Source organism: Salvia hispanica, chromosome 2, assembly GCF_023119035.1.
Source record: "Salvia hispanica cultivar TCC Black 2014 chromosome 2, UniMelb_Shisp_WGS_1.0, whole genome shotgun sequence".
In the NCBI taxonomy this organism is placed as follows: Eukaryota; Viridiplantae; Streptophyta; class Magnoliopsida; order Lamiales; family Lamiaceae; genus Salvia; species Salvia hispanica.
In genome coordinates, this window is record NC_062966.1 from 18,468,982 (window position 1) to 18,541,070 (window position 72,089).

General features: G+C 32.4%; 6 protein-coding genes, 2 long non-coding RNA genes and 2 pseudogenes across 10 annotated transcripts; 2 read left to right on the top strand and 8 right to left on the bottom strand.

Annotated features, from left to right (window-relative positions):
* Positions 1–255: 255 nt before the first annotated feature.
* Positions 256–2,288, top strand: LOC125205452. The gene is made up of 4 exons (XM_048104391.1): positions 256–414; positions 551–671; positions 1,486–1,776; positions 1,999–2,288. The coding sequence occupies exons 1-4, from the start codon at positions 323–325 to the stop codon at positions 2,110–2,112; spliced, it is 618 nt and encodes a 205-aa protein (XP_047960348.1). The 5' UTR covers positions 256–322; the 3' UTR covers positions 2,113–2,288.
* A 1,297-nt stretch (positions 2,289–3,585) lies between these two features.
* On the bottom strand, positions 3,586–8,015 carry LOC125205451 (serine/threonine-protein phosphatase PP2A-2 catalytic subunit). Its single transcript, XM_048104390.1, has 7 exons — positions 7,715–8,015; positions 7,337–7,599; positions 6,130–6,244; positions 4,515–4,623; positions 4,355–4,432; positions 4,053–4,244; positions 3,586–3,968 (listed from the first exon to the last, which is right to left on the bottom strand). Exons 2-7 carry the CDS (start codon positions 7,587–7,589, stop codon positions 3,795–3,797), a joined length of 921 nt encoding a protein of 306 aa, XP_047960347.1. The 5' UTR covers positions 7,590–7,599; positions 7,715–8,015; the 3' UTR covers positions 3,586–3,794.
* A 446-nt stretch (positions 8,016–8,461) lies between these two features.
* Positions 8,462–12,123, bottom strand: LOC125203622. Its single transcript, XR_007173405.1, has 2 exons — positions 9,636–12,123; positions 8,462–9,532 (listed from the first exon to the last, which is right to left on the bottom strand). It is a non-coding gene; the product is annotated as an uncharacterized LOC125203622 (long non-coding RNA).
* An 11,377-nt stretch (positions 12,124–23,500) lies between these two features.
* Positions 23,501–29,443, bottom strand: LOC125206404 (annotated as a pseudogene).
* Positions 29,444–34,320: 4,877 nt separating this feature from the next.
* On the bottom strand, positions 34,321–35,161 carry LOC125203882. Its single transcript, XR_007173451.1, has 2 exons — positions 35,104–35,161; positions 34,321–34,597 (listed from the first exon to the last, which is right to left on the bottom strand). It is a non-coding gene; the product is annotated as an uncharacterized LOC125203882 (long non-coding RNA).
* A 7,881-nt stretch (positions 35,162–43,042) lies between these two features.
* Positions 43,043–44,737, bottom strand: LOC125208232. 2 transcript variants are annotated; one of them, XM_048107814.1, is made up of 2 exons: positions 44,264–44,737; positions 43,043–43,368 (listed from the first exon to the last, which is right to left on the bottom strand). In XM_048107814.1, the coding sequence occupies exons 1-2, from the start codon at positions 44,539–44,541 to the stop codon at positions 43,353–43,355; spliced, it is 294 nt and encodes a 97-aa protein (XP_047963771.1). In that variant the 5' UTR covers positions 44,542–44,737; the 3' UTR covers positions 43,043–43,352. The 2 variants fall into 2 exon arrangements, with proteins under 2 accessions (XP_047963771.1, XP_047963770.1); XM_048107813.1 differs by having other exon boundaries at positions 43,043–43,349; positions 44,264–44,727.
* A 2,754-nt stretch (positions 44,738–47,491) lies between these two features.
* On the bottom strand, positions 47,492–50,435 carry LOC125203673 (transcription factor BHLH094-like). Its single transcript, XM_048102075.1, has 6 exons — positions 49,893–50,435; positions 49,353–49,544; positions 49,143–49,208; positions 48,438–48,506; positions 48,211–48,276; positions 47,492–47,982 (listed from the first exon to the last, which is right to left on the bottom strand). The coding sequence occupies exons 1-6, from the start codon at positions 50,160–50,162 to the stop codon at positions 47,854–47,856; spliced, it is 792 nt and encodes a 263-aa protein (XP_047958032.1). The 5' UTR covers positions 50,163–50,435; the 3' UTR covers positions 47,492–47,853.
* Positions 50,436–60,117: 9,682 nt separating this feature from the next.
* Positions 60,118–64,178, top strand: LOC125203440. Of its 2 annotated transcripts, none has more exons than XM_048101779.1 (10): positions 60,118–60,716; positions 60,985–61,068; positions 61,151–61,576; positions 61,699–61,834; positions 61,924–62,086; positions 62,415–62,543; positions 62,769–62,963; positions 63,169–63,291; positions 63,414–63,524; positions 63,593–64,178. In XM_048101779.1, exons 1-9 carry the CDS (start codon positions 60,554–60,556, stop codon positions 63,522–63,524), a joined length of 1,530 nt encoding a protein of 509 aa, XP_047957736.1. In that variant the 5' UTR covers positions 60,118–60,553; the 3' UTR covers positions 63,593–64,178. The 2 variants fall into 2 exon arrangements, with proteins under 2 accessions (XP_047957736.1, XP_047957735.1); XM_048101778.1 differs by having other exon boundaries at positions 63,706–64,178.
* Positions 63,682–66,562, bottom strand: LOC125203439 (annotated as a pseudogene).
* A 3,051-nt stretch (positions 66,563–69,613) lies between these two features.
* LOC125203096 (glycerol-3-phosphate acyltransferase RAM2-like) lies at positions 69,614–71,432 on the bottom strand. The gene is made up of 2 exons (XM_048101379.1): positions 70,818–71,432; positions 69,614–70,588 (listed from the first exon to the last, which is right to left on the bottom strand). The coding sequence occupies exons 1-2, from the start codon at positions 71,430–71,432 to the stop codon at positions 69,701–69,703; spliced, it is 1,503 nt and encodes a 500-aa protein (XP_047957336.1). The 3' UTR covers positions 69,614–69,700.
* Between the last annotated feature and the right edge of the window lie 657 nt (positions 71,433–72,089).

Here is a 72,089-nt window from a genome sequence, read left to right on the forward strand (position 1 = left end):
CAAAGAAAAGAAGATAAGGTCGTTTAAATATTACCAAAATACAATATGTTATACAAAGATGATTTAAAAAAAAACTCCGTATAAATTAATATTCTGATTTCAAACGAAATTGATCAAATTTTGTACTATCATTAAATTTTTGTATGAGAAAAATAAGAACTCATAGTCCATATTGCAATTGCTATAGCGTACAGGGGTCGAAGTAGAATAAGTTGAAATAGTTGGGGTGATTATAGTATTTTGATAAGTTCGAAAGAGATCTACGAAGGGCAAGATTTCTAGTTTCAACACAGGAGGAAGAGGAGAAAACACAGAGGCGAAAATGCTCTACTCCGCCAAACCGCCATTGCTACTTCCTCTATTCTTCTTCCTAACTTCGTTTCTCTCAGGGAATATTACCCTTGCTTACAATTTGTAAGTCTCCATCACTTTTTTCCGTATTTTCTCTTTGTTCTCTGTATGTAAAATGTGGACCTTTTGAGGAGCTGCAATTCGAATTTTGTTTGCAAGATGTGATTTCTTCTTAATTGATAATTTACTGAAATCGCAGTGAATCAATAGCAATGAAAGGGAGAACCCTGATGGGCATTAAGGAGACGCCAAATGGTGGAAATGTCACCTTTGATTGCTCTCCTTCTGGCCCTTGCATACCATGCCTTCGCTCTGAAAAGGTCCCTATCACTCTGAGAATCATAATAGGATTGGTTTCGCTCGTCTTGATTTGATGATTGTTTTTCTAGAAATTCAATTTATAAATTAGGGTATAAGTTCAAAATTGATCACATCATTTAGATTACCTTACTATTCTGGAGTCGGAAGCTTAATATATGATGTCTATTAAGTTTGTTAAGATTGTAGATGGAACTTCATTGGATGGATGCTATTTGGAATTATATTAATTAAGATTAGTCCTAGCAGTTAGCCTTGCAGCATAGGAGACTGTGTGCTGTATGCCATATTACACCCTTGATCATGTCATATTTAACAGGATGACTCTTGTTTTCCTCTTGTAAGAGCAGTGTTAGTTCTATTGCTGGTTTATTTCTTGACCGTCACAGGATTCAGTTTGTCATTCCGTATGAGCCAAATATATAGTATCATCATTTTCTCTTAATGTCTTTGACGGAATGCATTTGTGTTGTTCGCCTCTAAATTAAAACCATAAGTTATCTGTGGAGTTTGATAAAATTTAGTGCAAGGTATATAACCCACAGCAGGAAATCAAAATCCACGACCTTTTCCTCTTAGTAAATTTAGCAACGACACCATTTCCACCTTATGGTTATGTATTTGTTATGCTTGAGAATGCTAGCTAATTGAGGTGTTAATTGTTATGGAACACAACTTATTTGGGACGATATGCTAAAATGCCACAATATAGTACTACTATATTTAATCTGCTGGATTTTTCTCTTCTTCTTATACTAATATGTTTTTTGAATTCTCAAGAGTCGACACCCTGATATATTTCTTATTGTTTCTTAGAGTGATGAAAAATATCGTTGTGGTGAAACTGGATATCGCATTCGTCTGAAATGTGTACCCTCTGGAATTGGGTCCAAAGACTCAAAAGGTACAAAACAACATAAGAAAAGATCTACTCTTGAGTTTATGGAGTTGGGTGTTAATCAGCATGATGGAGACATGAGTATTTCTTCAACGAGGCAAAGAAGATTACACAGCGATTCCTCCAATGCTGGACCACGCTCTTATGTCACTTACAGGAGCTGTATACCTGCTGTAAACGAAGAAAAATTGTCAGTACTAGGTTTTGAGGTAAACTACTCCCCTTTTTAAATGCTTTTTGTACATCTATTCTTGTCCAAGGATAGCTTTTGATATAGAAAGAACTTGAGATTGACACGTTTGGTGTCATGCATTGGCCTTCTTTTTTCCTAGAAGTTATTCTCCTCACATAAATATAACATGTATTGTCTATTTTGATTAATCAACTTCTTGCTTATGTATATGCTTTGTACTGTAAATTCCACTCCGCAGGCCCTTATGTTGGCTTTGCTCGTAAGCAGTGGCTCATTCATTTACTTCAGGCGGAAGCGTGCTGCTGCGCCTGGTGGTGTGCCAATGAGGCTTCCTACTAGTTCTAGGTTTTAAGTCCAATCTACGATTACATCATATAGGAACTTTTTTTTGCTTTCCAATGAAGACTGTTGTAAGTTATGGCCAATATTCCGAGTTGTTTATTTTGCTGTATTGCCTGTTTTGCCTTGTATCAAGAATTTCTGTAATTATTATTCTTTCTTCTATTAATTGATTACCTCTTTTTTCTACCCTGACATTTTGTTGGAGTTGAAACTTCCAATATGGTCGAACTCTCACTCTTAAAGGCCTTTTTGTGCCTCAAAGTTGACTCATTGTATAAAATGTTAAGATGGAATATTTTTTTTTTTTCCGCTGTCAAGGTATCAATTTTGATTAGTAATATTTGAGAATATTTTTTGAGGTACTTTTTCACTATTTTAAATTTTTTTGGATGAAAATATCCTCATGAATGACATTTTGGTCTATTTATTTTCTCTGTTTTATTAAAATATTTAATTTATCTCTTTAAATTTTTATTTGCCCCTTTATTAAAAGAGAGAATGAAAAAATGGGGAAGAACAGAGAAAAATAGAAGAATGGGGCAAAAAAAATCAAAATAGAGAAATTAAATATTTTAATAAAGAAGAGAGAATAAATAGAGTAAAATGCCATTTATGGGCTTGAGTATATTCTCGTCCAAAAAAATTTGAAACAGTGTAAAAGTAGGTCAAACGATATTATATCGAAGTTAATGGACCTCAAATGATATTTTCAAATATTACGGACCAAAAAATTGATTTCTTGGTAAAGTTCGCTGCAAAAAAGATGTTTTTTCAAATTTTACAATGAGATACTTACTAGTACTTATTTGAGGAAACATTTACCAAAAATAGACATGTATTCAAGGTCAGATCAAGTAGGTTATATTTCACTGGAAACGTATTTAAACCTGCTGTGACAGTTAGTCTGAACGTTTAATAATACTCCCTCCGTCCCTGAAATTGTCATATTTCACTTTTTACTATTTTTGGTAATGCCTCCACATTCCACTAACTTATTCATACTCAAATTTTATTATAAAACTAATATTTATAAGTATGACCCACATCTTATCAACTTTTCAACCCACTTTCCATCATAATTCTTAAAACTAGTGTCCAGTCAAACTATGACAAAATTTGAGAGAGGGAGTATCAAAATCTTCATTTTGTCTGATCCAACATGATTTACTATTCATTCCAAAATTATGTCCTAAGAAATGAGATCCGTACCATATAATAATAAATAGCATAGATGAACTATAATCAAATATTTATATAAAAATAAGTAAGAGAAAAGCTCATTTATGAGATAACTAAGGAGCATTAAGTGAAATGGCATCCCTCATCCAAGATAAGATAAAAAAAAACTTTGATAACACCAGTAAATGTTAGCATTGGTTATGAAAATCTGCTTCCTATGTGTAAATTACAGATGATGATATTAGAGGCCACAAATTCTTTTTTTTTTATTTTTCTTTTTTTCACTGGGGATAACATATACAAAGGCAAAAAAAAAAGGCAACTCCATCTCCATCCTTGCAGGTACTAACTCTGCATCAAATATCTTGAGCACATAACCAAAGTAGGGAGTAGAGCAAACTCCAAACAAAAGAATGGTGTAGAAGTAAATAATTCTCAAATAACAATACTCTTTTCTTACGACACATCTACAGTAACATAGTTGCAAGCATGCACTACGGGTAGTTGCTGAGTTCACAAAAAATAATCTGGAGTCTTGCGCGTGGTGTCGGGTTCGATCTGCCGGGGAGCCGGATCGAACTGAAGGAAGTTCTGCTCCATGTTCTCCCCAATTTCAAGAATTGCAGCCATATTCCCACAACGGTAACAATAGTTTGGGGCACTAAAAACGGTCACCACATTCTTGTCCTACAAATGCAGCAGTGTATAATAACTATGGCTTGTTCCGATTGCACCAACGGTGAGTTAAAATATTTGAGATTCTAGACAAACCTGACACCAATTAAAACCCTCCATCACAAGCTGATGTGCTCTTGAGATTAGAGTGAGGCCGTTGGTGTGGTTGAACTGAGAAGCTATATCCTGTCCAAAGGTGTAGCCAGCCCCACGGGGTGATATGCCCCAACCGCAGCGGTCGTCGGGATCAGACCACAAGAGATCACACATTGGTCCTTCGTGTGGGACCTACAGGAAACAGATCATGAAATGGAGTTGGGACAATATTTAAAGCAGCATCACTAGAAATAGTTGCTAGGAAATCAAATTGAATTCATGGACAGGATTATTGTTTGTACCTCTTGTATGCGATCTAAAGCTCGGATATTGTCTAAGGTGTCGAGTGAAGGAGAGAGACCCCCATGCAAACAGAAGATCTACAATAACATAGTGCTGGATATTAGATGTTGAAAATGTAATATATTCAAATTGAAAAATAATTGTGTTTATCATGCAAACCTGACTCTCAATAAGAGCTGTCAAGGGCAAATAATCAAAAAGGTCAGTGAAAAACTTCCACACATTGGCATTGCCATACTTCCTCAAGCATTCATCATAGAACCCATACCTGGCATGAAAAAGCGTCTTATCAACAATTTTACATGCAAGGCATCTAGCACTGATGCATGAGTATTGCAAGCAACCTTCTCAATTTAGTGCTAACAAAATGAAGTGTCCACAAGCCCTCAAAAATTAAAAGTGTTGTGTCCTTACCTACAAACAGGGATGGATCTATAGTATTTTGAGAAGGGGCAAATGCCCCAGCTCATTTTTCTAGTAGCATGTAAATATATATATTATAATACTTAAATATATACATATTCAACTAATTTGCCCCCCTTGTTTAGAAAAAATATTTTTTTACTTGCCCCACTCCTAACCTACACACGAAGGCTCACCCTCCTCTAAGATAAAATACTATATTATTTTAATGTATATATATTATTTTTATATTTATTTATTTGTATGTTAATATTTTTGTCCCTCCTATTATAATTTCCTGGCTCCGTCCCTGCCTACAAACTTTTATTGAACAAATACATACAAAACAATCGACGGACAATATATTTCAACATACTGTATTTTCATGAAACTGAATTTCAATGAAATATCAGACATGCACTCGTACAAACTTATTCCTCAACAAGTTCCCAAAGTCAAAGTAGATTCCTCTACTAAATAGTCATAATACAATCTTGCCTGTGATACAGAGTAAAAACAATTGGAATTGGTGATCAAATTTCAATGTGTCATAAGTCATTAAGTTGAAGATAGTAATAGATCAAATTAACCATACCATAGCTACAAATGGTGTGACATGATGCAGGTGGCAAGGGGCGATACGATTTCCTATACATGGCATAAGCCCTTACAGATGTCAGCATCTAGGCATGCCTTTTGAACCTTTTCTTGTTCTTTTCTTTAATAGAGTTCATACCACAGACAATATAAGTGATACTGCATGTAGTGGATTTAAGGGGAAATCTGGAGTATCAATCATATGCATCTGATGGTGCACCCTACTCATCCCATGATCCCACTAGTTTTGGTCATTTCAAGACCTAATTTCTTGTAAAGAAAGCTTTCATCATTTCCCCATCAACGTTTTCCTCAAATTGGTGTTGATTTTCCCTTTCATTTGTTTATTTACTTCCCCATTCCTTCTTTTTTTTTTCTACTAATTGCTGTTGCGTTAGGAGTTTCTTCTTTTACTTCCATTTTCATCTTTAGGGCGGGTGGGGTGGGTACTGCGTTTCATAATCGTTGCTTATAACTACAATGATCCTGAAATATTCTTATAATTTATGAGTAATGGCTGATTTTTTTAAATATTGTGCACTACTCCATTTTTTAAAACCAACACGACCAAGACCCTTAACTTGTTTTTTTTTTTTTTGGGGGGGTGGGGGGCATTGTCCTATCTTCTGTAACATCTGTGGACAGCAAACATCATGAGATGAATTTAACAATGAAAGGACACAATTTTGCATCTCAGATATGTCAAGCTCCAGGTCATCTTTAGAGCTTGAGCCTTTAACACAATGAAACCAAACCAGAGAAGGCAGAGACTTACACTTGAGTGATCTGTCGACTTTCATGGTTGCCCCTCAGAATTGTGATTCTATCTCTGTAACGGACTTTCAGAGCCACTAGAAGTGTGACAGTTTCAACTGAGTAGTATCCGCGATCTGCATTCAATGAATACTTTCTTAATGGAATTTGATGGTAGATCAAGTAACACAATCTCAGTATGGAATAAAAGTTACAATTAATAGAAGAAATTAATCTAATACGACAATCAACAGCAGATAATCCAAATGCAAATAGCAATTTACTAAATGAGAAGATTGTGAAAGATAGAGACATGACGTAAAATATTTTGCAACGGGTTAACGTCACAGTGACACGCAACGAGTCCCAATTTTTTATTTGGCATCACAAAAGAATAGTGGAACATATATCTCAATGATATAACATTCCCACTGATATTTGGCATCACAAAAGAATAGTTGAACAAATAAATATAAAGCTAATAACTTCTTTTTCATTTGTTTTGCAATAATAATGACATAAAAGTTGGATGAAAAGAAAAGTCGAGTGCGAATGCAACAGATTTTAAACCGAAATTTCCTCAATGATATAACATTCCCACTGACCACTAGTCTCATTCCTTCAGCATTTCAACATTAGCGGTTAGCAGCCGCTGAAACAGTCAACCAATGCAATTGGCTCCAATCAAAATCACCCCATACTATTCTGTTGCACATCTAGAGTAGCTTGGGACCAATTAAAAAACAGATATTAACCACTAATTTTCTTTTGTCAAAGATTAACAAGCTCACCAACAATGCAGGAAGCTTGACAATTAATCTTCAAACTCAGAGGAACACGAAACAATTAGTAATTAATAAGAATACAAATTAAGCTCATTCGCCTTATCCGATGGACCAATTAGACATTCTGCAAACAAGGAACTTCCTTGGGCATTCTTCTTCTCTCATTTTATAAACCAAGCAATGTACCCTTCAAAACTTAGGTGCCACCATATTATTTCTAGAAACAGATAAAACAACTCCACATCAAATTTCTTCAGTTCACAAAATCATCCATTTATACTCCGTGACCACTAAAAACAACCTTTGTCAGAAGCAAATCGACGATTTATCCAAGTCACCAAACATTCAAATCATATATACATACATTATACATACCAACACAGATCAGAAAACATCTTTCTAATAAATCTAGCGGAGAATCAAGGAGAAAGGTAAAATACTGACCAACATAGTCTCCCATGAAGAGGTAATTTGTATCTGGAGCATTGCCTCCAATCCGGAAAAGCTCGATCAGATCGTAGAACTGGCCGTGGATATCACCGCACACAGTAACGGGACATTTCACCGGCTGCACATTCCATTCCTCAACCAAAATCGCCCGCGCCTGATCGCACAAAATCTTCACCTCCGCCTCCGACAGCGGCTTGCACTCCATCAATTGCTCTATCTGCCTATCCAAATCCCCATGCCCCGGCATCTTTCTTTCTCTATAGAAAAACAGAAATTCAGCTACTTGAATGCTCCGCACCTCTGATCTGGAATTTGAATCCGAGATTCAAATCCGAATTACAGAAAGTAAAACTCGGTGAGCCGCGGGATCACCTGAGATCTCGATTTTGAACAACTTTTCAGCAAGATACCAGAAATCGGAATTTTTTCATGATTTTTTTATTTCTGAGATTTATTTCCATTTTCCCGAGAATCTAAATTCCAAAAATGATTGGGAAAGTATGTATTTTAAACATTTATCTAAAACAAATTATTATAGATATAAATAATATGTGTGTGTGTTGTTGTTGTGTGTGTGTGGAGTTGGAACTAGAATGCAAAGACGGAATGTAAAATGCAACTCAAATGAACTCCAAATGTTTTTGACCAATTTATTCAGTAATTTTTAAAACACCTAAAAAAGAAAGGGGTCTTTATTCAATTTAAATGGTATTCCTAGAAGGAAAACAAAATAAGTATTATGCAGTGGCGTGAGAAATGCCAAACAGAATATTAGGCCTTTTTAGGTAGTGAATAATTCTATGTAACATGATTTATAGTGACAAAATTGTATTCGAACGGGGGGTCAAATCAAAGGTGGTGTGCTTAATTAATTAATGTACATAGTTCCGATATTATATTGGGTAGTACTACTAGTTTTACTTTTAGGCATATGTATTTCATGGTGTGTTATTTTTTAAATGAATTTTTGCAACAAGCTTTGAAAGTTGAGAAAAAATACAAACTGACTTTATAGTTAATTTCTCATAAAATACAATTTCACCTAGACTTTTTTAATTCAAATTTTTTTTCCTTGTCAAATAAAGTAAAACCAAGTTATTTTTTTTGGTTCATAGGGCATTCAACATTGTAATGTCCTATAATTCTAATATAAACTGAGCATATAGTCACTAAATCAATTGTCATATTATCATCTTTACAAGGAGAGGGCATTGCCCTGTTCTAGTATAGCTCATACACTAAGCACATATGCTCATAAATTATACATATCACTAATTCAACTGTCATATTATCGCTTTTCACAATAATATTTCCAAACACACGTTCTTACGCCAACGTAAGTCCATCATATATTGCTCATAATTCAGTCTACACCGCAATGTGTAACCCAACATCTACTCCCCAGCTGTATCAAACAATATCCCTCCCGATGCCGCACAATTGGAATCATATATCACAGCCCTGTCACTGTTGTATGAGCAACATGCCTGAGTTTAACTAGCTTTAACTTGGGCTCGTTTGGTTTGTCGGTTATCGTTTCATTAGAAAATGTTTGGAGTCTCATAGAAAGTTCCTTTTCTGCGGTTAACGATTTTAACTTAAACGTTTGGTTTGCCAGTAAAGGAACATCAGTTGCTGCCCACAAATTCCTCAATATCCTCATTCATTTTCTTATTTCCAACTTTGTCCCTCAAGAATTCTAATTGGGTAAGCACATCTCCAAAAAATTTCATGCATAGCCGCCGCGCACTTTCTTTTGTGCACCCATCTCACACCACAACAACACAACATCTGTTTTGTTTAGAATGAGAAATTTATCCAAATCCTAAGGGCTTTGACTTCCAGAAATCCTATGGCAAAATTGATAAGAAAATGGGCCCCATCCTCCCCCATCTTCCTCCACTATCTCTCCGCCTCATCCGACGCCGCAAAACCATGAACAACACACCCGAATTACCCGCGAGCGCCGCTGTCATGCCCTTCGTCTTCAACACACCTACTTGCAGGCACGCTGGGTCTCCGAATATGCCGACTTGAGCGGCGATCGGTGGTTCTGGTGGCGGATGGGCCAGGGCCGCTGTGTTCGCCGATGGATCGGCGACGAATATGTGGTCGAATTGGGATTGAAGGAGAAGGGGGTCGATGCAGGTTGTAAATCTCAAATTGTAAAAAGTTTGGTTGAATCTCTTTCTGCATAAGAAAGAAACAAAAATTTAGGAAGACAATTCAGGGACAAAAGTGTAATTACATGTTATTTATGGGGAATACAGATATGTATCGGACCAAATTTTACCGATAAGTTAACTAGCCATTGCAGCCTCCAAAGCTTGGGCCGGGGCCCATTGCACGGGCCATACAAAAAATAAAACTGCCAAACCAAACGCCATTTAAGCCATGATACCAACCGCTAATTGTGACTATCAGACCAATCTCATCCAGGCTCTATTGTGCAACCGTAGCATAATGCGACACAAGTGATCCATGAAAAACTAAATTCTTAGTCTATATAACATCTAACTCATATTAAAAGTAGTGCTCCAACATATTTCATCAATAATATCGTAGCATATCAAATTATCCACCAATCAATAATTCAGGATCATCACGAAAAGAATGATTTAATTTACATCGAGGGGCAATAGATTCTCATACTTGAATTGCAGTCGGAGTTCAGCAATTCTTATTAATCCTTCAAATGGAGATAGATTTAAAATATATGGAATTGGGGCAAAATAATCGTCGTATTTAATTTTGGATCTTATCACTCGCTCATTTCATTTGGGCCCGCTTGGCTGGCCCATTAGTATTATAAATAGGTGGACTAATTGAATTTCATGTTTACATTGATGCAAATAGGGTTGAGTCTTAGCCCAAGCTATTCAATACACTGGTAAATCCCCAGCGCGTTGCGCTGCTGAGGACATTCCGTGCCAAATCTTTTGTATACAACGTCCAAATATGTATTCATAATTTGGTACTAAATTATTCGAAACAAAGGGAGTACAATATTTGAGAATACAATATTTATGAATAGATATTTTCTTATAAATCAGTAAGAAAAACAAAATCCCTCTACAAATACAACATTCACTCTTTATAATAATGACAAATATTTATTTCTAAGAAAATTAATATAAACCTTAAATTATTCACAATCTTCAGTACTCTAAAACAAAATATATATAGAAATATTAAAAATATATCATACCAACAATGTCAATAGAAAAACACGCGATATTCATATGATTTTGTACAATAATTTATATTTATACATGCTGTACTTCATATTAATACTACCAGTTATAATATTAAAAATATAAAATCATATTATTATATAATTTGCAAACACAAACTACAATTTTTTCTATGTTAATTGATAAACGAATCTTTCCAACAAACCCTCAAAAATTATTGCGAAAAATTATAAAACAACATGCAAATTAGGAGATAAATTCGGCAAAACATAGAAAACAAAAATCACAACAACATCAAATGCAACACTATACTTGAACGATGCACAAGTAATAGTTAATAACTTTTCATCTATTTATAATAGTATTAATTAGTTACGTATTCATCTAATTATCGTATTAGCAAATTACATATTCATCTAATTATAATATTATTTAATTACTAAATTGTCAATAGAAAGAGAATACGTATGTGGAGTACAATATATTAAAATACTTCTCACCTAACATTCAATAAAGACAACAACCATTTCCATCTTTCACAATTACTCCTGTAAATATTCTCTCACATCTAAAACCATTTCCATCTTCCATATTCTCTTTGTAAATCTCAAACGTTCAAGTGGTTAAAAAATGTCTATGCAACCAGAGGAGAGATACTCAGAAGATAACATTGCAAGATTTACTACGATAATTTCATCCGATGAACAATCACAAATGGTATGTATTGAAATTTATTTATTACTTTTAGCTTTTTTTTTTGAAATAACATTTCTTGTATCATCAAGATTCAAAAAGACAATTACATTTATGTTAAATAATACTCCCTACAACAGATCTTTCCAGAAAAATTTCAAGAGAAATATCAAGTTGAGATAGGTGTAACACCCCTTACCGGATTAATTTAATAATCATGCAAGTGATGTCACATTTTGGTACAAGTATTGAATTAACAGAAAATCCTTGATTCTTAATTTATATATAGATGAATTGTTTTTCATTACTTGGTAATCGAAAAGAAAACTGCTCTAAAAGTCTATATATATATATTTATGGAACTGGGATAACAATTTACAAATATACATATTTATGGAACTAGGATAACAATTTACAAATATACATATTCAACAAAGGTGCACGCGGTAACTAAATGTTCCAACTATATTACACTTCTTGTGCATGCCACAACTAGCATAACAAAAGAATTACCCAAACACAAAAGGTTGGCAAGCGACCCAACTTGGGAAAATGTACAACAAAAGAGCTACTTTGATCACTTAATCTCAAATTCCAAAACACCTTGAAACCAGAATCACCTTAATCCTACTTCTGCTCGTTGCCCGTATTATATCTCGGTAAAGATTACCTTTTTAGCACATATTTATTACATATACTAACATCAATCCAAACTAATTTAAATATAAAATATGTTATCCTTTTATATCATTCTCAACTTCTATAAAATTCTATCATTGCTCTAAAATCTTGAGTTCCAGAATCAGTTAAACAACCTAGCCTCAAGTATCAACTCTTCTTCATTGATCTTTAGTTAATCATGTAGCAAATATTCCCATGAATGCATAACAGAACTCATCGTCCAACTCAACTCCCCAATCATAAGTAAGAACAGAAATGTCCATTAATATACTAAAATTTCACCCAATTTGCTAAACCAATAATTTGGGGATAAATTTCAAAAAGAAGCCCTAACTTTCAGTCACATATAAAATTCAAAGAATACACAAAATAGGAACATTACTTACACAAATGGGAGACAAAGCTAATCTATTGTCGCTGAAATCAAGTAATGACGGCTAGAAATAGTCGATCAGCCACAAAAAGTACCATATGTTTGTGAGTAGCAAGAGAAAGATCGAGACAGAGAGGGAGACGAGGAGAGGGTGCCACTTTCAACAAAGAACAAAGGTTGCCGGAGGCGCAATGCTGCCGGCGGAGGGACTGCGTATCTCCCCCATAGGGTGTGTGTGTGTATCAATATATGTATCACGGTGAGTGTGTGTATGAGGTGTAAAAGTGTGTGCCAAGAGAAGAATCTCGTAGGTTCTAGTTTTTGAGGGATAAATACAAACCTTTCCATTTTCCATTTTTCTTAATTCCTTTCTTTTTTTTCTCAATTTTAATACTTTTCTTCTAAAATCCTACACCACAACACTTAGTCTAGATTTTACATTTTACAATCAATACAAACACGTATCTAATCCATTTATTTTCCTACTAATTCAACACGCAAATCTTTACTCACCGAGACTTCTAATTTAATTTTAATTGTCGACTTCCATTGCATTTTAACAATTTTTTTTTTCTAAATTTACGGAATTTCGGGATGTTACAATAGGCCCAACGTGCGAGCTTGAAAACAGGTTTAATAACTACTGGATAGCAGCAATCAAACAACTTCCAAACAGAAAAATGTGCTTGGACAATGGATGGCAGAAATTCCACAAAGATAACCACTTGAGAGCTGGAGATATCTTGACTTTTGATCTGATTTCACCCAATTGCTTCTATGTGGAAATATATGATGGCACTACGCAATGTGCTAAAGAATACCAACCAGAATGGGGTAAGAAATTACAATAAATTCAACTTTGTTAATATAAATTTTAATATTCCATGTTTTAATCATTACTTTATAGAAGGAGCTATCGTCATGATCGACAGACCATCATCTTCAGAACTCATCGTTTCACCTTCTTTCAAATCAACCATGGCAACATCAAATCACAAAAAATTGGTAAGAATTTATATTTTTATTTCATAAATATATTTAATAATCATTGAGTTTATTGATTTATAAATTGAACAATTGAAATTGATAAATTAATGTAATCAACATTATAGCACATACCAATTCAATTCTGGAGGACACATGTGATGAACAAAGACGTTGAAGTCGCAATCTTTGAATTCCAAGAGAGAAAGTGGCAAACATACTTGAAGAGCACTAAAGATAGAGTGACAGTCTCAACAGGATGGTCAAATTTCTTCCATGAAAACTCATTCCACACTGGAATGAAATTGAATTTTCAGTTGATAAGGAATACCTCTACCATCAAGTTCAAAGTTACTATGACTGAGGTAAAAATAAATAGTCTATAATTCATGTTTTAACTCAATACATGATATTTCTTTGATTGATAAATAAAAAAAATAATCTTGCGCTATATGTTACGCAACAATCCCCATTAATCATGACAAAATACAATGTTTAAGATTGTAATTTTTTATAGTAGTATTAAATAAATATTTAATAACAACATTAGTAGGAGGAAAACATACCTTACTAACTCCATTTAATAATTAAGGTCATTATCGATATCATAAATAGAATGTTTTGAAGACTATCACTATATCTTTTGCAGTGATGACGGTGACAAAATACAATGTTTTGGAGAATTGCTGATCAAGTAAGTGGATTTCAAAAACTGTAATTTGTGGAACAAACAATATGTATTTTTAATTGATAATGTTTTAAGTACTCTATCAGTAGTAGACAATATGTAGTATGCACTCATCAATTAGCATCTATTTTGTATTATATTTATGGTGCAATTATCAATGACACAAAATTTACTACGAATATAAACATCTAAATTACATAAATATATCATGAATTATGTTAAACTAAATAAATAATAGTGCAGAAACTGGGGTAAATACATATCTTGCAAATTACATATAAATGCAAAAAATATTTGTTTAATTTCAATAATATAGTGATATAGAAATATTTATCAAATGGTAATGGTATAGAGATAACCTACACCCTAAATTCTCGGTTTTAAGGAGGAAATTAGGAGGAAGTCGCTTATTTAACCAATATTTATGCACCATCCCTTGTTATTAAGTTTTAACCAATAAAGTAGATTTATGCTTTTATATTTATTACTATCAATACACTATTATACAACATACCTTATTTGACTATTATATATGATATTACTTTCTTGTATTAGTTACTATTTTCATATGGGTAAACATAAATATCTTGTTAAAATTAAAATATGATAGCTAGTAAAATATTAAATCCGTCGAAATTGCTTCAACATTGTTGTAAGTAAAGTATACACTTAATACTACTACTACTATTCATCCAATTATTCAAAATATATAAATTAAATGTAAATATAAATATAAATAACATGCAATGCATACAAAAATATACAACATACACAAAACAAAACAACTGGACTACATTGAAAATATAACAAAATCTAAAACGAATCGACAAATCTTAATGACAAAAACTTTTTAAATTCATAATTACACTACCACCAATTGACAATTCTTCTTTTACATTGAAACTCTAAAATCCAAAATATATCTCATACATACACACATAAAAGAATACAATATATCATGGATTCAATCACTACGATAAATATTAGAGTATAAATGACTAACATCAATGTAGTATCATCGAATCTGTTATAACTTTTTATACATATAAACATACTATATGAGCTACAACGCCAATACTTTCATCTTAGACCACAATGATAATCCAACATCTACAACATCTCAAAACCATAGAGCTAAACATATAATCATACAAAATAATTAATAATTAGTTAAACACTCATACTATTAAACACAAACATCTTAGAATTATGACAAACAAAAATTACCCAAAAAATGAAAATAATGTACATCATCAAAGTTTGAAATATCATGGTTCAATAGTAACCTTGAAAGTGATGTATGGATCTGGTGAGAGCATAAAAGTAACTATGCTCCCAATTTCCAAACCATTTTCATCATAGAAAATTCTCCAACCACTATGCAAAATTATCAAATCATCATCACATTGTGTTACTTTCATAGAAAAATATCGCCAATCACACGTAAGAACAACTTGATGAAATTCCCTTTCAGGTAGATGTTGTCTCAAAAATGAAAATGGTAGTTCCTACATTTGAAAAACAAAATATCGATATCATATTCAAATTAAAATTTTTAATCATACATAAAATAATTGAAACAATCAAAATATGTTAATCTAAAAGGTTTAGTTTGATAAAAAACATATTTTAGATAAACAAATATATAAAATGAAATATATTATTAATAAACTATTAGAAACATACCTTACTCATGAATAATATTATTACTAATAAAGAGTAATATATTATAGTAATAGAGAGTATCATACAACATCAAAAATTACCAATTCATAACGTTTTTCTTCTTGTATGACTACACTAAAAGAAGGTCCATGCAAACGGCTCTGAAGGAATGCTGGAATGCTGAACTTTGTAAAATACCTAAAATTACAATAATAAGATTCAATTATTAAATATAATTAAACATTATACATATTTAAATTGAAATCAACTTATATATGTAGTTAAAATAATTACTTGGTAATCTTGGTGCAGGTTTGATCAAGCCATAACTCGCGTAGATATCAGCCATGAACAACCCACCACCTTTGTACTCCAAAGTTATTGTGTCATCCACTACAACGTTATTCTCAGTAATAATATTCTTCCATCCATATAACAAATAATAACATCTGTGACGAAAATAAACTTCAACTTCCCATTGAAATTGAGTGGAAAACATAATTATTTTACACTCTCTAGGTATTAAACACGAATCACTTCTTACAAAATTAGGAGGCAGTACCTATTAAAATAAAAAAATAAAAAAAATAATATCAAATAATTATTTCAATAAACAATATTTTGATAAATGACATTATAATCAAATAATGGAATCCTAATTTTAAGATCTTACTAATGTATTTAAATTGAAATTCCTGTTCACACGAACGCAGATCTTCGGCTGCACATCAAAGGTAGGGCTTGAAGAAGATTCCCCATCAGAAGTTGACATTTTATACTACAAAAAAATCAGACTTTATTATACAAACAATTACAAACTTAAAATAGTACTTCTACAATATCCATTAAAAGTTTGAGTACTTCAAATATTTAAGGGTTTTTTCGTATAAAATTTATTATAAGAAATCACTTCGAAATACTACCAATTTTTGTAAAGAATACAAAATTTTCTTCCTCAAGCAAAACAATACAAATTTTTACCTCTGTTTGCTTTTCTTTGCGTCGAAACTGAAAATCTTCTAAGAAATGTTTTTCACTATTAACAGAAAAAGGAAAAGGAGAAAATAAATCGGCAAGAGCACAACTATACTTTTTAAAGTAGACACAGTTACCAATAATTTTAAATAACACACCTGAAATCAATAGAGAGAATAAATCAATAAATTAAAACAAACAAAGACAAAATACAATAAAGGAGAATATTTTACAACAAATATTTAGTTAAAGTATTTTACACGGATGGATTATAAGTAATTTACATTTAATATAAATTTGAAAATCAATGTTAAATGTCCACTATAATCGTACTATATAACACACATTAAATATTATATAGGGTAGCATAAAACGTATATTTCTTCATACAATTCAGTATACACGCATCTCTATATATCTCTATAATTAATAGTACTCCTAGTAACAAAACATACAATTTTATCTTGAAAACAACGAATAATTACTGAACCTACAAAATGCAATAACAGTTAATTATTACATCTATAAATATAGAACCCTATGCATACCACTAATAATATCACCCTGACCCTCTATTTACTCAATGATGACACGTTCAATCCAATAAATATTGTATGCACCTCTGGTAGTACAAATTAAATTACTTGAAACGACAGAAGTACTACTAATAACATTAAATTAAAATTATAAATGCAAATCTTATTGTATGCGTATTGTAATCAAAAATAAAATTACATAAGTATTAAATTAAGGGTAAACAACCATTAAATAATTAACTTTGATCAAAATATGACTTATCCCACAAAGATTAAAATCAGCTAATTAAATCACAAATTTCAGTTTTTCTACTTTATAGTACATAAATAAAATTATAGGTGCAAAACTTGAATTATACATACATTTTTTTTATAATTTGAACCTCAACTAAATAATACGTAATCTCAGTCCAACTTTAAGTTCAAATAAAGTTTAACTCAAAATTTAAATTTTACACAAATCTAATTCATGACTAAGTTCTAAATATATATATTGAAAACTGTCAAACTCAAATAAAAAGACTGCCAGCTCTTGTAAAAGATATTGAAAAGACAAAATGTTTACAATGATGGCAAAAACTGACCGCATGTCATTTCACAACTAATCATATCGTATAAAAAGAACTCCTACTATTTAATAGTAATATACTACTTATACTTCATATTGCTACCAAAATAATATTTGTTCAACATACAATGTCAAATTATACACCCAGACACTTCGAGAGCTAATCGCCCGTGCTATGGCTGGATTGAAGATGGAGCAACATACAATCCTGAAGACTTCATTACTCTAACACCACAATCAAACAAATGGGAACAAAAGTCAAACCAAAAATCACAAGAAAAAAATAAAATGAAGGCAGTATATGAAGATGAAGATGAGGACTCTGAAGAGATAACACGGTAAGAGTTTAAATATTTAAGAAAAAATTTATTACTATATTACTTCATTCATCTTTAACATCATCTGTTTAAATAAATTCGAAATTTCCTATCAACATATAAAACCTGACATTTGTTATTTTGAATATTATAGCACAACCAAAGTTTCGTCTGAAACAATAACAATACTATGCAAATGGAGACCAACTTTCCACAAAGTGTACAACCCTTCCAAACATGCAAAAATGATGGTAAGAATTGTTTGATTTACAATTTATATATTTCATCTGCAACAAATATTTTAATTATTGTCATGATTATCGCGAGTAGAACTTCAATATTTATTCATGTTACATAAATATATAACAATCTCTAGTTGACACTAAACCTGTTTTACATGTAGCACATAATTTATATAGTAGATGAACATATATTTAATTATTTAATATGACACTGAATATTATGCATATCATCACAAGAATTCAATCCTTTTTTACTTTACAATAATAAAATAGAATCTGTAATTTTATTAGCAATATTATTTGTGACATCATACAAAATATAAGATTTTACTAAAAAATATCTATAATTATATTGCAGAATAGTTTTCTAAAATTTATTTTTCAACCTTTAATGTAGCCAAACTATTATTTAACCGTTACATAAACTTTAATCATACATTTGACCTAAATAATCATCGTTTAATTTAGAATGATGTCTGCATTGTCAATAATCATTATATTATTATTATAGGTGATTCAAATAGCGGTTTAATTATTTATATAACTTTTATATGTCACTTGTATATCACAGGCATTTCCACAACAGTTTGAAGATATGTACGAAAATATAATACCAGAAAAATGCATCCTAAAAATATCTCCAAATTCAGAATGGAAAATTCACTTAGAAAAAGTGAAAAAACGCCACCATATCAGAACTTATCTATCAATGGGTTGGAAGAAATTTTTTCTTGATAACAACATTGGAATTCCTACTTTATTGACTTTCATATATGTTGGTGAGGATACATTCATAATACATTTCTCTGAAAACAATGGTATTCGGATGAAGGTTAATTTCCCTAAAGGTGCGATTATTCTTAATCATTGTTCTATTCTATATCCTTATCAAATTAATTAATGATAATATTACTTATAATTGTATATATACTAACATGAACTATCTTGTTGTAGATTTTACACCACCATCGAATGAAGCAACTAAAAAAATTGGAAAATCCAACAATGCCACCACAACAACAAAAAAGAAAAACATTGTTCCATCATCACAGTCTAGAGTACCTCGGAAAACTTCTCGTCCCAAATATCTTGCAGATTACGTATGAATGATTGAACAACTTCAATCTATTAAACTTGCTTTGGATTATTGTAACTATATTATGGATTTATATTTAACTTGTTGCATTGCCTATTTTGCTAATTATTTTTGCCTAAAACAAATACACATATAATAATGACAATTACTCTACTATTGAAATCAATTATGACTCTGTCGCCAATTGATCATTTCTGATAAAATCCAAAAAAAAAATTCATATCTCATCGGATATGGTAAAATATGTTCAATCTTAATGAAACAAATCTTCCCTGAATTCACGCATAGTCAAAAGTGACATATATCTATATAAAATATTATCAATACATACTACGATATCAAATATTTATTAGTATAAATTTATTCATTCATCCAATCAAAATAAAAATTAACAAAATACAAACAATCATTCTTGCTTCAAATTATTGTAACTATATTATGTATATATATTTAACTTGTTGCATTGGATATTTTGCTAATTATTTTAGTAGTACTATATGATTTGCTAAAAAAAATATGAATTACATTTATATATATTGTTTAAAATATTATTATTTTTCATAATAATATTATTACCACCATTACAAATCATATATGGAGTACTATATATTCAAATTTTCCAAATACATATAAATTTAAATCTAAATATATGTTCCGTGACTAATAGTAAATAAACAATACAAGTCCATTCAATGTTGAAAATTAACCAAATCTAAAACAAATCTACATATAATGATGACAACTACTACACAAATCCATTATAACCCTACGACATATTGACTACACTTTCACATCAATATTGACAAAATCCAAAATATATTTTCATTCATAATCGGTGATATACGCAATCTCCAACCTCAAGAAAACACATCTTCCCAAAATACATGCATTGTCAAAACTGATTTGTACCTATGTAAAATAATATCAATACATACTACGAAAACCTGAGTTAAAAAATATACAAGCATTTATTCTTGATTCATGCATTGTCAATATATACTATAAATTTAATCATTCATAAAATCAAAATATACAAGCATTTATTCTTGATTCAAAAACCTGAGTTAAAATATCTCTGAATAAAACAAAAAAACAAAACTAAATAATATCGGAACTGAAAAACAAATAAAAAAAACAAAACCTGAGTTAAAATATCTCTGAATAAAACAAAACTCTGATTTTAAGTTAAACAAATATCGGAACTGAAAAGTTAATAACATAGAGAAAAAAGTACTCCTAGGAATCACTCCACGTCTCTATCCATCCCAGAATAATTGTCACTCTTTTCCATTTCAGTTCATCCCAAAATTATTGTCACAGTTTTTACCACAAATAATAAATAGGTCACACAGTCCACTAACTTTTCCAACTAACTTTTCGTTACATTTGAGGACAAGAATGAGAGTGACAATTATCGTGGGATACAAAGAGCATTACGTAAAAATAACTGGATGTTTTATTCTTTTATTTTAAAAAGGGAAATAACTTTTAATGGAATGTGAATTGCAACCCTATATTAAGGTAATCTACTAAGGTAATTCTTTTATTTTGGAATGTGAATAACTTTTACAATCCTATATTAATGGAATGTGAATAACTTTTAAAAAGCATTACGTAAATTAAGGTAATTCTTTTATTTTGTCAAAAAAAAAAATAAATCATTAAACAATTTTGAGATATTTACTAATAATAACATCAAATGAATTTACAAAATATAATTATATGTATTTGCAATCCTATATTAAATACAATTTGAAAACAAAAACCCTATTTTCAAAATTCAGAATATTCCCATACTCATTACATCATCCCTCTTAATTTATTAATATTCCCAACCAATTAGACTATTCACATTACCAACCAATCGTTTCAAATCACACAACTCTCATTCCCCTTTTAAGACTTCTCTCAAAGAAAACAACTACAGATTGAAAATGTCGACTTCAAGCTAAACATCATCCACAAACACAAGCTTGGGAGTAACACCAAAATTCTGCATACATAGATACACGACAATCAAACGAAATGCCATGGTAATATTCAAAATCAGTTTCTATGGTTTTATTAAACTGTAAAAACCAATTCATTACTTTCTTAATTAACTAAAACAAATTTGTTAAATTTTTACAGAAACTACCTACAGAATTTGCAAACTGCAACATTCCAAACCATACAAAAATAGCAATGGATTCAACTCCACTTCAATGGGAAAGCGAAGCTCATTATAAGCACAATCATTATGTCTTAACAAATGGTTGGAAAGAATTTCTTGATGATAACAAAGTTGAAGCAGAAGATAGTTTAGTTCTCCTATATAACCACAATGCAATGTTCAAAGTTGATATCTTTGACAAAAATGGAAGTATCAAGAGTCCACCCACCATCCCAGGTAATATATTCTTAAACTAAAACTAAACAAAAATTTTATTAAAGAAATATTATATCTAATAAGTTAACAAATATTTGATTTATATTGACATTTCTCAGGTATATTGTTGTATGAAGATTACTATTTGAATTACCAAGGAAGACCTTCTTTTAGTGTGATAATACAGGAAAACAACAGATATAAATTGGTAACTTCCTAACCTTATATTTCTAGTAGTATTATTTATTAACCGAGCTAAATCTACTGAAATATTATTTTTTAAATATACTCACTCAATTTTATATAATATTATTAAATTTATTTATTGAAGGAACTTCGGTACTCATTCTGGACAAAACAACTCAGCCAAGAAGAAAACCAAAAGGTATTTCTCACAATCAATGGACATCATTATGCAGTGCGGCTAAGAAAAGTTGGATGCCGCATGTTTTTCACTAATGGATGGAGAATCTTTTCCGACGAAAATAAGTTGACAATGGGCAAAGTTGTCACTTTTTGGTTATTGGAAGATCCATACATTGTTCTCAGAGTTGCTATTCAATCATAAGGACAGGTAGCAAAATATTTTTATACATTTTATATACATATATATGAAATTCCATCATGATACTAAACTTATCATTATTCTTTAACAAATTATTAACATTGTATTTTCTTTTGCATTTAGGTACCTACTCGTGAAATCAACAACTTTGCTTCTCTTTTTGGTAAAGTTCATTAAATATTTTGTAACAGTAAACATTAAATTGAAACAAATTATTTCGCGCAGCTCTACTTTATCATATGTATCTACGATGATAAACACGTCCATGCAACATCTAAGCTTTCAATCATTTTGGACTACTGAAATTTATCTTTAAGTTGAATATATAATCAAATATTATACTATAAATCAATATTAGTATATTATTTCAATACATCCAACATTTTTTACATATACCTTTGATATTCAAAATTAATTATTGATATTAATTTATAAAATCAAAATATTTTAATAGTAACATATCTTTCAATTCATAATAAGAAATCTTTAGCAGTACCGTATCTTTCAACAAATCTAGATTTCAATTATGAATCAGACAAATTATCGACACACGCAATAATCAACTTATACTAAAATCAAACAAAATACTTTAATGATATTTTGTAACTGTAAACATTAAATTGAAACAATTTATTTTGCGCAGCTCTACTTTATCATATGTATCTATGATGGTAAACACGTCCATGCAACATCTAAGCTTTCAATCATTTTGGACTACTGAAATTTAACTTTAAGTTGAATATATAATCAAATATTATACTATAAATCAATATTAGTATATTATTTAAAATATCCAACATTTTTTACATATACCTTTGATATTCAAAATTAATTATTGATATTAATTTATAAAATCAAAATATTTTAATAGTAACATATCTTTCAATTCATAGTAAGAAATCTTTAGCAGTACCATATCTTTCAACAAATCTAGATTTCAATTATGAATCAGACAAATAATCGACACACGCAATAATCAACTTATACTAAAATCAAACAAAATACTTTAATGATATGATATATTTCAATTTGTATTACCCTATTAATTTTTCCTCAGAATTATATCCATGACACATGGCTTTCAACACTATACAAAATAAATAAATAAACGTGGCAATCGATACATATGTAAATGTTAAGGATAACCACCAAATTAATGATATTTAACAAAAACATTAATTATCAACAAAGACAAAATAGATACAGATATATATTATACATTACGAAAAACTTTTTTGTATACAACATTGTCGGTAACATCAGAATGTTCCTCTTCACTTCCAACTATTAATATTTTTAACCCACTGCGACTTGTAACTCTTGAGATAGCAACATAAAATTTCCCATGAGTAAACACGAGATTTTTCAAAAGCAGACCAACATGAGATAAAGACTGTCCTTGACTTTTATTAATTGTCATTGCATAAGACACAATCAATGGAAATTGTCGACGTTGAAACTTAAAAGACAACTTTAAATCAGAAGAACTGAGAGACAACCGTGGTAACAACACTAAATGGCCTGCAGAACGACCAGAAAGCACTTTTGCTTCCAAAGCATGACTTCCAAGTCTAGTAATCACCAATCTAGTACCGTTGCACAATCCAGAATCATGATCAATATTTCTCAATAACATCACAGGAGTACCAATCTTAAGATGTAATTCATGATTTGGTAAACCAGAACAACGTATACCATTCAATAATTCTGGAGTGTGAACCTCCTCGAAAACACCCGGACGTGAATCAGATCCAACTACACTATCAGCACTTAAATAAGTATGATCTTGCAAAAAATTATGAGACATCATATACTGATTAACCATTTCAACAACTTCTAAAGTTGGAGCTAAAATAGCACGATCCTGTAAACAACTCAAATCTTCAACATTTTGCCCAAATCTTGGATAGGTCGAAGAAACAATACTTTGCAAATGATCAGTAGTATACTCCAGCAACAAATCTCTTGGAATAACTACTTTACCATACCCATCTGTACAATCTCCAACAACACCATCACCAACATCTATCAACCACTTAGAAAATTCAATTAATTCCAAGCTCTCAATACCACTATCAACATTCAATAATCTCATATTTTTTGTCAACCTCAAAACTTTGCAATAATCCCAAATATAAGAAGAATTGATAGTGTCATTTACAACATCTTGCTTACTACCTTTGGGAATAACAGGTAAAATCTGCCGAAAATCACCACCAAAAACAGTTGTTATACCACCAAACGGTAAATCTGCACTGCTTTGATTTGAACAATGTATTATATCATAAAGAGTTCTATCCAAAGCTTCAAAGCAATGTTTATGCATCATTGGAGCTTCATCCCAAATAATCAATTTTGTTCTAACAATAAGCTCAGCAAGTGCACTTCCTTGTTTAATACAACAAAATGAATTCTCAGTTACATTAATTGGAATCTTAAACCGAGAATGAGATGTTCTCCCACCAGGTAACAATAACGATGCAATTCCACTTGAGGCAACATTTAAACAATTTCACCTCTACACCGAATAGCAGCAGACAAAGATGACCACATAAAAGTTTTCCCGGTACCACCAGATCCATATACAAAAAATACTTCCCCACCTCCAGAATCAACTGACTGAATTATAGAATCGTACACATGCCGTTGTTCATCGTTAAATTTAGAGACATACACAGCATGATCTCTAGCTAAGCCTTCTCGGTCATAAGACAACTCCTCCATTATCAACCTATTCTGACAAGGTTGAAAATAATCTTCTGATGGAAATGACATTGATTGAAATTCATTTAAACTCCTTCCCACCTTCTTCAAGGCCTTTTCAATATCTGCTAATGCATAATTTCGTTTATCCTCTTCAGTGAGTAACAAATCTGAAAAACAAATATAATATGACATAAACAAAATCAAATAAACAATACTAAAAAATTTAATATAATAATAATTTACATTACCTGGATGCCTTAGCACTCTTCGCTGTCTATAAATAATATCATCTGACAATACACTCCAACAACTCTCCCAAACAACTTCAGGACGACAAATAGAATCAAAGGATAATAACGTTACAAACAAATCTCTTAATGCAGAAGCAGAAGCCCATTCACTTGCCTCCATAATACCATTAATATATTCTTTATCATCATCCAACAATCCTAAGGCATAACATGCATCCCTAAATGTACCATATTGAACACCCTTGACACTTCTTAAATCTTCATAGCAAGTAGCACCAGGAATAATATTCAAAAGCAATCTCAAATAATATAACTCATCAGAACATAATGGAATAAATCTCAACCTTCCAATCACAAAACCCTGTTTTCGAGGTGTCCACTCTCTGCTAGCAGATCTCCAAACAAACTTATTTGGAAAATCTGAGTATATCAGCGCTCTAGCATAAGGATATTTCTTATTCGCCTCAAACCAACCTAAAACATGCTTTCATTAACACTATTCCGAGTCATCACATCATCTAAACCAGTTGACTCGTCATATATGATAGTTTGCTCATTTGGTAAATGAAAACTTAATCTTTCCACTGCAGGATCTCTATACTATATTTCAAATCCAAACAACCTCCATGCAGCTTCACAAGGCGAAATATATCTACAATCATAATACATACTGACTTCATCAACTTCTTTCATTGAATCAGCATCTCTTGCAGTATTATAAAATGAAGCAGTTACACGATAATTACCTTTGTTAACATACTTAAACAAATACTTAATAGACCGAGATTGATTACACCATTCAACATTGACATGAGCTCCATACTTCATCAACAAATAACGGTTATGAGGAACAATATAACGATTATCTAAGGGTATCCCACTCTTCCAAATAGTTCGACCATTATTCCTCCTTCTATAAATTGGATAACCCTCATCATCAACTTTTGTAGCATCTAAATATTTTTTTGGAAAATACTTACTGCATTTACCTTCAAACATGCAAGGAGAATCACGCCTAGCTACACCACATGGGCCATGCACCATAAATTCAGAGACAAGTTTATAATAATCTTCGTCAAGATCAGAATCTGGAATTTCGGCAGAAATAATTTCATCAATATTTGCAGGCTCAGGATGTTTTTTCTTCTTGGCTAAAAACAGAAGAATATGAGCGTGAGGCAAACCACGTTTTTAAAATTCCACAGTATAAACAACTGCAACATAAAAAAAACATATTATAAACAATAAAAAGTAAAAAATTAAAAACACATTAAAAACAAATAAAATAAATATACAATAAATCTGACCTGCTACTACGTCACCAAGCACTTTATTACAACGAAAATCTTTGATCATACTGTTTAACTTCAACTTAAATATTCTCAAAACAACATCAGGACGATCTTCGTATTTTAGCCCCCTACTCTCAACAAACCTTAAAATTTCAGGCCATTTAGGATTGCAAGTGAATGTAATAAACAAATTTGGATATCCAGCCCACTTGCAAATAGCCATTGCATCATGATAACTTTGAATCATATAACGGGCACCGCCTGTATAACTTGAAGGCAAAATAACTCGCATACCACATTTTAGTACCATCTGTTTCACCACTTAACAACGCATCCGACAGACCTTTATACAAATCACAACGCAAACTCTTTTGATGAGAACGGATATACTTCAATCTGCCAGCTGCAACCATCGTGTATGCATCCACAATAAATTGTTGAAACAATCGTCGAGATGACAAAATTAACGACAAACAATTCATTCTGTCATGCAAGTAGTATGCAAAATATTCTTTTGCACTTATTTTTCTGCGAGAATAACCCAAACCCACAACAGATTCTGAAAAACAAATATCATCCCTATAACCATCTTCACCATATACATACAACAATGGGTTTGTAAAGGAAGATATGTTGGATGTAACTCATGAATCCTTTTCAGATGTCCTGTCCGAAGTTCAACTATGATATCCCTATCGCATATATTTTCATCGATATCACCAACAATCAATGCAGCTACTTCAGATACAACTGGCAAATTATATCTCCTGCCATCTTTCCCCCCTTTTCCAATCAACCTCAATTTCACAACCTCATCAATTTCATGTAACTTTTCTCTGACCATCCGAAATGACTTCACTAATTGATTATGCTCATCAAGCATTTGTTGAATTTCCAAAACTAATTCCTCATGCAAAGAATTCAAATCTTTCTCAGACCTAATAAAAATAATGTTAATTAAATCAAATTAATGTAATAAAATTAAGATATAAAATAAAATCAACCAAAAACAAAAAACTCATACCTCACCGCCAACATTCTATTAAGAACTTCATTCTCCGTATCGTAAATATACAACTGAGCAAGTTTAGGCCGACAACCTACTACGGGCATCATACTACCAATAAGATGATAGTTTTGACCATGCAAACGAAAAATTGGAGGACCATGCCCATCATTAATGCTATTATCAACTTTTCCATCCATAGAAGTAAATCCAAACATACTATTGTAAGTACGAATGTTCTTCTGAAAATGCTTACACTTTCTATCACTTCCAAAAAACAACTCCTTGAGAAGTATAGGTGGATCCTCAAAACTCGGTAGTTGTATTTTTCCATTGACACAACACCTAGAAAACTTTGGATTTTTATCTTTAGCAGACTTTTTCAACCTTTCATCATACCAAAACATAGCACTACAATGTGAACAAACATAAGTTGGATCACCAACGTCGAGATACCCTGCATTATATACAATAAGTTTATTAATTTACAAAGAACAATAAAAACTAAGAAGAACATAAAATAAAGAATCTTGAACTTACAAAGATAAAAACTTACACACCAAATACATATAAACGATTACCTTCAACAGGAAAAATGTTGTGTTCCAACATATCACAACTCCTATTAATAGCTTTTGAAGTAGATGGAAGCACACTACTTCTTACATCACAATAAACACCATCTTTTAAAATCCCACTCGTAGATGCTATATTATATTTTTATCACCCACAAAAAATAATATAAAAAAGTTAACTTTACATATATATAATAACACGAATATACCAAAACAAACAAAACATAATTTAAAAAGTTACCACTCTTAACAACAGTACCAATATGTGCTTCACCCAATAAACCTTGATCCATCTCTTTCAACGAAGGTATCGAAGAACCTATAATTAATTAATAAAAATAAATTGAGTAATTTCAAAGGACAAATTTAAAAACTAAACTATATAACTAATGTGATATATATAGAACATACCATTTATAGAAGGCATTGTAAAGTTAAGATCACCATCAAACAATTTAAACCTTTTATTAGGTCTTCCTTCACAAACATCCAAACCTTTAAATACTAACGAAGATACACCTGCCAAAATTAATTGCTATGTAAAACACAAAAAAATGAAAAAAAAAAACCAAAAATGTAAATATTACCTTCAAAGGTCAATTCATTGTCCTTACAACTTTTAAAAAATGATCGTTGATCAACTTCAATCAAACCAAAAATGTTAACACCTACAAAACAATAATGAAATAATGCCAACAACTCAATGAATAACAACTACAATGAAAATATCTAAATTAACTTAACAAATCATAAGATCAGAAAATACCATATATAACAGCACCATTCCAAGAATCCGCTGTGAACTTCAAATCATGTTCAAATAATTTAAATTTTCGAATGGGAGTACCTTCCCAAATATCAACACCTTTAGACAATAACGAAGATTTACCTACAAATATATTATCAAAAATTTAATTAGTAAATAGTCAAGATATAAATAATACATAAATATCAAAACGTAACATAAAATAGTTTAAATAAATTAAACAAATGATCTCCGTAAATACAAAATATAATTTCTATTAAAACAAAACAAAATATCAAAATAAAATGCCCAGCAAAAGAAAAAAATATTCAAAAATTCAATTCACAAATTATATTCAGACACACATAGAATATTTACAATTTATATTTCACCATATCCCGAAAATCTCAATAATCTACATAGCTAAACAAAATAAAAAAACAACAAAAAAAATATTTTCTCACATACCATGTTAATTTTACATACATACCTGAAATATTGATGGTTTCGCACAATTTGTTAGTTACCAACTTGATAGATTTCTCGATTTTCTTCATTTCCGAGCTGAGTTTTCTACGCATTGATAAGTTCGACTAATATACAATATATTTATTCATTGGGAAATACAAACCTCTACTTAAGTGGTGTTCCTACACCGCAATATACTATTAACTTCTAATTGATTTTATACCACAGTAGAACCCATGATATTTAAAATAAAATAATTCATTGGGAACTACAAACCACTCACTTAAGAGGTGTTCCTACAACAAAATATATATAATCTATAACAAATAGTAAAATCAATATTACATATTGAGAATACTGTCATTTGTAAATGACAACTAATATTTGGCCAAAACATCTAATTATTTAACAAAAAACAACAATCCATAACATTTGATTTCAATATAATAATACTAAAAAGTTACACTTGTGAAAATATTAAAATAACTAAATATATCATAATAAACATCGATACAAAAAGAAATTCTTCATAACAAACAAAAATTAACACATCATGTAAAATACATAAAGATATACTCCATTTCCTACCAAAATTAATCATCAGCTTTCTTTAAACCTAAAATAACATAGAACAACAACATTATTAGTGATAAAATTAATCAAAACAAATGATAAATAATAAAAAAATATAATAATTAAATTAAAACTATAACCTGAAAAAATCTTATAACATTTATTATTAGACAATCTTTCAAGAATATCCAATCCATGAGAATCTATTGAATCTCCACCTGTAAAATAAAAAAACCCCTGATAAACAAATATTAATACTAATTTCAACATCAATAAATACAACATACAATACATTATACAAATACAACAAATATATACTATCATTGTACATTAAATTATCAAAACCGACACGTCAATTACACTTAAACTGCAATATATAATGAAGCATCTTGGAATTTCTCAACATTTAGACAACTAACCCAGGGAACATTAGTTAGAGAGGCAAAAATAATATAATATATAAACATATAAATAAAATAAATAAATAATAAAAATACAATATATAAGTAGTATATTATAAGTAATAAATTTGAATCTTTTTTATTTTCTAGGGCTATATATTTGTTTGCATATATAAATTTGGCCCTTGGGCCTTCCCTATTTTATTAACTACAATAATGCTGTAAGGCGGTGTGAATGTCAAAGGAGAGACAAGCAAACCTTTTTTTTATTAAACAAACGAAGAGAAGCAATCAATATAAATATATCTATCTAGGAGTACAATTATACTCCATATGTCTATATATCAATGGAAAATTCAGGTAAATCATTTGCCACGTCTAACTATACATTGAGTCCATCCCTGTAAATGCTTTAAGTCAATTTTTGAATTCAAAGAAGATTAATAACAAAATGCCGTAAAAAGAAAATTCAATGCAACAAAATTTGTTTTGACACTCTCAAAGATAGACACACCAAGGAAAAGTAAAATATATAAATACCAATCCCTTTTTAAATTCAAAGTAACTCATGTTAAAACTACAAAATTTCTTACAAACTTTGTGTTTTAAAAAAATATAATTCTCCTAAAATCTGCAAAATCCACAAGAACAACAACAAAGAAACAATAAGTTCCAAAAACTAAACAGACAATCAATATACATTCAATATATCACTCTGCAACTAATTCTTAAGGTTAGATACCAAAAATTTCTTCTCAATATACATATAGCTGAAAATACCAAAAATTCACAAAATATTAATATACCAACAAAAAGACAACAAAAATGAGAGTGGGTGTACATTTTCGAAACTAATGGTAATATTTAAAATTAAAATGAGTAATAATAAAACACAAGCACCTGATAAGATCACAACTTCTGGAGGACCTTTTCTTCAAAACTTGAGAGACTTTTTAATTGTTTTCATAATTTCCTTATGTTAATAACAACAGATTTATTCTGATGACAACAATTTAAAGTATCAAAACATTAATAAATCATTTTCTTGAAGTTCGAATCAATAGATGATTTAGAAATGCAAAACTATTTCTTTAATTACATAAAACAATACCCAAAAGTTAAAACCCACTGTGGACTTACAATTTATAATTTTGAAGTTATTCTATTGAAGATTAAAAATAGAAAGCTAATAAGTCAAATATCAAAATAAATAACATCTGCAAATATTTACATAAAATAATTAAACACATTACAACAATTAAAGGAAACACTGATAATTAAACCTCAACTGCCAATATTATATAATTAAAGCAGGAGAAATTCGTAGAAATACATATTTGCTCATCTTTCTTGAGTCTGAAAGAATCAGACTCAAGAACAAAATGAAAATTAAAGATGAGCAATCATACAAACCAACATAATACTAATATTCTAATACTTAGACAAACGACAAAATAACAACCCCCATAAGTCTATCACATTATCAACAAAAACACCTTCAATCCTTGGGTTCAATCTTAACCGGTACCAGCTTATGCTTCTTCTTGGAATACTTAATAGATCCATCGAACTCTTCAACCAGCTTTCTCTTGAGACTCGGAGTAACATCACCTTCACTCTTCAAAACAACACTCTTCTTGCGATCTAAGGATGGACAATCTTCATTCATCACTCCAGGAACTCTGCACAAACCATCAAGACTCACACGGCCATCATCGAGAAGAATCTCCACATCAGTTTTTATACCACTCGTGCCAGGAGAAAACAACTTCTCACCATACACCTAATACGCAAAATTAATTAATTAATTAATAATAATAAAACCTAATAGTAATCATAATTGCCAAAAAAACTTGCGGGGGCTGGCGAATGAGAAACAAAATTACAAAATCTAGCACCACCAACACCACTCATCTTTACTTCCGAATTCTACATAGCATCTATATACATAATCAATATTCATCTAAGCAATGTTTACTGTGAGATATATGTTCTCACAACCTTCATTTATGGAGATGAATATTCAATTCATTATTCAAAACCTTATCATGTCCACTTTCTCCATTTCTAGTAAAGAAGAAAAAAATATTTCACTTGCTTAACTTACTATGATATAATCAAGGCTGTTAAGCAATGTTATCTCCTTAATTTAGGCAGTAGGAATCCGCGCATGAGCCTGAAAATAGTTAAGATATTGATATCAGTAGCAAGAATTAGAAAAATACAATCAAGATACAGTAGCAAAATTTATGAAGTTTGTTGGATAAAGTTGCACTACCTCTTTTGTGAAGTTCGTTGGAGTTGCTTCAAGAATTCACATGTTTATCCGCTTGCCTATGACATAATATATTTAAAGCCATAAATTTGAGTGAGAAAGCTCATTGAGCATGGCGTAGTATGCACATAACCCTTGTATAACCTCCCACCACTCCATGTAGTCTTCCACTCACTTCACACGTAGGCTTGCAAAATAACTACCCTTTATTTGGTAATTAATGCCAAGCCGATTTTATAATATAATTCTTACTCTATTTGGCATTTCCTTAAATACCCCTATAACTTCCCTTTCCTTTCCCAAAATACCCTCAAAACTCTTCTTTTATATATTATTACTAGTATCACCGATGTGCGATGCACAAAATATGATATTTTAAAATATTAATTTTAAATTTTAAATTAATTAATTAAAATTAGAATCGCTATTAATAATGAACAAAATAACCAACAAAATTTTAGTTATATGATAATTGAACATATATAGAAATCAACATTGCAACATAATAAATTTGAAATAAATAACGGAATATAATGTTCAAATGTTGAATCATGGAATAGAAGATAAAAGCTATCACAATAAATAATTAAACAAAAGGGTAAATACTCATAATTTAAAAAAAAACTTCTTTGTACACTACATAAACTTTATAATTAAAAGAACCATCAATCTCGTCATTATAAACTAAAACCTTTCATTCTTCACAACTCATCACTTTCTAGTAGAACTCCAAGGTAAAATAATTTGTTCCTTATTTAAAGTCATTCATCTCACCTAAAACTACAATTAAATACTACCATAACTTTAAAAAGGAACAAAATTATAATCAATAACCAATATGCATAGCAAGTTTTGACAATTTATATAGTTTTCAAAAAAATTAAATAAAAGCTAAAAACAAACTACATTTAATTTTACCAATAATAGTAATACTTTCGAATAAATCAACCTAGAAATTGGGCGGTTATATTTTCAACAAAAATTTTATAACATAGATCAATTATAAAGTACTAATATAAATGGACTAAAAATCTAATCATTACTATTAAAAATATTGTAATGATTAAAATATAAAATAAAAAAATTATGGTAACATCATCTAAAAAACATAAACATAGCAATTAATAAATAAAAGCAGATGGAAGAAATGAAAATATAATTAAAAAGAAAAATTATCAATAAGTTCATACTAATTATATTAAAAATAGACATGATGTTTTATCAAAATTGATAAATGAATATGGTGAATGAAATGAAAAATATAGTTAAGAAAATGGAAAGGAATGAAAAACATAATTAAAAAAATGAAAAGGAGCGAAAAATGTAATTATAAAGAAAAAATAACAATAAGGTCATACTATAATATCAAATATATACAAATACAATGTTGTGTCAAGATTGATTTCTACGTAGAAAATAAAAAATATATATTTATACAATATTAAAGATATATTATTATGCATATATTTTGTTATCAAAATGCATAGCTGGTTTCGTCTAGCAAGTTGTACAGTATTCAATAGCCTTAGTAGGAAATCCATAACTAAATCTCACCATGTTAATGCCATTATTAAGCATTCCACGCAGAAAACCAGCAATATTGCTATTGAGTTGAATATGTGCAACGTATTATGGGCTTTGTCAATGGGTTACTGTCACGACCGCACCTTGCTAAGGATAGCATTGCTCGGTGAATCATGACTAGGGGAGAGAAATAAGAAGAGGGTATAGAAAGAGGATAAAAGAAATAACGATAAGACAATCACATACTTCTTAATAAGACAAAGGAGGTTCACAAGACAACGAAAGATGATGAAATTTAAAAGAGTGTTTGACACAGTCACTTGTTACTAATCATTATTCTTACGATCCATCTAGTAAATAATACTACAATAGTGCACCGCGGAAGGAGTTGTAAACACATGACCATATGTGTGAAGACATATGCCACAAGAACCCTACAAAAGAGATGAGACGACCACCAACTCCACTCAGCCACCATTTCATCACTGCTCAACCTGCACATTTAGAAATACATGCAGGGCTGAGTGCGAGGTACTCAGTGAACACATTGCCAAAAGTTACACATATATAAGAAAAAGTCATTATCATGCCATCACAGTAACACACGGGGTTTTCTTAAAGGCCCGAGCTTACTAAGTTCATTTTCATAAAGTTCGCTTGATCAAGCTAAGTTCATTCCATCAATCCGCCATATCTGATAGTTCATTGTGTGTCGGGAAGGTGGCCACCTTCCACGATCACATTGACCGGCCAACCCTTACGATGACTCACGGTCCATTCCTTTGTGTACACTAACTCGAATAGGATCTTGGTCCTATTGGAGCCGAATTCGTTTCATTCATTCATTCATTTGGCATCGCCAAGCAGATAGGCATCATAAAACAAATAATTTATGGCACGATAACATTTTAAAAAAAGTAAGTGCGATTTTATCAAACAAAAATCATTTCATATATTTGATAATTTTATCCACACTTAATGTGTTGGATATAAAGCCCACCTCAAAGCTTCCGAATAAAATGCTACAAAAGCTTGGCCTTGGAAATCAAACTCCGCGAGCATGCCCTTCTTGAAAGAGTATAATGATTTAAATTAGTCTTATGAACATACATAAGGTCCATGACATGAAATGATCCTACAAGGAGTATGCATCCTATGTTCGGGGTTCGATCAAGATAACTTCAATTATTACAAAAGTCAAATCAAATATCACAAGAAAAAAATAAAATGAAAACAACATATGAATATGAAGATGAACACTATAAAGAGATAACACAGTAAGAGTTTCAATTTTTAACTAATTATTTTCACTATATTACTTTATCTTTAACAACATCTGTTTACATAAATTCAAAATCTTCTATGAACATATAAAACGTAACATTTGTTATTTAGAATATAACAGCAAAACAAAATTTTATCTAAAACAGTAGTAATATTTATGCGAATGAAGACCAACTTTCCATAAAGTGTTCAATACTGCCAAATATGCAAAAATAATATTATAAAAAGTTTACTTTACAAACTATATATTCCATTTCATATACAAAAAATATTTCATATACAAACTATATACTCCATTTCATAACATTATGTATCAATGAATTGAGAAATTTTTGCTTGACAACAGCATTGCAATTGATAGTTTATTGCCTTACATAGTGAGTTACATTTATAATGCATTTCTCTGAAAAAATGGTCTTCGCCTATTCGGATGAAAATTAATTTCCACAAAGGATATTTTCTTTTTAATCACTGTTCAACATACTTCCTTACAAAATTAGTTAACAATGTATATTTCATTTTTGTTAATAAAATTCCATCCCTAGATGAATTATCACCCTATCAAACATATCATATCAACTAACTTGTTACAGATTTTACACTAACAACGTATGAAGTAACTAAAACAATTGAAACATCCAGCAATGCAACAACAACAACAAAAAAGAAGAAGAAAAATGTTCCATCAGCAGAATACAAAGTAGCACAAAAAACTTCTTATGCCATATCTTTGAGATTACGTATGAATGACTGTACAACTTTACTCTATTGAACTTGCTTCAGATTTTTATAACTATATTATAGATTTATAATTAACTTGTTGCATAACCTATTTTGCTAATTATTTTGTACAACAAAAATTTTCGGAACAATAAGAAATAATGACAAAACTAAAACAAAATATATTATAAACATTAGACATCATATTTTAGTAACTATAATTTATAACAATTTAAATCATAGCTTACAAACTATTGTACATACATATACATTATTTTAAAATCAATCATGACTCTGTCACCGATTGACATACTCTTTCAAACAAATAATAACAAAGTTCAAAATATATTTTCTTACATCATCCGTGCTAATACATGATACAATAATTTCAATTCCAATCTATATAAATACAAAGATACCAAGAGTATGAAAGAAAATACGGTGTTATAATCCGATGTTTGGATTTACATCAATGGGAGGCAAGATTTTGTAAATACATGTTTGGATTTACATCAATATGACGCTAGATTAATACTGCCCCCGTCCGCAAATAGGATTCCCAATACATTTCGGCACGCGTTTTAATAGGGAGTAAAAATCTTAATAATGCGAGATCTACTCCCACGCACTATTACATTAAACAACACCGCAATATTATGTAAGCTTGTCTACCAACTTCTACCTACAAAATCAATCCACTTTTCATCATCCACATAAAACATACAAAAGATTTTAAAAAATACACACCACCTACATAATAAGGCTAAGACACCGCCTCCACCTCCACTTCTAAAACTAAAATGAAGACTAAATTAATTTTAAAAATACCTAAAATTTCCAATGCCGCACATTCCGAAAAGTGAATGCTTTTTCATCTGAAATTTCATCCTTTTGTTACCTAACAACACGTGCGTATCATCTCCATCTAACATTGAACCATAAAAACTTTGAAGCAAATAAAAAATATTGTTACTGTGAGTCAGTTCAATATTTATTACAATAGAAGAAGAGAGACAACACTAAAGAAATTGTATTTTTTGGTGTCCTCGCCACAAACGCATGGCTCATTAAATAAGCAACCTTCTCAAAAAAATTAACAATTTTTCACTTAATTTATGTATTCCAAAGAATTCTTATTTAAGACGTTAGTCATCCCATTCTTTAGGCTTTTGAAAAACCATGAACAAACCTGACAAGATTCCTCACCATAATTCATACTGAAAAAGCTGAAAATATTCCTCAGCATATGAAGTACCATCATTATGAATGTGAAAATTTAATTTATAATTTTCTCCACAAAAGTTAGTTATTTATTAAAGATTATTATTATAAATATTTTTTTACTACATTAGAATTCAATTAAGATAGGATTACATCCAAATGGAAGAATGTGCTTGGATGAACGATGGAAACAATTCCACAACGATCACAAGTTAAACTATGCAGATTTCTTGACTTTTCATTTGATCGCAAGCAATCACTTCTTTGTGAGAATGTTTGATGAATCAGGATGTGCTAAAGTATACCAACAATCACATATAATTTTTAACTTTGTCAACAAAATTTTTAACACACCATGCTTTAATTACTCATTTATAAATTTAATAGGCCAAGATATGGACGACACTTCAACTTCACATTCTACTGTTTCACATTCTTCAACATTGAATTTTGCAATGGCGTCTAATGATGTTGTTGTGGTTAATGGTAATCTTTTTATTTTTATTTTTAATTTTGTTATCTAGGGCTTAATTTTATTTGTTTATTTTTATATGATGCGATAATGTCTATGTTTCAATGTTGTTGATATGTAGGTGTTAAGCTTTCTGCATTGGAATATGTTAATCAGGTTATCTCAGTTTTTATTTATTTATTTTTCACCGTTTATCTCAGTTTTTATTTATTTAAGCTTTCACCGTTTATGACGTATGGTTGTGTGTATCGTATTGATAATCTAAAATGAACAACAAATAATAATAACAACTACTGTTCAAAATGATCAAGAAAACTATATAAATATCTTAAAAAATAATTATGTATTATATTAACCAATAAACCATATACTTATATTATAGACAAAAAATCTTCACAAATATTTAAGATATTTTACCACCAATAACACATAATAGATTACAAATATCTACATCATTTTGCAATACTCCTACAACATTAATTATAAATAGATAACAAAAACAATATTTACACAACAATAAAGAAGATGACGGAACCATCACATCAACAAATAACACTATTGACATTCAAATCCAATCCATCTGCATCTCACCGTTTCAGAAAGTCAGCTTTTTTCATATATAAAATCAATTGTTTCAAGAATCAAGCAACAATTGATATTTGGTAGGCAAGAATAAACCTTTTTTCATAACAGTCAATGCATACAAAAATATACATATATAAAATAAAACAACTGCACCACATTGAAAACATAACAAAATATAAAACGAATCAACAAATATTAATAAAAAATATTTGAATCATTATTAGACAACTACCGATTGACAATTCCAATACATTTAACCAATACATATAAACTAATGGATGCATATACACATCTAAACATTCTATCATAAATTTTAAATTAAGCAAAATATTGAAAAACATGTCAATCAACAATAAATGAAACCACCTCAAAAACAGTGATTTAGATTATCTATGAATTAATACTGCATTAAATAATCAAAATTATTGTATTATAAATCTTGACGAAGCAGTATAATCAATCAAAAGAGTACTGTAATAAATTATAAAAAATACTACCATATGCTAACCGTATGCATTAGTAAACCCTATGGATATAGATATATCACGATTACCTAATGAACATCAAGATATGATTACAACTATGAAAAGTAGGTACTACACCCTACACCCATGCAACACTAAACCCTAGAGTTATGCGTGTATTACAAACACAAAATATAATTCGCACATCTCAATGTTCTCTGCATACATACAAACTTGAATAACACGTCGATCAACGATAAATGGAATACCTCAACAACTAATTTATCAACTATTAAAATTAAATAACTGAACTTACAAAAACAAACAACACACATGTAAACATATATCTGTAAAAATATTCAGTGGTACACCATAAAATATAACAAAAATTCGACATAAGTTAGTATTCACAAATAACTTGATGACTAATTAAAATTTTTGTGGTACACCACAAAAATTCAGTGGTACACCATAAAATATAACAAAAAAACCATATAGTTTTGTGGGAATTAAAATTTAATACATACAAATACCTCTAAATGATCAACATTAAACACTATAAAAACATCAACGCAAAAACCTAATAACTACAATCAAAATAAAGTTTGATAACATTTAAATTATAACTATTAGTTAATGTAGTATTTTATGCATAAAATTACATACAAAAAAATAATGTATAAAACTGTAAACAAAATTCGCTAATTAGATGATAGACCCTAGCCCTATGGATTACTAAACCCTTAGGGGAAGGATTTAACTACGATCAATTATGAACACTATCATAAGGTCATAACTCATACCCATAAGGTACAACATAAAAAATTACAAAAATCCAACAATAACTTATCATTCACAAATAGCTTGATGACTAATTTCATTACATAAATAAGCTCAAAAAAACCATACAGTTTTGTGGGAATTAAAATTTAATACATACAAATACCTCTAAATGATCAACATTAAACACTATAAAAACATCGACGCAAAATCCTAATAACTAAAATCAAAATAAAGTTTGATAACATTTGAATAATAACTATTAGTTAATGTAGTATTTTATGCATAAAATTACATAAAAAAAAATAATGTATAAAACTGTAAATAAAATTCGCTAATTAGATGATAGACCCTAGCCCTATGGATTACTAAACCCTTAGGGGAAGGATTTAACTCCGATCAATTACTGAACACTATCATAAGGTCATAACTCATACCAATAAGGTACAACATAAAAAATTACAAAAATCCAACATAACTTATCATTCACAAATAGCTTGATGACTAATTTCATTACATAAATAAGCTCAAAAAACCATACAGTTTTATGGGAATTAAAATTTAATACATACAAATACCTCTAAATGATCAACATTAAACACTATAAAAACATCGACGCAAAATCCTAATAACTACAATCAAAATAAAGTTTGATAACATTTGAATTATAACTATTAGTTAATGTAGTATTGTATGCATAAAATTACATACAAAAAAATAATGTATAAAACTGTAAATAAAATTCGCTAATTAGATGATAGACCCTAACCCTATGGATTACTAAATCCTTAGGGGAAGGATTTAACTCCGATCAATTACTGAACACTATCATAAGGTCATAACTCATACCAATAAGATACAACATAAAAAATTACAAAAATCCAACATAACTTATCATTCACAAATAGCTTGATGACTAATTTCATTACATAAATAAGCTCAAAAAACCATACAGTTTTGTGGGAATTAAAATTTAATACATACAAATACCTCTAAATGATCAACATTAAACACTATAAAAACATCGACGCATAATCCTAATAACTTCAATCAAAATAAAGTTTGATAACATTTGAATTATAACTATTAGTTAATGTAGTATTTTATGCATAAAATTACATACAAAAAAATAATGTATAAAACTGTAAACAAAATTCGCTAATTAGGTGATAGACCCTAGCCCTATGGATTACTAAACCCTTAGGGGAAAGATTTAACTCCGATGAATTAGTGAACACTATCCTAAGATAATAACTCATACCAATAAGTAGATGCTACACACTACCATCAAAGACTACAAAACCCCAGAGTTTTGTGTGTATTAACAAACACAAATATGCATAACAAATTCAATGTTACTCGAATATTATTATTTGAACATCCACTGATTATTCAACATTCGACATATTATACAAATGCTTTATTACACAAAGACACAGATAATAAAATAAAATAATATGCATGACAAAAACAATGTTATTTTATTATCTGAACTTCAAATAATAATTATTTAACATTCCAAAAACTGTACAACTGTTACTCACTATTCCACTATCTATCTGCCCTATATACACAGGGTAAAAAATTTACACAGTTAATCAACTGTCAGAGCCATCTTCCAAACTCAAACTACGTTTTCGGAATGTTCAGCCATCTCCATTAACCATCTCCATCTTCAACCATCTCCACCTTCACTCTTCAAACTGTCTCTCCATAAAAATCGTTCTCAGCTCTTCATACAAAAACCAGACTGAAAAATAGCGAACAACTGCCTAAAACTCGAAGACGATTACTGCAGAAGAAGTGAAGATATTGTTAAAACAATAAAATAAAATTAAAAAAAAAAACGAAGATCTATGAAGAGGAAACAATAATAAAGTACAAACAATGGAACAACAAAGATCTCACTTTATAATCTGCAAAATGAAATATCATCAGCGTAAAATGAACTAATCAAAATACTAAAACACAAACGATGAAACAACAAAGATTTCACCTTTACAATCTGCAAAATAAGAAACCATCAGAAATTAATGAATTAATGAAAAAAAATAAAAACGAAACAATACTAAAACAGAAACAATGAAACAACAAAGATTTCACCTCTATAATCTGCAAAACAAAAAATCATCAGCATTTAAAGAAGGATTAAAAGAAAATAAAAAGAATAAAAGACATATAAAAGCAACAATAAGGGAATAGAGAGAGAAATAAGAACTGCAGCAAGAGTATTGTTTGCAATGACAACTGATATTTATAGAGAAGTTTCTATTATGAAGGTGGGAAAACCGCCCTTTTCTTTGGGGGGAAAACCCTCTCTTTTTTTGGGGGGGAAAACCCACCCTTTTTTTTATCGGAAAAACTCGATTTCAAAGTGTAAAAAAAATTAGCCTTTGATGTGATATAATTAGATTTAAAAATCAGTAAAATGCTCTTGACCATAGGATTTAATGCAAGAAGTGTGTACTGTCAATGAAACTATTGGTTAATATATGGGAGTGTGTGTGGGCAGTTGGCATTACTAAAATTCCCCCCAAATTGCAAATTTGAAAATAGGGGGGAATTCCCTTTGATTTCCCCTAAAAAAAAACCGAGCTTTTATTGATAGTATAGATATGTAATGGTATTTATCTTTTTATTTTGATTTTTTATAACCGGATAATTTTTTGTAAATCATTCTTGAGTTCACAAAAATAATTGCCACATAGTTATGCCAGTAATTGTAATAAGATTTTTTCGTTTAATAGATATTCATGTGATAGGGTGATGTTCAAATGAGGAAAAATTTACGATGGATACCTAGGCACCAAAGACGAGCGTGGAAGAGAGTGAAATAGAACAAGATATTATAAGCTCCCAAGCAGTGGGACAATACTCAATTAATCATGTCAAGATAGAGTCTGCGGTTTGAGACGAGTTTGGAGAATCTGAAATAACTTTAGCAATTTCGAAAGGACTAAAGCCTGATGACCAATACAGCACAAAAGAATCTGATGAAAAAGACTAACCCCAACAAATCAAGCTACTTTAATTGGTGGATTCGCTTTATGTACTTATTTTAAACACTTGCCGATTATAATTTTCATTAAAGTAATTAACTAAAATTGATTAAAGGAAAATTCTTATATCCGAGCTTTCCTTTTGATTAAATTCTGATTCCATACTTCAGTTTTATTTTTGTTTCAGAATAATGAGCCGTTGTATCTACAGTGCATGGTAGCTGCTACATGTAATATTATATCTTTCTTAATTTTAAGTGCACATTTTTGTAATGATATACTACTATAAAGTAGACTAACAAGGATATTAATTAGTACTACTTCATTAATTAGAATATAATTGTGATAAATTATTCTCAATTATAATATTGTGTTGGAAATTGCCTAGAGTCAAATAAATATTAACAATAGAAATAATAAAAATCAAGCTCGGTAAAAAACAACCTTCTTACATGCATTCGCGAAAATTTGCATAATCATCATTAGAGAAATCTACAATTACACCAACACTGTAAAATTCAGGACAAATAAATGCTCTAAAACAAACTTAGCCCACATATATAAACTTAATTCTGTAAATAAAACTCAAATATTTCCTACCTAATTGAAACAAAAACAAAATTTAATCCAAACGAGCTCGATTTTTTTTTTAAGTTCCTGAGATTTATTTAACCTTCAGCCTTAAGCATGGCCTGGTGGTCGATGAGATTTTCCAGCTCCTCTGTTATTGCAAAGAAAGTCTAATTAAATTTGTTATGTTAGAACAAAAACATTTAAAAACAATTCATGAGGAGGATAATAATGATAATATTCACATGTAAATCTAATTAAGTTTTCTTGCATTTAACTTGGTTATGAAGTTCAAAAGAAATTAAATAAAAAATACTCCATATGCTAATGCATATGATGAGTGTCTATATCGAATTATAACGCTATACTACATTCTCTTATAAAGCCATATTGTACTTAATTTTGGGAAAGTGTTTAGCCTAAAAATAAAGGAGGGAGTAAAAAAGAGAGCAAAAAAAAGGCAACATTAAAAGTTTGAATTTACCCTCAAAAGTGAGAGAAATTAAAAACACAAATGTTTGTATAAAGTGATGATAATGTTAGTAAGCTTTTCTTTTTCGTCTGCTTTATTTTCTACTATATAACTAATTAGATGACAAAACAAAGTACACATTTTTTTTTCTCTATCATAACCTCGAAAATTGCTATAGGGCATGCCAGCTCCACCTTTTTAGAGATAGTACGTTGCCAAAATTGAGTTGCATATAATAAATTAAATTACTAACTAACTTTGGTAGTTAAGTTATATACTACTACCTCCGTCCCTGAAAATTTGATACAGTTTACTATTTTGGTTCGTCCCTTAAAATTTGATACACTTCACTTTTACCATTTTTAGTAGTGGACCCCATATTCCACTAACTCATTCCTACACACATTTTATTATAAAACTAATACTTTAAAAGTAGGATCCACATCCCACCAACTTTTTCAACTCACTTTCCATTACATTTCTTAAAACCCGTGTCGGGTCAAAGTGTAGCAAATTTTGGGGGACGGAGGTAGTAACAGTAATTGATTTTGGAAATATAACAATATTTGATGCAGAATTGATTATGAACAAACCTGTTATGGATGGGGTCAGGACCATTAGGAACTCTCCTTTTGCTCATGTAGTTAAGCTCCAACTTTGAAAGATTCCTATGCTTCTTTTTCACCACATTCATAGCTTCAACAAACTCATTCTTCGTATTTCCAGAAGCTTCTTTTTTTATAACTAGCATCCCGAAAGCCCTAATTCTTGGTTCGTGGTGGCGATGATGATGATTAGCCTCAATGATCAAGAATCGAAGAAATCCGAGTAAAAGAACTAATCGAAGACTGGCTTTCAAGAACTCCCTCATCTCCAGTTTCAAACTGTAGGAGAAGAAAATGTGTGAGAATTAATGGAAAATAAGAAGGAATGATTGGAGATGTAAGAATGTGTAGGAGATGATGAAAGGAGAAGGTGTTTTTGTTTGGGGTTTGAAGTGCATGGCTAGGGTGGTTTGGTTTCTTTATAGGCTGGAGTGCTTCTGTTTGCTTTATTGATTCTAGAGAGAGAATGTGAGTTTTGAAAATTAATGAGGATTCTAATCTTATCTTTGTAAATTTCACCCTTAATAATGCCTAATGGCATTAAATTTGTAGGTATGATATGGCGAAGTTATTAATTAATTACTACTACAAACGTAGCCTTTTTGGAAAATGTTAAATGTAGCAAAAACAATTAATGTCCATTCAATGAAGAAGTGACAATTTTATTTTAATTTTAATATTCTCTTTCGTTAGTTATTTTAATTTTAATTTTTATTTTAATATTCTCTTTCGTGTCTCACAATGAGTAAGAGAGAAGAGCTTGCTTTATTTTGTGTACTGACGGCTTGTTTGAAGGCTGAGGCTCTCTTTTCTTTTTCCCTTTTTATAAAGATCTTGACTGAACATACAAACATACCAATCTTCAATTAAAAAGAGCATAATCTCATTAATAAATAAATGCAGAAACAAGCTCAAATTAATTAAGGATATGAAACTCGTTGATCCTTGATCAAATTTAAGATTTTTAAATGACTACTGTAGAGAATAATTGCAGTACAAGATATGATTAACAACTTTAGAGTTTCTTGTGGCCATGGACCCATGGTCCACCTCTCTATACAAGAACCACTCTTAGTTGGAAAATGGTCATTTGATCATCTGAAATTAATGGACAACAGAATATATTGGAAAGTGACAAAAATTAATCTGGATTCTTTGCTGCAGACAAAAGATGGTTTTATCATATATGTATATATATATACACCAAGTTAACCAGAAATTAAACAAATCTGGGTGTCCGAGAATCAAATACTACTAATACTTTGTACTGTATAACTGTAACGGCTTCATTTGCAAGTTTAACGACGCTATTAAAAAAGTTAATAATTTGGCATCTTAGTTATTCAGTATTTTAACTTCGTATTAACGATACATGTCAAATCAAATCTATAAAAGGATAATCAAATTATACATGGTCTCGAAAGTAGGTACGTGTAAGCAAATCGATTATCAATCTAGAAAGAATAATTATGTGTAAGTAATTGGCCTAAAATCTGAGTAATTAACAAATGGGGTTGAAAGAATCAAAACGTAAAGTCTTGTCGTCTTTACATATTCGTACAAGTGTGATTACTGTCCAAATTTCCCATGATTCTGTTGTTACTAAAGAAGAATAATTCGGACATATATTTGAAAGTGAGGAATCTGAGGCTGTTGATTTTACTGTGTAAGAAAATAGCATGGATTTTGGAGGATGCTTAACTTTGTCGCACAAGCTTCTGTGTTTGCCAATTGGATAAGTTCAAGTACACTTTTTGAAAGAATATAATTCTGGCATAAGGTATCTCTCTAAAAAAAAAAATACTACAACTTATGATGGATGACACGAGTTTTAATGGTTTCTTCATGAATATGTAAACTAAGGGTTTGTTCGATTTGCAAGATTATGTTATAGTATGATTAAATATGTGTTATGTTTGGTTCATGAGATTGAATCTCACAACTTAATTTTAGATAGATAATTATATAGTCACCCTCTCAAATTAAAATAATCTCACAACTTAATTATAGATAGAGATGAGCATACTATAATGAGTCATAGCATTGGAACCGTAACTAATAGGGTTATTTTGGCTAGCTAATAATGTGGCAGAGAGAAAATGGTACTAGAATCCTCAACCAAAGACACAATTAGGTATGTGAATATAAAGGATAGAGAGAGAATGGAAGGGAAGGGTGAAATGAGTGATCCTCCTATGAAGCATTCCTCTATCTTTGGGAATCAATCTTGGAGCCAAGAATATAGCAAAGAATATCATCATATCACTGTGTCCTAATTCTTGACTAGAACAATATATTTTTATCATATCAAACATGCACCTTGTTTCATTTTGGCAAGATACAAACCTTTTTTTTTGTTTTCATGTCCCATCTTTCTGGTTGATCCATGGAGGAAAACGCGTCACCTCGACGTATCAGAAGGGCGGACAGGTACGACCGGGTGGGCACGTTGGAGGTGGAGGATCAAGCTCATACAACAACCTCAACAGAATCTGAGCTTCGAACCTTGTTCCATGATCTCAACATGCAGATGCAGTCTGCATGCAATGTCATAGATTGGGATCGCATATTCATGACAGCCTTAGCCACAATCTCATTAGTATTGGTTGTGTTTGCATTCTTCCCTTACCTTCAAACTCAGATTGTGACAGACCAGGAATTCCAGCATCTCTTTGTCCTGAAATCTTTAACGATCTCCGAGTTTCAGGCTGCCCCGGATAGGGTGACCGGGAAATGTGATGTTAGGTTCAACATCAGCAATCTTGGTGAGAGAAGCATCTACCACGAGACGTCTGTGATGTCGATTTTCTTGGACCATGAGCTGCTGTGGGTGTCTAGGACGGGCGACTTCTTCATAAGTGTTGGTGATTACATGTTGTTTAATGTCACCATAAACACGACCGCAATCTCTGTCCCTGCCTCCTTCGTCCCAACGGCTCTCATGGAGAGCCGCTCGTTTCATAAGCCCCTTCTGTTCAAGATCAAGTATGATGGGATGGTCCGGGAGGGCCTGGCTGCGTGGTACGAGGAGAGGACTCATGTGTATGTGGTTTGTGGTTGGGTTGAGATGCAGTTCATCAATGAAACCACCATTAGGGGAGGGCCAGCAAATTGCACTTTAGAAAATAGTTAGGAATTTTTTTTGTGTTTTTGCTTCCTAGATTGCAGGAAGTATAAAAAGCAGAGAAACAGATGGTGTGTGCATGTTTCTGGATATATATGTAACTTATTTTTATTCAACGAAACAATAGACTATGTCACACCCCAGTTTTTAATGGCAATGACAGATAAATACAACAAGAAGAATTTCAAAGTTGGGAACAGGGCATTTTACAATATCATTGATACTCTGTGAAATATGAATCTTCCCTGCCTGACAGAAAAGGGGAGGAGCTCTTCTATAGGAGACCGACGTCGGGCATGGATTGTTAGGATACAATCTTCAGTAGCAACGCGCTTAAACACATCTACACCTGATTATACGAACTGAGATATATCAGATTTAAGAAAATATGTATACTTCTGCAGTCTCTGAGGAAGAAGCACAGCTTTTCAATGCTCTTATTCATGGAGAGTTCTCATGATGATCGTTCAAAACCGCCACCAATCTGCATGTGCAGCCATTCTGGTGAAGAACCCCTACCGTATTCCCTCGTATTTTGAGAAACATATGCCATGCCAGAACTATCAAACGATTGCTGAGAGAACTGTCCAATGAAAACAGGTAAAATTGTCATCTCACACCATAGACATTTCTGTATTCGGTGACGGTAAAACATGCAAAGATATTGTACTGACAATTAGGCATATTCTCTGTATCAACCATTATTTCTGAAACGTTTTCCAGGGAGGATCAGTCATCTTTCAGAATAAATGTTATAGAAATGAAGTTGATATATTTTCAAGAAAGTAGGTGATTTGTTTGAAGCACTTACATCTTTTGAAGGGTATCCATCAATGCCCACTCTTGCATTGACTGCTTCAAGCTTCATTGACAGAAACTGTGACATATAATGATTAATTAGATAATATTCCAAGTGGACCGGTCACGGTATGCGGTACAGCACAAAAAGATCACGCAGACCCCCACGGCCCCCTCCCACCACCACCACTCATCACACTGCCCACACAAGAAGGAATCGAGAGAGAGACAGCAATCTACCTCAACCTGGCGTTGTAATGATTGGATATAGTTAATAATCTCATCGAGCACTAGTGCTTTGCCTATAACCTGAAACCATAAATAAAATACTGTCATATACTACAAGTTTTTTATAAAAGAAAAAATAAATATCAAATTTCAGGATGATTTGCCCATAAAACAGAAAAAAAATATGAGAAAATACATATTGAATGCTGAACTATATACACGACAGAAATCAACAAATAGTCACATAACAATCAAAATGAGAGATTGAATAGATTAATCGATAAAAGAAAGAATACATAAGTCAGCACCAAACTCTTAAGACTAAGGCACGGAGATGGTTAATAGCTGAAGACAACACTAATTTGTTGAAAAAAATAGTATAGATCATTGAGCATCAAGTAGCGTAAGTAACTTATTCGGCAAAAAGAGAATAGCAATGGAAGAGTCCGATATATAAAGAGATGCAGCTGCAGGAATTATGCATAAATATTAGTATCTGTCATATTAAAAGCTTTCCGGTACAAGCTTCAACAATGATCAAAGCCCTCAGCATCTGTTTACTAAGCCTAATTCCTTGAAAGCTGAGAAACCTCTTTGCTAACATATCTAGTAGTATATATTTCAATGTAATTAACAAGAAAAAGAATAGGCTTGTGTAAGGGAAACTAATTTCTATGAGAGAATGGAGTCCAACAGTTATTGGTACGGAGTACTTACTTTATTACAGCCAGGAACTAAATCTTGAAGAATTCTCATCCTCTCACTAATCTTTTCTCTCCTAGCCTGCAAACAAGATGGTGAAAATAAGAAAAGCAACTTAGTTACCATTCATCATCTACTACTTATTCATCAAGGCTAACAAACCAACATGTAGACTTATTTTGTCCTTCCCCGAAACCTCAAAAAGATTAAAAGAAACACATTTACCCTTTCAGCTAAACTGTGGCTGTCAGTAGCTTGACCTCTTCTTGCTCGTACATGGATGTAGTCTTGCTTTGATGGATCAGCTGGCTTTGCAAGTGCTTCTGACGCCTTAGTCGAGTTCCCTTCCCCTTCGGTTTTAGTTTCACGAGCACCATTAGATCCAACGGCCTTCATTCTCTTCTTATCTGCTTCACACTGCTCCATTCCAACAACAATTTACCAACTTATAACTTCAACAAAATGAAATTAATATCTCCCTATACACTTTTCACACTATTAATCTCCAACAATCAAATCACGCATAAAATTGTACATCCCTCCACACCCACAGAAACACATACTATATATAAAATTCCTTATGAAGCAGATCATACAAGGTTAATCACAATACAATCAACTGTTCAGGCTGGCAAACAGCATTATCCCACACATTGAATTTGAATAACAACACAATTATCAATATCCAAACCAATAATTGTAAAAATGAATTTGATATTAATCACCAAAATTAAGTGAATTTGTGACTTAAAAAAAGAGATTTACCATAACATTGGTGTTGTTATTATTGGTAGTATTATTGCTGTTGCCATTGCTGTTGCTAGTGGAAGCTCCTCCCTTGAGAGAATCATCATCTTCGCGGCGCTTCCTGGAATTGGGATTTGGCGGACTATGATTCGATCTCTGGTCCATGAGCATCGGATCCAAGCCCAATCCATACGACGTCGCAGCGGCATTCATCTGAAAACCCGGCCAGATCTCGGCGAAGTTATAAGCCCCGCCTTCATTCATCATAGCCGCCCCTTGTGGATCCATTGAATCGAATTGCGGCGATCACCGGAGCATGAATGTATAGACACAGAAAGGGGTGTGTGTTTTGTAAATTGTAAGTATGTATAGATGGGAATGGAAGGAGAAATAGAGTGGATCTTCTTTCCTTTCCTTGAATGAGTGCAGCAGATTGTTGGGAGAGAAGTGTAGCCAGTAGCGTACAATGGCTACTAGCAGTAGTGATTCTCAAATCTAGAGAGAGAGAGAGAGAGTGAGGAGACCTTGGGAGTTGAAAAGAAGTGACTTTGAGTGAGCTTTCCTCGGAGCCTCCAGCGCTTCATGTCTTTAAGCCTCACTTGCTTTTCTACTCTACAACCGGCTCACCTGCACCTGCCGCTAACTATTTACTGTACTTTTATTTTTTCTATTTATTAATTTTCCATTCTATTCGGATTCTCTAATTTCTTTTTTTTTTTCATTATAATACGTTGCAAATAATGATTGCAAAATGCCACTATAGTGAGATTATGCGACGTTGAGTGTTAGTTTTACCGAATTAAGTTGTAACACATTTTCACAAACACATTTAGACAAATCGTTGCTTGAAATATTATGCGTCACTAATTGATTAGGATTTAGGATATCCTATGATTTGAGCATCCCTTATAAATTCTACAAATATTGTCTTGGCTATAGATATAACTATAAGCAGCAATAATTGAATAGTTTATGTGTCAAGGATTTTTTAAATCATATGATAATATGGATGAAAAATGTATACTAAATAATAATTATTAATATATATGATGATAGTATAAATTTTTTTAAAAAGGAAATTTTGAGTTAGTTCACGATTATTGTTTCGTTTATTTTTGAAGTTATATACGCCTTAATGAAAATGTAAAAGAGCTTTTAAACAATTCATAGTAGTCTTAATTAATTTCTTTCCAAAATATAATCGATCATGTCACCAAATTCAAGACGTTCGTTTTCGTTGATTAAGTTGAATAATAAATAAAGAATACTAAAGTAGATCTGCAATAAATGCGTTTAAACTTTTATAATTTGGATTATGATTAAGCGTCTATTTGTAGAAAGGTTAGTGATAATGATGGTTTTGGCTTTGGAAATCAGCCTTTTAAGGATAATCCTGAAAGTCTGGATTGATAATGACTACCCCATAATTTATTGGCCCACATGTTTTAGATTGTTTGTTTGATTTTGTACCAAACAAACCACCATAATTATTATTTGCCTTGATTTTTTTTAAATATTAAAACTATTTAACATTTTAAATATAAATAAGAAATACTTTCTCCTAGCATTACATGTATACACATAGGACCACATCCAAATAAGGACATTAAATCATAATTGAAAATCAATAAATTTTAGTTAGAATTAACTAATGTATAGTATAAAATCCACAATAATAATAATGTTTGGAATAAAAGTGTAATTTAATTTATGATAAGATTGCAGTTTCCTATGCTTTCAACTTTTCATCAGTTACTTGATACCTTTGATTTTTTATGAGGATTGCAAATGCCAAGACATGGCCAGATTCAGTTCTCCGAAAATACATTAAATGCACCTTAAGAATTAGAAATATTATTAAATGAGTAATTAATAATCAAGCAGCGAATCAACTTGCAAAGGATTAAAGGAAGCAGCAGCAGAAAATATGTTTTTTATAAGTCCCCAGCTATTTTTATTCATTCTGTATTTCGCATGCTTTATAGGAAAAGGGGGAAAAAATAATGATTCAATTTTTTGCATGTCATTGTATTAGTTTGCAATGAAACGTGTCTCGTGTTGCAATTTCCAGATAATTTGACTATTTTAATTAAATTGATCGTCTTTACTAGAATAAGTCATTAACCAACTTTCCATACTTTAACATATTGTTTGATCATAAGTGCTTATTTCCCCTTTATTTCACTTTCTTCGTTTGTCACAATTTGATTGCAACAAGAAGTTAGATGTGCGTAGTAATCAATCATTATAGTATTTCAATTGGATAAACTGCAATTCTGCTGATAAACTTTTCCTAGGACTCGGGAAATCCTTGATATTTATAGTAACAAAATTATTATTAATGAATTCGACCTTTTCATTTTTTCAAAATAAAAAATGAAAATTATAGCAGTATTATTGGCGAAATAACTGTAATTTATTTCAATTTCATTTTTCTTTCTTTTTTTTTTCGGGCAAGTGGTATTTATTATTTAAGTCCAGTACTACACGCCATAAAGCATGCCTTAAATTCAAGAAATGATCAATAAATTATTTATTAATTTGATGTCATCTTTAACCACTAGGGCGATTTCTGTACCATTAGTACACTTTATATCTAAAAATCATTTTCTAGCTAGTACATTTCTTGGTAAGAAATATTCAAACCAAATTTTTTGATGAACAACTAATTAGTATAGCAGTACAGAAACAGTTTGTAATTAACAAAAATCAATATATAGATAAAAGTAAATATTTTATTCAAAAAATTATTAAAAAAATAATAAATTAACGAAAGAAAACAGAAGCAAATATGCAACATACGTCCTAGCTTTACCGGTCATCTTCGCCTTTGCACGCATTCGGCATTTGTGTAGAAAGTGGTTTGCATGTGTGTAAAACTGAATTAATTCATTTCCCAATCATATCTATGAAGAGACATTTAGATTTCATTGATGACTTAAAGCCAGATTACTCATATAGGCATGATAATAGAAAATGAAGATGTCGATATACATCTTAAATAATAATAATAATAATAATAATAATAATAATAATAATAATCCCACAAAAGACAAAATATTAATTGAGATTAGACAAAATAAAGCAATATGTGTCTAGATGTATACATTCATAATCATAACACCGTATACCAACTCATATAGCAAGCATGCTAGTGACGTACTAACGCATGAGAACGATTGAATTAGCTAGCGATAACCTAATTAATAAATTTCCAATTCCAAGGCAATAATGTTAATGTTAGTATGTGTTAAACCCTTTTTTTGAGAAATATTAAAAATATTTGCTAGTTATATTTGATGCTCAAATTTGTTAAAAAAGGGAAGCATATATTTTTATATTATCAATTAAATAGAATAATAAAAAAGAAATACTCTCGATAAGTTAAACATATAATTGAGAGCGTAGGTAGTGATATTAAATAAAGTTGAAAATCGGTGCCAAAATTAACAATTTGGATTTGGTAACTCCAATATAGCTGCCATGCCAAACTTGGCCTACACATTGTCCAATTTAGTTAGACACCAATCATCGATATAAAGCTCACTGCCTACTTTCTTGGAATTTTTTTATCAGATTCACACCACACCCTCTTCAAATTTTAAATTAATCGATCACTAATTCGGGTTCCAAATAAAATTACAAAGTGCCACAATCCTACTATATAGGGATTATTTATGGAATCATATATAGCCTGTTTTACTTTGATTTTATATTTTATTTTGAATCTCTTCCTATATACATATATATATGTAGTTGTTCTAGAAAACCGCAATCAAGGGTAGGGAAGAATCATAATTGAGAGAAGTTTCTAATTTGAAGTATAAAGTTTCAACATATTTCAACACGTTGAAACATATACTAGGATCTAGGCATATTTGTATTGTGGTGGGAAAAAATGCACAAGAAAGGTATGTAAATCGTGGCTTTTTAACTATACTTTTGTTGTTACGACGGAACAGCAAGCCATGTGATGGATTGATTAAAATGGTAATGTATTTGAGGTATCAATTTACTATCTTTTACAATTGCTAACTCTATCCACAACCTTATCGGAAAACACCAAAACTACTATTAATATTTTTCACTAAAATAATGGTTTAGCAGTAATTCTTGGTTGTTGTATGGTCAAGTGGAATCTAAGATTAAGATGCCATTTCATAGGACTTGCTTTACTTGTTATAAATTCAAGATATTAAACTAATTCTCATAAGAAAATAATGGACAAACAAAAACAACACACATCCTGACGTTATCTGTCAACCTCATCCGCTACAAAGACCTGATAACTAGAAACAGCAGTAAACAAAAAGCATATACTAAAACTCAACAACAACTAAATCATAGTCCTTAAATCATATATAGCCCCACTCGGTAATTTACCCAATTTAACAAAATGTTGCATAAAATCGAGACATGGTTATAGCTAAGACAAATAATCTAATTAATCTTGGCTCGTATCCAACGAGAAATTGCATATAATTAAGAGGAGAATATAAATTGTTTCAAGAAATTATTTAACAAATCTAGTAACGTTTACTTTATAAAATATACATTATAAAATAAATAATTTTAGAGCCATTTCTTTTGACCATACCTATGTCCAACAAACACTATTGAAATGTAAAACAAACTAATAAACGCTCTTTATTTTGAATTGAACGACCTTTCTGAAAATCGAAGTCAATAGGACGAGATGATGGATAAATAAATACTACATGTAAGTATTTAAAGAATTAATCATTTCATGTCCACAGTTAGTTAATCAAAAGCAAGTATTTGTAGCAAGTAGTAATTGTATTATTTAAAGTTGGTAAGTGTAACGCACTACTTGCATATAAATATATGATTCTGACTTAGATCGCAGTGTACGCTGAAATACATAGTTTATTTCACTTTAAACAGGACATGAGTATACTTTAATGTGATTTACTGTATAATTTTAGCTAGTATTAATTAAAAGAAGGCTAGCTGCACAACACCATTAATAAATGCACCCTCCTTATAACAACCTTCACTCCATATAACCAACTTTTATATGAAAGCAATAACTATTTGTAATTTGCAATTAAATAATTAATCAATGTAGATTAAAATTCTCGTTTCTACCCTTGAGGTTGACTTGGTGATAATTTTACATTACAAGGTTTGTTTCTAAATGACTACAACCACCAATTTACTGTATTAATTAGAGTACTAGAAACTCTTACCTTATGTTCATTGATTTTATTCTATTACAGTATAAAATTTTCAGACTAACTATTTGAAGTGGAATGATTACGACCTCTTTGCGTTTAAGTGTGTCATATATACGATTTCACAAGTAAATTTAAGTCTTTCTTGAGAGAATGTGACCTCCTATATAGTAAAGATCAGCTTTTAGGTGCAATTTTACAAATCAATAATAAAATGATTTCTAATTCTTTAGGTGCATTCAATTGGTCAAAAGTTTAAACCAGAACTCCAGAAGTAGTAATTATTTATCAGTAATGAAACCCTAAAATTTGAGGTGTAGAAGTATTGATTACAGACTTACAGTATTTATCAGTAATGAAACCCTAAAATTTGAAGTGTAGAAGCCGTGTTACTCGAAATTAACCACGGCAAGCGGACTTTATTGCACAATTATTGCTCATTAGCAGTAAATAAGAACAGTTTTTATATTTTTATTGTTTCTTTATATTTCATACTCTCTCTATTCTATTAAAAATGAAACCTTTTTGTTTTTGGGTTGTTAGTGCCACTAAAAATGAAACTTTTCCTAAAATGGAAACAACATTCTCTACATTTTCCATGACTCTCTTAATTTATTCTCTCTTTCTTAATTCACAACACAACACTACATAAAATTATGTGCTGAAAAGCAAATATTTCATATTTAATGGAGAAAGGAATAGTTAATTTATAAGTGCATAGTAGGATTCTTAGTCAATGTCAGGTCGTCTCAATATATCGATAAATTAAAGTACTTTTATTTTATGTTATTTGTATGAAATAATATCATTTGTGCATACTGCATAGGTTACACACTGGGATTAGTGTTGCACTAATTGGTTTCTAGTAGTACTACTTTTTATAAATGAAATTGCAGTTATCAAATACGCTTGGAAGAACTGATCCCCTTTTCAGTGGGACAGATGAATGAATATTTTGGGGACGGTGGAGGTTGGAATTTAGTTATAAATTTTCATGGACTTTGATTCCTGCAGGTTTGTTGTCAAAAAGTTGGAAACAATATTTATTTATATAAGTAATTTTCAACTCCAATTAGAGTGAGATTTTTTTTTAAAGATCCAAATATAAATTTATGCATGCTAAGCTAAAACAGACAAAATCAAACTAATGATATGGAGTTTAAATATATTTCTAATAAGTGGTACCAGAGCCAAGTGTGCATAGACGCAAAATGACCAAGGTTAGGATTGAGCTCAAAATTTGTGAGTGGATTGATATCATGGGATGGGTCTTAGAAATCAATGACAAAATCGCTTAGACCTTGTATTCCCCATTTCCCCTCTCATCCTCAATGTGCTTGTTGAGGCTTTTGCTAATTTCCATACTTTTCTTTGTTGGTATTTGGTTGCTATCTATCCATCTTTGTGTATGAGTTTTGAATTCCACTCCATTCCATAGAACTATTATCTTCATTCATTAGTGCTTCTTTTTAAATGTGTGTTGAGGTCAGCTTTTGTTTGTGTGTCTTGTTGCCGGTGAACTATCATATTTATTTTTATTGAATCTTGTTTTTGAATGTTTTGGAGGTCTTAATTTGCTCAATCTCTTGATGTGACCGACTTTTCTTATTTATCCAAAATATGGGTCTTTAACGCCCAAGTATTTTGCTATTCAATCTATAGCTTGATGATTTGTTATTCGTCAAAAAATCACTTGCAAGACGTGTGTTAATTTCTTTTTTTTTTATTCTCCCATATGGATCCAATTTCCAATTTCCAAATGATGTCATGCTGCAAAAAGCCACAAAACCAAAAATATCATCGTCGAGTAAATCATGCACTCTCTTAAAACACACGACATCGACAACACATATACAAAAAAACACAGCTCATTTTTTGGAAATATATATAATACTTATCACATCTCAATATATTGCTTTGAAAATGAGCCTATAAATCAAGCGTGACTTATAAAGATTGTACCTCCAATTGTCCCGTCCCTAAAGCTATTAATCATGAAATGAGATTTACTATGATTAATTAATTTAGGAGATTTGTGAAGGGTCATGTCACGTGATAATTTTATAGTGAAAAAGGTTGATTAGAGATGGGTTGCCAACTCCAATAGAGATAGATTTTGAGATGAAATGAAATTGAAGGACCCCAAAACACAGACATCTACAGCTAAGTCTTAGCACACCCAAATACCCCACAGCTACACTATCAAAGTTTGTAATTAATTTCTCCCTAACTGGACCCTTTTCAGCTCTAATTATTGAAAAGATTGATCAATTGTACATTTTTGCCATGCAAAATTAATTTAAATAGTAGTATGGCACTTCAACATGTTTCAATAGGAACAATTTTGTTGACTGTTGTAATGCCAAAGATATAAGGTATAATACGGAAATTGTCCTACTTGGACCCCTACCCTAGCTGCCGGCTACTAATCATAACCTTTTCTTTTCTTTTCTTTTTTTAAAAATCCATATTCCCACATTATACATGTAAGTGGGCATTAATTGGTAATTATATAATAACGACGTGATGATATTGAGAGATTGAGCCGGTGTCCCTTTTTTTCATTATTGTGATTTGATCAAATTTGGTGAACTTTATTTTGAGGGGGTGAACTTTTTAACTAAAATATTAAATTGGATATTAGTTTTTGATAAGATATGTCCGAAAACATAGTAAATATAAATAAAGAACCAAAAAACTTTAGCAATAATAGCGTAAAAGCTCTTTAAGCACGATAAAAGGTGAGCAATATTCTAAAAAAGCTCAGAAATCTCGCACTGAAAAATAAGATATCAAACTCAAATAAAGACTAAACACCACTAAGTCAATGAATAAAGAAACATGACAAGAAGACTATTTCTATAGAAGTATAGAAGAGCTGAAATTGGAGAACATTAAAGAAGCGCACATAACAAATCTAAACAACAAAGTTGAGAAGGTAACACCACAAAGGAGCAAGGGAACAACAAAGAACATGTTCTTAGCTTCCAGTCCAATTCTCATATAATTCAAATCTCCTCCACCATAATTCCCATCTCCATGTTCATTCTTCCACTCTCCTATCTCCTTCAAAAACTTATTTATCTGAATAGGTACCATAAAAAGTTTTGGTAATAGGTTTTTGAGGCTCTTCTCCCATGTTTGGGCCTCGTTTCTCACTCATCTCTCGAATTTCCAAACTGAAGCACTCAAAGTTTACTATTTAACCCTATAAAAGTTGTTTGTGTCTTCCCACCCAACATGTCATGATTTATATATAATACTATAAATTTAATTATATTTTGGTAGACTTTTACTTTTTTTTCCTGAAATTTCAGAAAATTATACTAGAAGCACATAATATCTTCAAACTATCTTGAAGTAGAGTAAAAACTACAGTAATCCCAAATATTCCTAGAGTTTACAATTATTAATTCAATCTCGGAAGGGTCCATACGTATTAAGCCCATATTTAAGTAAAGGCCCACAATATGTGGCCCAACCCTTGCTTATCACAACTATTCCGACTATTTTATATTACTCCATTTTCTTCTTTAAATTATTTAGTCTATAATAATAGTTCGTCCTCTTTTTCTCATAATACAAAAGGTCTCACTTTGTACCATTTATAGCAATCTAAGTAGTACAATTTGATCTAAAAGGGTCTTTATCATTTTATTAGTGGGACACTGGCCACTGGTGAGTTTTGTAAGGGCATCCACCACGATGGTGGCCCTCTTGGGCATGCCCAAGCCATCATTTCTTGGGCATGCCCAACAAACTTGGCTCTTGCCCTCAAAACTTGGCCACCACAATGGTGGCCCTCCGGGCTACCATTTTTTTTTCTATTTCAACAATTAAAATTGTTTTTATACATTTTTCGTATATTTTAATATTTCTAGAATAAAAATTATATGCATATAATAAGTAAAAAATGCATAATTAAAAAAAATGCATACTTTAAAAATTACTAAAAACATTTGAAATTTTTAGGGTTTAGAATGGAGGAAGATAAAAAAAAATGGAATGAATATAGTATTTATAAATATAATTTTCGAATTTTAAAAAAAAAAAAAAAACAATTCGGTGGGCAGGGCCGCGGCTCTCGGCCCTTGCAGTGGCGGGCCGAGCCGCCTGCCCAAGAGCCTCGGCCCGGCCGAGCGCTCGGCTCTCTCTCGTCCACCCTCCCGAGCCGCGGGCTGCCCTCGCCTCAGTAGTGGGGGGCCGCGGGCTGCCCAAGCCCGGGCCGAGAGCCACGGCTCCCCCACTGTGGATGCTCTAAGGACTACTATCATCACAATAGTAGTAGTATGTCATTTCATTGATGGTAACTTTGGAAAATATAAGATCACATTATATGCACTTAGATAAATATTTGTTTGCTACTAGTTGTTAGATTTAAAAATAATTTTTTTAAATCGTTAAAAAAAACAATCCTAATCGTACTTGGTATTTGATTTTTAAAATTTTTGGATTTTTGATATTAGACTTTGAGATATACTCTCTCCGTTCTAATAAATATGCAACATTTGGTTTCCGGCATGAGATTTATGCAGTGTTGTTTTGTGAGTTAGTGAAGAGAGAGTAAAGTAAGAAAGAAGAAAAATTAGAGATAGTTGTGTTTTCATTTTAGGAAACGTTTCATTTTTATTGAGACAATTCAAAAAGGGAAATATTTCATTTCTAATGAGACAGTGAGAGTATATAATTTTAGATTTTTCGAATCGAATTGCATAATTTGAATTTTGAATTTTCAGATTTAGATTTTGGAATGAAACTGAGTATTAATCCAAATGATCACTTCTAATTTTAGATTAAAAAAAAACATTAGATAAAAATAGTGAGGTGTACAAAGTGTGAGATTTAGTTCTGACAAACAGACCTGAAAGACAGCAACGTTGAGAAGTGTATTCGCACAGCACACGTACGACTCTGTGAAGTGAGAGCTCTACTCCCACACGCTTGACCCCTTTAAATCCCGACACGTGTCACTGAGACTGCATTCAAAGTCTCAACTGCCGTCGCCGTTCTGGCTAAATCTCTCTTATTTCCTATACTATATTTTCGGATTTTATTTCCATAATTAAAGAATATGGATTCGATTGCGCATTAATTAGATTTGACCGGCGTTGTTCGCATGACTTCCTTTCTCGACTCAAAAATCCAGATTTGTTTTATTTTTTTTGCTCTCATTTATTGCTCGAGAGTTTGAGTTTTGTGGATCTCAATGGACATGGAAGTGATTAATGGCAAAGAATAATTACTTAAATTTATTGAGTGCGACACATAGTTGGAACTGCGGTAGGGAGATGAGGCTGCTCGATTGTGCTCTCTCTCTCTAGAATGTGCTTTCTCTCTCTAGGATATAATCCTGCACTGAGATTGAGAGGAAGATGATGTGTCCATATCTGACTTTTCTCTCTCTTAGTCTCAGTCTTCTTCTGTGATTATTAGTTTGTTTGTTTTTTTTGGAAAAAAAGGTGTTGATTTAGATTTTAGAGAGAGATGGGGGCATGTGTGTCTCGGCCAGAAAATTGCGTGGGAGGTAAATTAGGAGGTTCAAGGAAGAAAAAGAGTAGAAAGAGAAGAAAATCTTCCAAGAGAAGGCAGCCTTCTCATCCTTCTAATCGATCATCTTCACCTACTGCCATCAATCCCACTTCTCAAGGTTCACTTCTCCTCTCTTTGAATCTGAAATTGCTTAGGTGTTGGTGAGATTTAATAGATGAAAATTCCTAAACAATGGGATGCTGCATTATAGCCTTCTTGATTAATTTAGTATTCGAACCATGTCTAGTTTTTGGTTTCTTTGGAATTTGTTTATATGCTTAGATGAACTGAGCAGAGCAATGTGCTTTGCACCCTTTGTGCGAAGATGATGAATGAGTTATATTGTTTTGCCATGACTCGATAACGATATATTTTGGTACTAACAGGAGGTGTGGATGAAGCATGGTATGATTCTGCTGCAGTGCTAGAATCTGACTGTAGTGATGATGATTATCAAAGCCTTTCTGATGGTATGTCAATAACTTGTTTTTGAAGCTGCATTTAATTCATCACTTTGATTCTCTAATCAGATAGTGATTTGTATTTGTGTAGATGTGAGCTCCCTTAGTGGCTTTGATGGTGCTTCTAGAACTGGCATTGTTTCTCAGAGAGATCATGTCTCTTCCCTTGAAGAACCCCAAGAATCAGGCGGTGGTGTGTGTGATTTTTCCGGTGAAGCAGCAAGAAGCTCAGTTTCCACTAGTGCTTCTGATATCAGTGTGATGATAAATGATACGAGTGATGTGCAGCCTGTTTACCTTGATGAGTTATCGGGAGCCTCTAGGGAAAACGCTAACAAGGAGGATAATTTATTGGATAACTGTGGAATCCTTCCAAACAACTGCTTGCCGTGTCTGGCTTCGACTGTTTCTCCTGTTGAAAGGAGATCCCTTAGTTTTAGCCCTCCGAGTGCAAGGAAGAAGACAGCCTTGAAGCTCCCACTCAAATGGAAGGAAGAGCATACTGCGGCCTCTAAATGTGAGTTTGCATCATTTTGGTTCTATTTGGTAGTATTAAAAAAAATTCATAAGCATGTAGTAGTAGTTTATGAAATTAAAAACAGGGAGATTTTACACTTATCTGTCTTATGTATGTTGCAGTTTCTTCAAAGGCGGTACTGCAACGACCTATAGCTGGTTCACAGGTTCCCTTCTGCCCCCTCGGGAAGAAAATACCAGATAGTTGGTCGGATATTGGACCCGAGACATTCAAGATTAGGGGAGCGAATTACCTGAAGTAACAAACTTGCACTTGTCGCCTATAACTTTTGTCTCTAGTTATGTTTTGTTTTCCTTTGGTCTTCATATTGCACATTTACTGTGCAGGGATAAAAGAAAAGAGTTTGCTCGCAATTGTGCTGCATATAATCCTTTTGGTCTTGATGTATTTTTATCTCAGAGGAAAATCAATCATGTTGCTCGATTTGTGGAGCTTCCTGCTGTTCATTCTTCTGGAAAACTTCCACCTATTCTAGTTGTAAATGTCCAGGTACTCCTACTAGATCAGACATCGAAGACTACTTTACTACAGCCTTACATAAAAGAAGAAAGTCGGCATGTCTAGTCTTGCCAGATTTTTACCTTCTACTGATAATTTGATAGTAACCAGTTAAAGAGATATATAGAAGATACACAGATACTAAATCCTTATATAATGCATACACTACAATGTGTTAGCGGGTGTTGTGTCCAAGGTTAGATCAACGTGATTGTGTATCAACCTTGTTCTTATTCTTAGCAAGTCTTTGTGTGCTCTTGTTTTTCTTATTTGTCTTCTTGATAGCACGTAATAATGGGTCGTCTTTATGGTTTTACAGATACCATTATATCCTGCAACAATTTTTCAAGGTGAAACAGATGGTGAAGGGATAAGCTATGTTTTGTATTTCCAGCTTTCTGAAACCTTCGCCAATGAAGATTCAGCTCATTTTCAAGAAAATATTAGGGTGAGTATGTTGATGAATCTTATGTTCTCATTATGAGCAATGGTGATTCTTTGCCATGCTTCTGAATGAACTCAAGAAAACAGTTGTTTATCTTGGCAATTATCAGTGGGTCAGTTGCGATAATATGTGCGAGTGTGCTCCCCTTAGCAGATACAACAGCTGCCATTGATCATTTCTTTTTATGCATTAATTTGCAATGCACCTAACACCCAGTTTAAATTTCAGAGACTAATTGATGATGAAGTAGAAAAAGTCAAAGGTTTCGCTGTAGACTCTGTGTCGCCTTTCAGGGAAAGACTAAAGATATTGGGCCGCATAGCGAACATGGAGGACTTGCCTCTAAGTGCTGCAGAGAGGAAACTCATGCATGCATACAACGAGAAGCCTGTTCTTTCTCGTCCTCAACATGACTTTTACTCTGTAAGTTTGAGCTTAATTTTTTTTGCAGTTGTCGAATGTGGTCTATCGATTCTTATTTGACTTAACATGCTTAATTTTGCTTCATTGCAACTTCAATGAAACTATGTTTGGAGAGCTCCCTAGCTTTCAAGAGGAGTTGCGCATGTCAAGCGCTGGTATATTTTGATTTTTGTTTTAATTTTTCTAATATCTTTTCTTACTGCAGGGTGAAAATTATTTTGAGATAGACTTGGACATGCATAGATTCGGCTACATTTCTAGAAAGGGGTTCGAGACATTCTTCGATAGACTAAAGCTGTGTGTGATGGATTTTGGATTAACAATCCAGGCAAGTATCAAGTCCTTAAGCTAGTTTAACCAAACCTTGTTGCAGAACAAATTCTAGCTTGTGCTATCAACTCTCCTTGGTTAGTCATGATGTTAATACATGCTTCCTATTATTGTTGTCAGGGTAATAAAGCTGAAGAGTTGCCGGAACAGATCTTGTGCTGTATACGTGTAAACGAAGTTGATTATCTAAACTATCATCAACTTGGGTTCTTTGAGAAAACCCTTGAATAGGTATAAAAAAATAAGTGTAAAGCATCATAGATTATAGCAAAAAAATAAATACTAGACATTTTTTTCAGAAGCTTTCTTCCATTGTTTTGTGCAAGTCTCTACATCAACAAACTCTGGAGGATACTACAAATGCTGATATAACCCGGTTTCAGATGTCCTAATAATTTAAACTCATTGTCAGGTGAAGAATACCAAAATACCTGACCAATCCTAAATCTTGAGTTGATGCTATTGACTTCCATGACGCAGTCGGACTAGTGATATCGCAGTCCGGGTTATCAAAATTGGCTTGTCCCAGCATCATTTTTATTGCGATTTGAGCAACCTCAGCAAACCATTCGTCTCCGGGCAGGAAACTAAAAAATCAAACAAAAGTTTTGGAACAGAATAAATGTGATGTTAGATAGATAAGAAGCTTTTTCTGAGGAAACTGACCTATATGGATCAATGTTGTTTGCCTGAACTACTTCAATAGCTCTGGCAACAACGTTCTACATCACTTGATGCAGATTCCGGGATAAGTAGTGTCCTTGAGATGCAAAAAGTATCACAAATTCCATATCCAAATAGAACTGCACAAAAATGCAGATTATAAATCTCTTTGTAATTGTTGATTTGAATTTTATTGACTGGAAATGAAAGTAAGATTAGACCTGTTGAAGCCCCAGAGGGCCAAGCGGCCTCTGCGCTCCTTCGATCTCTTCCCAAAAGTTTTGATCCTCAGAAAACCATAAGATCACAGTCTCTGTGAGTTTCATCAACAGAATAGTTGCAAATCTCTCTCTACCCACAAATACATCAGATGCAATACAATACTGCCTAGTCTTGTCAGCTTAGCAAACAGTTCCTGAACAAGTGTTTCAAACCAAAATGTAAACATGTACTACGAAATTATTAGTACTGAATCATCACCTGATATACAAGAGATGGGAACCATTCAGGCTCCTCCTTGGTTTCTTCCATGCTTGTATACATCTCAGCACTCAAACGAACGCCTCCATCCTCCGTGACTATGAGCTCCAGCACATGCTGGCGGCAGAAACTATCTCTCAGTTGTTCAACTGAACGTTGGAGCCTTTTCTTCACCTCTCTTTGCTCGGGAGGGAGGTTTTTCCTGTCAGACCCTCCCCTGTTGTGGGCCATCACCTGTCATGGTGGAGCATAACTTGATGGTTGCGCTAGGGAGAAGCTCGTCTGCCAGCAAAACTACATGTTGAGTTTCAGTTTCTGCTACTCCAACTATTCTTCTTCCACTTCCCTCCAAGTTCTCAGTGTCCATGGAACTAGGCAATGCATTTACGAGCAAGCTCACATACGCATTAAATGACTGCAGGACGCCTTCCAGAGCTTGCTCAGATAAATGCAAGATCTCAAGAGAGCCAATATCTTCACAAAGCTCCTAAACCAAGATTCAGTTCTACAAACTAGAATCTCAGATATCAAGAGAGAGAGAGGAATTTGTGATATAATCACCTGAATCATTGTATGAAACCTGTGTGCAGTGTTAGAAAGCTTCTGGTGCGAGGCGACCATGCTAACTGAAGCACTGCCCCAGGAACGGCCAGCAATCGGAGAATGACAGAGCGACCAATCTTCAGAAGCAGCAAGGGCAGCTATACACAGATCAATCTTTTTTAAGGTCGTAGTGAGGGCCTGCTCCAAGAAGGACCTGAAGCATTTCCAAACAGTCGGCCAAAGAGCCAATCCGCGATCCTCTAGCAGCAACAAGTGCTCTAAGCATATATGAATGCACTCAGCAACAATCCTTAGCCAGCCTGATGCAGCTGGTGTCGCCACAACATTCCTCTTGATAAGCTGTGCAAAATCCAGCGTCTGATTAACTGCCCAGGTCACAAGCTCAGATGTAAAAGCTGGCTCATCATCAAATATAGTCAAGGAATCATTTGATGCCTGAGCAATGGTGGAGAAAACTAGGTGTGCAAGTGCAGTAGTGTATGCTGGTCCATATGTAGTGCTCGATGGCTGTAGGGACTGCATATTTCTATGCAGCTTCTGCTGGTGAGACTTAAGCAGCAACGTATGCGCCCGTGGGCCATCTCCAATCTTTTTCATTGCTTGAACTGCTGAACGAAACTCAAAGCCGTTGGTAGAAGCCTGGCAAGTTGCATCAGCTAGTTGATCTGCTAATTTTTGCCTGTTTACCATGATAGAGTGTTCTAGCGACAATATTGCTTTGGTAGTCATTGATTTAGAACCTCGCCTTCGTCTAGTATAGCCAAAGCTTCATCGATTCTTCTCTCGGCCAGTAAGACCTCAATCTTCTCCATAAACTGTGACAACCACTTGTCATATTTTGGAGGCTGTGTGTTGGAATTCTAAATCTGCAGCCTCTCTGGCATGATCAGTTCCGTCTGGCAAGGACTCGATCCGAACTCCATCAGCTATCCCGTGGATGATATTTGCTCGCGATGACAAGGGGTTTTTCAAAGAAACAAGCTCCCCTTCAAGATCAGAAATCTCTCTTGATGTCCTGTAAAAGGAATAGCAGGAATGAGCAGACACTTTAACACGATCACTGGCCTTAAAAAAGATGCATAATTGGCATAGACACTTTTCCGCCTTCTTCAATCTGTCAAGGTGCATGCACAGTTGCCTAATTTCCTGCTCCAAATGTGTGAATTCAGTCCAAATTCAGCCCCATAGACAACTGTTATAAACATCCCGCAGATGCAAAGATTGATTTCTAATAAAACACATATAAATTAATCTAGGTTTGCCGGGAATAATGCGAAAAACGATGGACCTTTTCGGCCATGGTGCCGCTGTTGCTGTGGAAGTAAGATTGAGGATCGAAATTGTTAGATTTGATGTCACTCAGTGTCATCTCGGCGTCGAAATCTATGGATCCTTGCATCGACGAGAATGCCATCTCTCTCTATATTTCTGTATGGTACTAGTATTAAACTCACCTCTATCATACGAACAACTCGATTGATACGCAAGGATATTTTTTGGAGTGCGAGTTGCGGTTGATCGTGAACGCAGACAATCCGATTTTGGATGCCATGCTCATGCGATGTGGATAAATGGATATTGCTGAAAATTTGCTCGCAATTACAGTTATTTTAAAAAAAATAAAACTACAAATTTTGGAGTTTTACTACTAAGTTCTTGTTACGTTTGTGAAATACAAGTACTCCTAATTGAAACTATTTTTTTATTGCAACTAGTCCATTCCCATTCTATTGATTTATTATGAAACTTGTAGAAATACATGGACGACATTATGGATTTTCAATTTCAGATTTCGATGAAAACAATTATAAATCCTAATTGAAAGTATTGTAAAACGTAGTAGAATGCTAAAAAAAATATGAAAGTTGTGAATGAATGAAATCTATACCTGTATAAAAGGCGAGTTTTGGCCTTCTTTTGAAATATTTGTAAATTTTATTCTCATTTTGGAGTATCTATAAGTTATGTGATCAATTTGAATATTTATTGAATAACTTATTCATTGAAATTAATAAATAATTTGCATTAACATGGGATTTTGATATAGGCGTTTGGAGTGATTTATAGGTGTAGTTTGGCCATATGAATTGACTACAACATTAGTGGATTTAGGCGTTTTGCCGTTTATCTGTCAAAGAGAGAAAATAATTTAAATGGCAGTTATTTTGCCTATTGAAGGTAAATAAATGTCATATGGAACGTTGACTATTTTAGGTAAATAAATGTCATATGAAATATTGATTGATACTATTACATTTAAGAGCTTAATTGAAAATTTTGGAGCTAAGAATAATGATTCATTGTAAATACAATTTTAAATTCATATACTACCGTTTCATCTTATATACAACATTTTTTATATTAAAAAAATTATTAATTATATCTTATTATTATGTAACCGCCACATTTATGATTCCTTTTCAATACTTTATATTTATAAATATGTACCATTGATTCCAATCCATTTCTTCATTGTCTCCGTTTCTATCACAAATTTTTGGCAAAAATAAAATTTTGTTCACACAAGGGAATTCACATTCCTTAACGATCTACAGCCTAATAATGCTTCATCAGTAATTCGAGTGCGGTGCTTGCATGTTTATGAATTCATTAAGCATGGACAAATCAATGTAACCTTCTTGAAATATGTGATCAACGATCAGATGGTATGTGTGTCATTGCTTAGCTTATTACTATTTTTTTAGAAATTTATCTAAAAAAACTAAAATCGTTCATTTTTATTTTTCCATGCCGGGAACAAGGATTCAAAGCACGGTCTCAAGAAATTTTTAGAATACTTTCACCATTCTGTCTATAAATATGTATCATTTGCTAACTTATAATTTATTCCTCATTGTCTTATCCCATTGCGTCGCGAATTCTCTGCAAAAAGAAGAATTTTTCTATGGGTATCACTCTTTATCTATAGTAGTACATTTATTTGAGATTATATTGTTTCAGTGATGTTAGTTCATATTTATGTTTTTTCTTAATGTTAGTTTGTTTTATTTTTTTGTTAGTTTTGTTCTAATTTTTCCGTCGAGGCTATAATAATCATTTCTTTTACAAACATAGACCTAAAAGTGTAGTAATTTATTTAATTTTTTATCTATAATTATTTAACATATCGTCGTATATAGTACTCCCTCCGTCCCAGATAATTTGTCCCAGTATTTCATTTCGGTCCGTCCCACATAATTTGTCCCCCTTCACTTTTACCATTTTTGGTAGTGGACCTCATATTCCACTAACTCATTTCTACTCACATTTTATTATAAAACTAATATTTTAAAAGTAGGACCCACATCCCACCAACTTTTTCAACTCACTCTCCATTAGATTTCTTAAAACCCGTGCCGGGTCAAAGTGTCCCAAATTATCTGGGACGGAGGGAGTACTATATTTTTTATTTTTTAATTATGTAATGATTTACTATTTTTTATTTTATTTAGTATATTTATAATGTATAATTAATAGAATAAAAATATTATGTGTCGCGCATAGCGCGTGGGCTAATACTAGTACTATTAAAATACAAAAACTAACATTAAGCACGAATTGGACATTTATAATGTTGTACATTAACATGAAACTCCCTTAAATCGTATTCTCATAGTAGTACTATTTAATTTCATTGTAATTAATAAACTTAAAACTTCTTCTCTCTCATTTTAAATGATTTATTTTTCTTTTGAGAATGTCTCATTCTAAATTACACATTTTTTAAATTAGAAACACCAGTACTCTCTCAAGTTTTTTCCTCTCTCATATTTTTTTCCTCCCCATTTAACTCACAACAACACTACATAAAAGCTCATGCTGAAAAACAAATGTTCCACTTAGAATGAGATGAAGGGAGTATATAAATTTAAGTCTCATATTCCATTAAAATTCATATCAAGTTAAACAGAACAATCTATCACATAGAGACAGATGAATGGAGAATTATTAGTGACACAAATCTCGCCCAAAAACAGAAGTACCTCAACAATTGACACATACCATAAATTGTCACCATAACCACAAACCACCACCACTAGCTATCACCAACGGTATCACAAAACTCAACAAAATGATTCTCCTAATTAACAATCCAAGATTAATTGGCGCAATTTAACTAAACCGTCTACCACATTTATTTCAGTTTGGTTTTATATTTCAGTCTTCAAAAATGTACTATAAATCTTTTTGATTTCATTTATATACAACCTGGAGCTTAAACATATCTGCGTCCAAATATGAAGCTGCCAATCAAAATATCAAGACAGAAAAATACTACTACATCCGTCCCCTAAATTTTGACACACTTTGACCCCGCACGGGTTTTAAGAAATGTAATGGAAAGTGAGTTAAAAAAGTTGGTGGGATGTGGATCCTACTTTTAAAGTATTAGTTTTATAATAAAATGTGAGTAGGAATGAGTTAATGGAATATGAGATCCACTACAAAAAATGGTAAAAGTGAAGTGTGTCAAATTTTTAAAGACGGACCGAAATGGTAAACTGTGTCAAAATTTGGGGGACGGAGGTAGTACTATAATTCTTCTAAATAAATATCCTTACAAATTTATTTATTGTCACACACAAATAATAAGTGAGAACCATGTAGCATATAGTAATATGTTCTGTATATATAAAGGACATTAACAAAGTTGCTTGTATTTTAGCCTATGCCTATTAATAAAAGATGTCAAAAATGACTCAGCACCCCATAGCTTGCTTCGGCTTCTCCGGCACGGTGCCATCGTTTCCGGCGAGCGCCGTGTACTTGTCCTTCCTCGTAAACGCCGTGCACTCGTACGACAGCGTGGCCGCAATCACCCTCTGTATGTAATTGGCGACGTCGTGGCTGGACTTGCCCGCGCCGCGCGTGAGCTCGCTCGGCACCTTGTTTAGGAAAGTGACCTCGTAGGCCGGGCTCGGGTTCATGAAGAAGTAAAAAGGGTCCATCCCTTTCCACCCCCGCGCCGTGGTGCCGTGGAACATGCTCATCCGGTTCACCATCGCCACGGGCACCAGCTCGTCGGTCAGCTCCGCGAAGAGGGAGGAGAACCGGAGGAGGAATGGCTCCCGGCAGGTGGTGCCCTCGGGGCAGATGGCGAGGTCCCCCTCCTGGAGAAGCTTCCTGATCATCGCGGCGTCGGTGGCGCGGTCGCGGCTCAGGCGGACGGTTTTTATGGGGGATATTATCTCTGAGAGGCGGGACACGGAGTAGGTCACGGCCGGGATGGGCCGGCCGAGGGCGGTCGATAGGAAGATTGGGTCGAGGAGGGTGCGGTGGGAGCAGATGAAGAGGACGCCGGATTTTCCCGAGGACTTGATCACCGGCGGCGGTGGGGTCCCCTTGACGGTGACGCGGACGCCGAGGGCCCAGAAGGCGTAGTAGACGAGCGGCATAGGGAGGAGAGCGCCGGCTGCTATGCGGAGGCAAGCTAGGAGGAACCCTACCGGCATCCATAGTATGATGAGGAGAGCGAGGAAGGGCGTCGGCTTTTGCACGAGGCGCCCATCGTGGAATATCACCGCTTTCGGGAGCTTATCGACGCTCACCGCCTTCACTTCGGGTTTTTTCGGCACTATGTAACTCTCCTGTATAAGAGAATATATGTAAACTGGTATATTTAACCTATAAAATTGATATTAGTTATTAGTCATTATTGTAAATTAGTTAGAACTGTAAATTAGTAATTAGTATTGTAAATTAGTAATTAGTATTTGATCAAACAAATTTCAGAATAGGAGAAAAATATTTTATTTGTGAAGTAGAGTGGTTATCTATTTTTCTAATTAAGAATACTAATAATAGAGATAAAAATACCTTGCATAAACTCATGAAGGGAAAATCAGTATGCCTATCGCCGAGGCCAATCTCCGGTGGTGTATCGCCGAATGCGGCCCTAAGCGCGGCAGCCTTATTCTCATCGACCAAAACCCCGGGCAGCTTGACGAAGCCCGTGGCTCGCCCCTTAAACGTGGAAAGCTCGGTCCCCATCACCAAATCGGCTCCCAAAAAGTCCTTGAGAAACGCCTCCACCATGATCCGGGGATTCGCCGTCAGCACGTAGCGCTTTCCGCAGGCGGAGAACACGCGCCACGACTCCGGGTGGAGGTCCCCGGAGTAGAACTTGGGCAGCACGGCCCGCGCCACCGACTCTATGTCGGAGACGCGGAGTCCGGCGAAGGCCGAGAAGATGAGCACGCGGATTCCGGCCGACTCCGAGATGAAGTAGTAGAGAAATCCGGCGAGAGGAGAGAGAAGCAGCAGGAAGAGGAGGCGCAGGGCGCCGCCGGCTTCGAATGCGACTAGTGCGAAGTAGGGGAAGGAGCTCCTCCCCCTCAGCAGCGTCCCGTCCATGTCCGCCACCACGGCGTCGTTTTCTCTCCCCGTCGACGCGCAGTCGTGGATGCTGCGGAAACACGCCGCCGTCGTCATGTTGTTTTTTTGATGGAAAAAAAGGTATACGTATGTAGTGATGTGTGTTTGTTGAATTTAGTGTGTATATATAGAGGGAGAAGAGGTTGCCATTGAAGAGAGCGGTTGACAAATAGACAAAACAAAAGGGCATGGTTTTTGTGGGAGAACGATGATGAAATTTATGCTTGCTTTCTGATTTTACTAGTCAAAATTCATCGTTTTTTAAGAACATCAACTCTGTGTTTTTCATTCTTTATTTTCATTTTAGGACTACATTGTTACATGGAGTACATAATACAGAATCTATGCATCCACAACGCTCGAATTCTTAGTTATTGTCAAACTATGATTTTCAATTATGTTTTCTAAGAGGTATATTCTTGTCCAAGACAAGAAATCATATGATCAATCGGATTATTTTTTTAATTTTCAAACTCAAGACTTTTTGGCCTCACACATTAACCATTTTGTAGATCAACACAACTTCATTACCACAAGATTTTTGTTTCAAAAGATTATTTCTATCACATTCTAATTTTTTAAGATGGTTATTTTTACTTAGTCATGAGCCTTTTTTTTCTTTTTCTTTTTCCTAACTCCGGTGAACCATAGATTAAATTTTCAAACAAGTCAAGTTAATATAAGTAAGCGGTATAATTATCTTATAAACTACGT

Excerpts from the sequence above, each read along its gene's own strand:
- LOC125205452 (XM_048104391.1), top strand. The coding sequence starts at position 323 with ATGCTCTACTCCGCCAAACCGCCATTGCTACTTCCTCTATTCTTCTTC. Across the intron at positions 415-550 it reads ATTACCCTTGCTTACAATTT|TGAATCAATAGCAATGAAAG; the intron begins GTAAGTCTCCAT and ends CTGAAATCGCAG. Across the intron at positions 672-1,485 it reads CATGCCTTCGCTCTGAAAAG|AGTGATGAAAAATATCGTTG; the intron begins GTCCCTATCACT and ends ATTGTTTCTTAG.
- LOC125205451 (XM_048104390.1), bottom strand. The coding sequence starts at position 7,589 with ATGCCGGGGCATGGGGATTTGGATAGGCAGATAGAGCAATTGATGGAG. Across the intron at positions 6,245-7,336 it reads CTTCATGGGAGACTATGTTG|ATCGCGGATACTACTCAGTT; the intron begins GTCAGTATTTTA and ends CATTGAATGCAG. Across the intron at positions 4,433-4,514 it reads CAGCTCTTATTGAGAGTCAG|ATCTTCTGTTTGCATGGGGG; the intron begins GTTTGCATGATA and ends ATGTTATTGTAG.
- LOC125208232 (XM_048107813.1), bottom strand. The coding sequence starts at position 44,541 with ATGAGGGAGTTCTTGAAAGCCAGTCTTCGATTAGTTCTTTTACTCGGA. Across the intron at positions 43,350-44,263 it reads CCTGACCCCATCCATAACAG|AGGAGCTGGAAAATCTCATC; the intron begins GTTTGTTCATAA and ends TTGCAATAACAG.
- LOC125203673 (XM_048102075.1), bottom strand. The coding sequence starts at position 50,162 with ATGGATCCACAAGGGGCGGCTATGATGAATGAAGGCGGGGCTTATAAC. Across the intron at positions 49,209-49,352 it reads GCCACAGTTTAGCTGAAAGG|GCTAGGAGAGAAAAGATTAG; the intron begins GTAAATGTGTTT and ends TCTTGTTTGCAG. Across the intron at positions 48,507-49,142 it reads TAGTTCCTGGCTGTAATAAA|GTTATAGGCAAAGCACTAGT; the intron begins GTAAGTACTCCG and ends TTATGGTTTCAG.
- LOC125203440 (XM_048101779.1), top strand. The coding sequence starts at position 60,554 with ATGGGGGCATGTGTGTCTCGGCCAGAAAATTGCGTGGGAGGTAAATTA. Across the intron at positions 61,577-61,698 it reads GCATACTGCGGCCTCTAAAT|TTTCTTCAAAGGCGGTACTG; the intron begins GTGAGTTTGCAT and ends TGTATGTTGCAG. Across the intron at positions 61,835-61,923 it reads AGGGGAGCGAATTACCTGAA|GGATAAAAGAAAAGAGTTTG; the intron begins GTAACAAACTTG and ends TTTACTGTGCAG.
- LOC125203096 (XM_048101379.1), bottom strand. The coding sequence starts at position 71,432 with ATGACGACGGCGGCGTGTTTCCGCAGCATCCACGACTGCGCGTCGACG. Across the intron at positions 70,589-70,817 it reads CCTTCATGAGTTTATGCAAG|GAGAGTTACATAGTGCCGAA; the intron begins GTATTTTTATCT and ends TCTCTTATACAG.